The sequence below is a fragment of the Erinaceus europaeus genome, chromosome 13, assembly GCF_950295315.1.
Source record: "Erinaceus europaeus chromosome 13, mEriEur2.1, whole genome shotgun sequence".
NCBI lineage: Eukaryota > Metazoa > Chordata > Mammalia > Eulipotyphla > Erinaceidae > Erinaceus > Erinaceus europaeus.
The window spans coordinates 43,104,937-43,177,025 of record NC_080174.1 but is presented as its reverse complement, the minus strand read 5'-3'; the positions used below and the strand labels follow the sequence as shown (position 1 = coordinate 43,177,025).

Below are 72,089 nucleotides of genomic sequence, written 5' to 3'. Positions count from 1 at the left end.
GTGGTAGCGCAGTGGGTTAAGCACAGGTGGTACAAAGCACAAGGATTGGCTTAAGGATCCCAGTTCAAGCCCCTGGTTCCCCACCTGCAGGGGAGTCCCTTCACAGGCGGTGAAGCAGGTCTGCAGGTGTCTATCTTTCTCTCCCCTCTCTGTCTTCCCCTCCTCTCTCCATTTCTCTCTGTCCTATCTAACAACAACGACATCAATAACAACAACAATAATAACTACTACAACAATAAAAAACACAAGGGCAACAAAAGGGAAAATAAATATTAAAAAATTAAAAGAGAGAGAGAGAGAGACAGAGGGGTTCAGGCGGTAGCACAGTGGGCTAAGTGCATGCACATGGCGCAAAGTGCAAGGATTGCCCTAAGGATCCGGTTCAAGCCCTCGCTGCCCACCTGCAGGGAGGTCATTTCACAAGCAGTGAAGTAGGTCTGCAGGTGTCTGTCTTTCTCTCCCCCTCTCTATCTCCTCTCCTCTCTCGATTTGTTTCTGTCCTATCCAACAACAATGACAGCAATAACAACAATAATAGTAACCACAACAACGATAAAACAAGGGCAACAAAAGGGAAAAAAAATAGCCTCCAGGAGCAGTGGATTTGTAGTGCAGGCACCAAACCCCAGCAATAACCCTAGAGGCAAAAAACAAAACAAAAAAGAAAGAAAGAAAGAAAGAAAGAAAGAAAGAAAGAAAGAAAGAAAGAAAGAAAGAAAAACAGAGACTGAGGGAGAAAGAGAAAGACATTCATCACCAAAGTTTTCCCCAGTGCTTTGGGGCCAGACTCCAGCCTGAGCAGGTCTCCCACATGGCAAAGAAGGCATCTTCCCAGGTGAGCTGTCCTGCTAGTCTGATGAATCTTGAAGACACAATGCTTGGTGAAATAACCTGAGGACTCACACCCCTCATTTCTAGAAACTTCCTTGGGTTTTGTTTTTCTCTCAGTAGCTTATTTGAGTTATTCTATCTTTATGAAACAATTTTCTTCATGCATTTGCCTTTTGGTTCTACTTTCTTCTTTTACTATTTTATTTTATTTTTTACAGAAGTAAGAGATACAGAGAGAAAGACCAGAGCACTGCTCAACTCTGGCTTATGGTGGTATGTGGGATTGAACCTGGGGCCTCAGACCATGAAAGTCTTGCAGAACCACTATGCTTTCTCCCCAGCCCAGGCTCTACTTTCTTTTTTAAAATATTTATTTATTCCCATTTGTTGACCTTGTTTTTATTGTTGTAGTTATTCTTGTTGTTGTTATTGATGTCATTGTTGTTGGATAGGACAGAGAGAAATGGAGAGAGGAGGGGAAGACAGAAAGGGGGAAAGAAAGACACCTGCAGACCTGCTTCACCACTTGTGAAGCGACTCCTCTGTAGGTAGGGAGCTGGAAGCTTGAACTGGGGTCCTAATGCCGGTCCTTGCGTTTAACCCACTGCGCTTAACCCGCTGTGCTACTGCCCAACTCCCCAGGCTCTACTTTCTTAGGCGGTGTTGAAATCAGGTCTCAAAAGAACCAGGCTGCCTGCTAAGAATCTAGAGTGAGGAGATGACCTGAGTTTGATAAATTGTGTTGAAGTAACTCCAGTGATTAATTTGCTAAAACTGAATCGGGTGATCCAAGATGTGGTACAGTGGATAAAGCATTAGCCTCTGGGTTCTAAGGTCCTGAGTACTGGCATCACATATGACAGAGTGAGGCTCTGGTATTTCTTTCTCTCTGTGTGTGTCTCTGTCCATCAAAACAGAAGACCACTGGAAACGGTGGAGTCAAACCAAGACTGTGATAACCCTAGTGGGAAAAGAAAAAGAAAAGGAAAAGATGGATGGCCCGGGAGGTGGTGCCATGGAAATAGTGCTGGACTCTCAAGTATCAAGTCCCAGGTTAGATCCCTGGCATCAAAAGTGCCAGAGTAACATTCTGGTTCTCTCTCTCATCTCATTAACTGATTGATTAATTAATTAAAAATTAAGAAAAAAGTCTGCTGGGGACAGTGATATTCTGTTGGCATCGGGCAGGCACTAAGCCCCATGAAGATGTGGTGGCAGAATGCAATATGTAAATCAGTAAGATGTATTTGTTTACTTATATTATGAGAGAAAGATGAAGGAGAGACCATAGTACTGTTATTTTTTTTTAAGTTCTGTTGCTGTTTTTTGTAAATATTTATTCTTTATTCCCTTTTGTTGCCCTTGTTGTTTTATTGTTGTAGTTATTATTGTTGTTGTTATTGATGTCATCATTGTTGGATAGGACAGAGAGAAATGGAGAGAGGAGGGGAAGACAGAGAGGGGGAGAGAAAGACAGACACCTGCAGACCTGCTTCACCACTTGTGAAGTGACTCCTTATGCTGGTCCTTGCGCTTTGCACCAAGTGTGTTTAACCCACTATGCTACCTCGCAACTCCCCATAGTACTGTTCTATACACAGATTCAAACCCAGTGCCCCATGCTGGGCCCCTTCCCTGGTACCACAGTCTTGAATCTTCATGTTCCTGGAGGTAGTGAGTGGGAAGGCCTGAGAAGAGGGACGCATTGGATCGACCGTCTCGTGGTGCATCCCGTGAGTACCCATTCATTGGGGAAACTGACGATCCTTCCTAGCCGACTGAATTCACATGGATCCCAGTCACTTTCAAAGCCAGCAACAAGCAGCTCCTGACAGCTTTCAACCTGACGCTGTTGACTGGCTACGGAAGAAGGGCAAACGCTAGAAGAAGAAGAAGAAGAGGGACTTGGTTCACCAAGCACATGTGTTGGCCCAAATGTTCTGCATACACTATTTCATCACATTCAGTTTCTGGGAGGTAGGTGATTTCGTTGTTTCTATTTTGCGGATGCAGCACTGCCACCTAGAAAGGTTAAGGTATGTGGCCCCAGCCCTGCAGCCAGGGAGAGACTGGGCCAACCAGGGCTCTAGGTTCAAACTGCCATTTGTGCCACTCAGGCAGGGAGCCTGCGGGGTGAGTTTCCTTTCTTCTGGTTTCTCTGGTGCCCTTGCCACAGACAGGCCCAGCTGTGTCCTCCTAGTCATGACTTCCTCTAAAGTTCTCTAAGGAAGTCTTGGTGCTGTCTCCTCCCAGCACTACCCAGAATCACTGGTTTCTGGGTTGACCATCTGGGTAGCACAGTTAAAGGGACATGGCCTCTGGCTCAAGTTGCTTCTTTTGTCTAGGAGGGAAGAAAACAGCTACCGCCCAGTAGGTTGGATTCAGGGAGCCAGGGATGGAGGCTGGGGAGAGAGCTGTGTGGTACAGAGCAATCCAATGGTAGCCACCCACATATGGGCCAGCTGTTGATGTAGTTAGGCTGGAGAAATACCATAATGGTTATACAAAAGACTTTCAGCCAGAGCTGAACATTTCTTTGGTCTCTCTGTATCTCTCTCTTATTAAAATGAAATACTGGGGCCCGGGTGGTAGTGCAGCAGGTTAAGCACATATGGCGCAATGCTCAAGGACTGTTGTAAGGATCCTGGTTCGAGCCCCCGGATCCCCACCTGCAGGGGGGTCGCTTCACAAGTGGTGAAGCATGTCTGCAGGTGTCTATCTTTCTCTCCCCCTCTCTGTCTTCCCTTCCTCTGTCCTATCCAACAACAATGACAGTAATAACAATAATAATAACAACAATGATAACACAGGCTACAAAAGGGAAAAAATAGCCCCTAGGAGCAGTGGATTTGTGGTGCAGGCACTGAACCCCAGTGATAACCCTGGAGACAAAAATAAATGAAGAAAAAAAAAAGATAGACATGGGAGATAGTTCACTGGTTATGGGAGATAGTTCAATGGTTATGCAAACCTCATGCCTGAGGTTCTGAGGGTCAATTCTCCACACTACCATAAGCCAGAGGTGAATAGTGCTCTGGAAAAAAAAATAAACAAAACAAACAAATAGAAAACAACAATTTGAGAGTCTCTGTCATCCTAGGCGGGAAAAATCAAGTGGCTGAGAATTCCTGGGGCCAGAGAATGCCGCCTAGCGGAAGTGAGGCTGCGGTGGGAGGGGACCTGAACACTGAGGAACAGAAATAAATTGCAAGTGGGAGCAGCCACAGGAGGCCCCAGTAAGAAATGTAACCCCTATCCCCAAAGTGTTTTTTATTGTTGTTGTAGTTATTATTGCTGTAGTTATTGATGTCATCATTGTTAGATAGGATAGAGAGAAATGGAGAGAGGAGGGGAAGACAGGGAGGGGGAGACAAAGATAGACACCTGCAGACCTGCTTCAGTGCTTGTGAAGTGACTCCCCTGCAGGTGGGGAGCTGGGGACTTGAACCCAGAGCATTATGCTTTTATTTTTTTTTAATTTGCTTTTTTTCCCCTTTTGTTGACCTTGTTCTTTTTAAATTATTGTTGTAGTTATTATTGTTGTGGTTACTGATGTCATTGTTGTTGGATAGGACAGAGAGAAATGGAGAGAGGAGGGGAAGACAGAGGGGGAGAGAAAGATAGACACCTGCAGACCTGCTTCACGGCTTGTGAAGTGACTCCTCTGTAGGTGGGGAGCCGGGGGCTCAAACCGGAATCCTTACAGTGGTCCTTGCACTTGACACCACATGTGCTTAACCCACTTCTCTACTGCCTGACCCCCAAAAGTTTTTTTTTATACTTTATTTTTATTTTTTTTTTTAGTGAGATAGAAAGATAGAGGTTAGGCTAGAGCACTGCTCAACTCTGGCTTATGGTGGTGTTGGGGATTGAACCTGGGACCTCAGAATCTCAAGTCTAAGAGTCTTTTGCATAACTACTATGCTGTCTCCCCAGCCTGCCCCAAAAGTGTTTTTCTTTTTTGAGGGGTAGGGAGTGAGGAGGTAGCATAATGGTAGCACATCGGACTTGCTTGCCAAGGACCTCAGAAATCCTGCTTCTGAGGAATACCAAAGGAGACCACCCGGGACTGAAACAAGACAGGACTAGAATGACCACAGGAACCCAGTAAATCACCGGTGAGTACAAACACGTGTGGCTGGTGACAGAGAGGAGCCTAAGGAGAGATTAAGTGACTGCCAACAGTTCAGCGGTTTATCAGTTGAGATACCACCTCCAGTCTGCTCCACCAACAAGGGGACAGCTTAAGGGAGGAAAGGACTCCCCAGAGACTCACCAAGTGCAACTCTGAGTCTCCATTGCTACTGCCCTCAGAATCTGGAGCTGCAACAGGGAGGGACACCAGGGGACAGAGATCTAACCAGGAAACTCAGGAGAAGACCTATACCTCGGTGGCATAGCTGAGGGGCTATGAAAGTCTCTTTGCATAACCACTGGATTATCTCTGCCACACCCTGCTTTATCTCTTGGTCAGGAGTCAGTGATTAAGGTAAAAAGCCTACTGATAGTTTAAAAGCCCTCAGGCTCCCATAGCCTACAGGGAAGGAAAAAAAAAAAAGAAAGAGGCTTTTAAACCACTGAGCTCCAACTCAGGGATTGCAACAACTGTTAACTTCCACCACTGTGAACCCTTTAATTAACTTAGTTAGACACAAGTCAATCCAGGCAATAGTGATCAATAATTTGAAAAGTACTGATAAAGGGAACTCATATCATAATATATAAAATGGTTAAAACAACAAGAAGAAATATTGGAGACTCGAACCAGGACAAGAGTCCAGCTAAAAGTCCTCCAGAGGGTGAAGCACAAAATAACGAGTTCAACATCCAAACATTAGCTAAGGAAATAATAACAGGAGTGAGTAAAGAATTTGAAAAAATTGTAATCAGACATGCAGGAACAACAAATGAGAATATGGAAGAAAATTCTAATTATCTCATGGTTATTAGAGAGCTGAAAGCTGAAATCGCTGAGCTAAGAAGGCAACTAGCTGAACAAGCTAAAACAGTATCAGAGCAGGGCAACAAAATAGATGAACTCCAGAAAACAGTAGAGGGCAGAGAGAATAGAATCTATGAGGCTGAAAACAGAATTAGCAAGATTGAGGATGAATTAGAGACAACTAAAAAAGAAGTAAGAGATCTCAAAAAGAGATTAAGAGATGCTGAAAACAACAACAGAGTCCTATGGGATGACTTCAAAAGAAACAATATACGCATTATTGGCATAGCAGAGGAAGAAAGAGAAGGAGAGGAAGAGAGCATTCTCCAGGCCATAGTAGCGGAAAACTTCTCTAGTCTAGACAACATCAAAGACATAAAGATTCAAGAAGCCCAGAGGGTCCCAAACAGAATTAACACAGACCTAAAGACACCAAGACATATCATACTTAGAATGGAAAGGAATAAGGATAAAGAAAGGATCCTCAAGGCTGCAAGAGAAAAACAAAGAGTCACCTACAAAGGAAAACACGTAAGATTAGCAGCAGACTTCTCCATACAAACACTACAGGCCAGAAGAGAATGGCAAGATATCTATCGAGTGCTCAATGAGAAAGGCTTTCAGCCAAGAATACTATATCCTGCTAGACTATCATTCAGACTAGATGGAGGCATCAAAACCTTCTCAGACAAGCAACAGTTGAAGGACATGATAGACTTTAAAATAGATAAGATTAAAAAAGATAGGAATGGACACTACTTAATGCTCAGAGGATCAGTCAATCAAGAGGATTTAACAATTATTAACATCTATGCACCCAATGAGAAGCCATCTAAATACATCAAACTTCTACTGAAAGAGCTACAGCAATATATTAACAGTAACACAATCATAGTAGGGGACTTCAACACCCCACTCTCTCAACTTGACAGATCATCCAGGCAGAAAATCAATAAAGACATAAGGGAGCTAAATGGGTAGTGGTTTCTATTGCTGTGAAAAAGCTTTTTAATTATTTTAAAGTCTATCATGTCAGATATGAGAATAGCTGCTCCTGCCCTTTTTTGTGGGCCATTGGCTTGTATGATAGTTTTCCATCATTTCACTTTAAGTCTGTGTTTGTCTTGTTGAGTTAGGTGGGTTTCCTGTAGACAGCATAATGTTGGGTTGTGTTTTCTGATCCATCTTCCTACTCTGTGTCTTTTAATAGGTGAATTCAGGCCATTGACATTTATTGATATCAAAGATTGAAGATATTTTAACGCCATTCTTGGAGAATTTTAGAGTGTTTTGATAGATGTCCTATTTGTGGTGGTCTGGTTGTTTATAGGAGACCTTTCAGAACTTCTTTCAGGGCAGGCTTGGTGATGGTTGATTCCTTCAACTGTTGCTTGTCTGAGAAGGTTTTGATGCCTCCATCTAGTCTGAATGACAGTCTAGCAGGATATAGTATTCTTGGCTGAAAGCCTTTCTCATTGAGCACTCGATAGATATCTTGCCATTCTCTTCTGGCCTGTAGTGTTTGTATGGAGAAGTCTGCTGCTAATCTTATGGGTTTTCCTTTGTAGGTGACTCTTTGTTTTTCTCTTGCAGCCTTGAGGATCCTTTCTTTATCCTTATTCCTTTCCATTCTAAGTATGATATGTCTTGGTGTCTTTAGATCTGGGTTAATTCTGTTTGGGACCCTCTGGGCTTCTTGAATTTTTATGTCTTTGATGTTGTCTAGACTAGAGAAGTTTTCCGCTACTATGGCCTGGAGAATACTTCCTTCCTCTCCTTCTCTTTCTTCCACTGGTATGCCAATAATGCGTATATTGTTTCTTTTGAAGTCATCCCATAGGACTCTGTTGTTGTTTTCAGCATCTCTTAATCTCTTTTTGAGATCTCTTACTTCTTTTTTAGTTGTCTCTAATTCATCCTCAATCTTGCTAATTCTGTTTTCAGCCTCATAGATTCTATTCTCTCTGCCCTCTACTGCTTTCTGGAGTTCATCTATTTTGTTGCCCTGCTCTGATACTGTTTTAGCTTGTTCATCTAGTTGCATTCTTAGCTCAGCGATTTCAGCTTTCAGCTCTCTAATAACCATGAGATAATTAGAATTTTCTTCCATATTCTCATTTGTTGTTCCTGCATGTCTGATTACAATTTTTTCAAATTCTTTACTCACTCCTGTTATTATTTCCTTAGCTAATGTTTGGATGTTGAACTCGTTATTTTGTGCTTCACCCTCTGGAGGACTTTTAGCTGGACTCTTGTCCTGGTTCGAGTCTCCAATATTTCTTCTTGTTGTTTTAACCATTTTATATATTATGATATGAGTTCCCTTTATCAGTACTTTTCAAATTATTGATCACTATTGCCTGGATTGACTTGTGTCTAACTAAGTTAATTAAAGGGTTCACAGTGGCAGAATTTAACAGTTGTTTCAATAGTATTTAAATCTCTGAGTTGGAGCTCAGTGGTTTTAAAGCCTCTTTCTTTTTTTTTTTCCTTCCCTGTAGGCTATGGGAGCCTGAGGGCTTTTAAACTATCAGTAGGCTTCTTAGCTTAACCACTGACTCCTGACCAAGAGATAAAGCAGGGTGTGGCAGAGATAATCCAGTGGTTATGCAAAGAGACTTTCATAGCCCCTCAGCTATGCCACCGAGGTATAGGTCTTCTCCTGAGTTTCCTGGTTAGATCTCTGTCCCCTGGTGTCCCTCCCTGTTGCAGCTCCAGATTCTGAGGGCAGTAGCAATGGAGACTCAGAGTTGCACTTGGTGAGTCTCTGGGGAGTCCTCTCCTCCTTAAGCTGTCCCCTTGTTGGTGGAGCAGACTGGAGGTGGTGTCTCAACTGATAAACCGCTGAACTGTTGGCAGTCACTTAATCTCTCCTTAGGCTCCTCTCTGTCACCAGCCACACGTGTTTGTACTCACCGGTGATTTACTGGGTTCCTGTGGTCATTCTAGTCCTGTCTTGTTTCAGTCCCGGTGGTCTTCTTTGGTATTCCTAGTTGATCCGGGAGAAGAGAGGAGAGGAGAGAAAGCGATCTGCTGCTCGTAGCTCCACCTCTGGAAGTCCCAGCCAGAATGGAAGAAGATCTTTACATGCCATACATCAGATAAGAGTTTAATAACCAACATATATAAAGAGCTTGCCAGACTCAACAACAAGACAACAAATAACCCCATCCAAAAATGGGGGGAGGACTTGGACAGAATATTCACCACAGAAGAGATCCAAAATGCCGAGAAACACATGAAAAAATGCTCCAAGTCTCTGATTGTCAAAGAAATGCAAATAAAGACAACAATGAGATACCACTTCACTCCTGTGAGAATGTCATACATCAGAAAAGGTAACAGCAGCAAATGCTGGAGAGGGTGTGGGGTCAAAGGAACCCTCCTGCACTGCTGGTGGGAATGTCATTTAGTCCAACCTCTGTGAAGAACAGTCTGGAGAACTCTCAGAAGGCTAGAAATGGACCTACCCTATGACCCTGCAATTCCTCTCCTGGGGATATATCCTAAGGAACCCAACACATGCATCCAAAAAGATCTGTGTACACATATGTTTTTGGCAGTACAACTTGTAATAGTCAAAACCTGGAAGCAACCCAGGTGTCCAACAACAGATGAGTGGCTGAGCAAGTTGTGGTATATATACACAATGGAATACTACTCAGCTGTAAAAAACGGTGACTTCACCGTTTTCAGCCGATTTTGGATGGACCTTGAAAAATTCATGTTGAGTGAAATCAGTCTGAAACAGAAGGATGAATATGGGATGATCTTACTTTCAGGCAGAAGTTGAAAAACAAGATCAGAAAAGAAAATACAAATAGAACCTGAAATGGAATTGGCATATTGCACCCAAGTAAAAGACTCTGGGATGGGTGGGTGGGAAGAATACAGGTCCATAAAGGATGATAAATGACATAGTGCGGGTTGTATAGTTAAATGGGAAACTGGGGAATGTTATGCATGTACAAACTACTGTATTTACTGTTGAATGTAAAACATTAATTCCCCAATAAAGAAATAAATTAAGAAAAAAAAAAAAAGAAATCCTGCTCCTGGCATCACCATAAGCCAGAGCTCTGAGCTCTTGCTTGCCCATAAAGATAAACATTTAAAAAAATATTACACCTGTTTTACCATGTGTGTGATCCAAGTTTGAGCCCAGCTCTCACTCCATTGAAAGAAACTTTGGCACTCTCTCTCTAAAAAATTTCATAGATGGGGCCAGTTGGTGACGCACCAGGTTGACTGTACATGTTACAGTGCACAAGGACGCAGGTTCGAGTCCCTGGTCCCCACCTGCAGGGGGAAAGCTTCACGAGTGGTGAAGTGCTACAGGTGTCTCTCTGTATCACCTCCTTCCCGCTCAATTTCTGGCCGTGTCTATCGAATAAATAAATAAAGATTTACTGGCAGCACATGTACCAGAATGATGCTGTGATTCTCTTTCGCCCTCTCCTTTCATCTCTCTCATTAATAAAATGTAAAAAAAATAATAAAAGAAAACCAAAGGTTTTGTGGATGAGTCTCTAACTGATTTGAATGAGGAATGCTTTGGTTTGAATTGCACTTTAGTTGCCTTTGTATTTGTTTGTTTGGTAGAGACAGAGAAATCAAGAGGGAAGGGGAAGGTGAGGGAGAGAAAAAGACTGCTCCACCACTTGCAAATTGCAAAGCTTTCCCTCTGCAGTGGAACCTTTGTATTTATATTTTAGGAGAGAGAGAGAGAGAGAGAGAGAGAGAGAGGGAGAGAGAGAGAGAGAGAGAGAGGCTGATTCACATGAGAAGGGAGAAAGAGAACCCTACTTAGGTACATGTGGTACAAGAGATAAAACCAGGAGCCTCAGACATGCAAGTCCTACACTTTAGCAGCTGAGCTATTTCCTCAGCTGCTAAACTGCATTTTATCAAGTTTGGGTGGATCTGTGGAAGATGGCTTGGCAGGCAGTGAGAGACACTTAGGAAGCTGCTGCAGCTTTTCAGAGGAGAGATACCCTGTGTACCACCTAGGCCGGTAGACAGACCTGGAGAAACATTTAGGAGGCAGAATGAGAGTACGGAAGGACCCCACAGGCTCTGTGTTAAGGAACTCACTCAGAGGCCAGGTGTTAGGTGACTGGGGCTGCTGGGATGAAGAGGGAGTGCGTCACTTGGTGCCAGGCTTGCCCCACAACCCTGCTGGCTTTGAGCTGCTGATGCTAATTGCTCCTGGGCTGTCTCTGCAGACCATCCAATTCTGCCGCAGGCCCTGCTTCCCCAGAACAACAGGGCCTGCAGCTCTCGGCCATGCTGCCTTCTCCACCACACCAGTGTGCATTCCAGAGAGGCTACTGCTGCAGCCCTCTGTGCTGAGCACAGCCAGGGCTTCCTCCCCTCAACTTGCTGAGAAACCCAGAGTAGTGAGTTACTAGAAGAGATGGGAGCCCTTTGCCTGAGCAAGTGATTCCAGCCACAGGAGGCTGTTTATAATGAGTAATGAATGTAGAGGGAAGGTTTTAAAATGCCATTCTGCAGAGTGCAAGGACTGGCATAAGGATCCTGGTTCGAGCCCCCGGCTCCCCACCTGCAGGGGAGTCACTTCAAAAGCGGTGAAGCAGGTCTGCAGTTGTCTATCTTTTTTTTTTTTTTTTTCCTCCAGGGTTATTGCTGGGCTCCTTGCCTGCACCATGAATCCACCACTCCTGGAGGCTATTCCCCCCCCCCTTTTGTTGCCATTGTTGTTGTAGCCTCATTATGGTTATTATTATTGCCATTGTTGATGTTGTTCGTTGTTGGATAGGACAGAGAGAAATGGAGAGAGGGGAAGACAGAGAGGGGGAGAGAAAGACACCTACAGACCTGCCTGTGAAGCGACTCCCTTGCAGGTGGGGAGCCGGGGCTTGAACCGGGATCCTTACGCCGGTCCTTGCGCTTTGCGCCACATGCCCTTAACCCGCTGCGCCACCGCCCAACCCCCCCCCTGCAGTTGTCTATCTTTCTCTCTCCCTCTCTGTCTTCCCCTCCTCTCTCCATTTCTCTCTGTCCTATCTAACAATGATGACATCAACAACAACAACAACAATAAAACAAGGGCAACAAAAGGGAAAAGCAAACAAACAAACAAATGATGGTGTATTGCACCAAAGTAAAGGACTCTGGGGGAGGAGAAGGGAGGCTTCCAGGTCCTGGAACATGATGGTGGAGGAGGACCTAGGCAAGGGGTGAGAGTGTTACGCAGAAAACTGAGATTTTACACATGTACCAACTACTCTACTTACTTTTGACTGTAAACCATTAATCCTCAAAAAAAAAAAAAAAAAAGTTAAAGGGGAAAGGGTTACTTGGAGCAGTGGAATTGCCATGTGCAGATTCTTTCTGTTACTGCCCTCATCGCCCACCCAGTCATGGCAACTAAAGATGGAATTAGCGCCCCACCTTCTGGCTGGCTCTGTAATGACACCCGCCACCCTTGTGAGGCAGTCTGAATCACCAAGTGGACTAGGAAAAATAGCAACATACTTTCTAAATTCATTCCTATGTCAGGGGCTACAAGCCACCCACCCCACTGTGTTCCTGCAGCTGACCCTGCTCTGAATGCTCTCCCCTCCACCACTTGAAAAGTTAAAGTTCGGGAGTTGGGTGGTAGTGCAGCAGGTTAAGCAAACGTGGTGCAAAGTGCAAGGACCAACTTAAGGATCCTGGTCCCAGCCCCCGGCTCCCCAACTGCAGGAGAGTCGCTTCACAAGTGGTGAAGCAGGTCTGCAGGTGTCTATCTTTCTCTTCCCCTCTCTGTCTTCCCCTCCTCTCTCCATTTCTCTCTGTCCTATCCAACAACGACATCAATAACAACAATAACTACAACAATTAAAAAAAAAGGGCAACAAAAGGAAATAAATATTAAAAAAAAAAACGTTAAAGTTCACACCTCCTCTAAGCTTCCCTGGCCTCCTTTCAGCCTCTTCCCTCCCAAAGACTTCTGAGGAACTTCCCCTTTTATATTCTCTCAACATTGGGAAAATACTAGAACACCTGTGTACCTTTTCTTTGAAGAGACTCACCAGAGGTCAGGAACTGGCTTATTCACTTACTGTCAGAGGATTTTTTTCTATTATTTACTTTTTTTTTTTGCCTCCAGGGTTATTGCTAGGGGCTTGCACTATGAATCCACTGCTCCTGTAGGCTATTTTTTTCCTTTTGTTGTCCTTGCTTATCATTGTTATTATTATTGTCATTGCTGTCATTGTTGGATAGGACAGAGAGAAATCGAGAGAAGACAGGGGGAGCGAAAAATAGACACCTGCAGACCTGCTTCACTGCTCACAAAGTGATCCATCTGCAGGTGGGGAGCTGAGGGATTTTTTTTTCCTGAGGGATCTTTACTGCAGTCCTTGCACATCGTGCCCTGTGCGCTTAACCCACTGTGTTAACACCCGGCCCTCTCTATTATTTATTTTTAATGTTTATTTATTGCCTTTTGCTGCCCTTGTTTTATTATTGTAGTTATTGTTGTTGTCACCCAACTCCCTCTATTATTTATTTTTTACCATACACTGCACAGCTCTGGCTTATGGTGGTGCCAGGGGATTGAACCTGGGAGATTCAGGAATGAATCTTTTTGCATAACCATTATGCTATCTCCCAGCTCTCCTGCTCATTCCTGCCCCTGCTTGGTATGTCCCCAAATAAGTCTCCCCTACTCTGGGGAAGTGTATGAGTGTGTGTGCATGTGTATGAGAGTTATCTCTGGCTTTCCCAGGGTTGATGTACAAATGTCTTTCCTAATTTTTTAAAATTTATTTATTCCCTCGTTGCCCTTGTTTATTGTTGTTGTAGTTATTATTGTTGTTATTGATGTTGTTGTTGGATAGGACAGAGAGAAATGGAGAGAGGAGGGGAAGACAGAGAGGGGAAAAGAAAGATAGACACCTGCAGACCTGCTTCACCACTTGTGAAGCGACTCTCCTGCAGGTAGAGAGCCTGGGGCTTGAACTGGGATCCTTATGCCGGTCCTTGCGCTTCGAGCCAGTGCCCGACTCCCTTCTTTCCTAATTTTTAAAGATATAGTAAGGAGATTTACGTATAAAAGAGAGGAATAGAAGCAGAATATCACTGTGGCACATGTGATGCTCAGGATTCAACTTGGAACCTCATGCTTACTTGAAAGTCTACTATTTCATCTACTATGCCACCTTGTTGGCTGCTAAAACTTTCTATTTTGGTAGTTTCCTGGTACTTTCACTCCTACAACAAAGTAGTAGGCTGGGTGGTGAAGCACTCAGTGAAGTACACATCACCATGTACAAGGACCTGGGTTCAAGCCTTTGCTCCACCTGGGGGGTGGGTGGGTGTGCTTCAAGTGGTGAAGCAGGCCTGCAGTTGTCTCTCTCTACCAGAGCACTGCTCAGCTTTGGTTTATAGTGATGTGGGGTGGAGATTGAACCTGGGACTTTGGAGCCCCAGGCATGACAGTCTCTTTGCATAACTATGCTATCTACCCCTGCCGTCTCTCTCCCTCTATATCTCCCCTCCCCTTTCAATTTCTCCATGTATGTCCTATCAAGTGTAATAGAAATAAAAAATTACCAGTAACAGTAGATTCATAGTGCTGGCACTGAGCCCCTGTGATTAATCCTAGTGGCCAAAAAATAATAATTTTCCCCTGTAGGTGGGGACCTCGGGCTTGAACCTGGATCCTTGTGCACTGCAACATGTGTGCTCAATCAGGTGCGCCACCACCTGGCTCCCAAATCTAATTTTTAAAAACATTGTATTTATTAGACACAGATAAGTTGAGGGGAGGAGGAGATGGGACGAGAGAGACACCTGTAGCTCTGCTTCACCACTTGTGAAGCTTTCCCCCTCTAAGTGGGGGCTGGGGGCTTGAACCTGGGTCCTTGTACACTGTAACATGCACTCAGCCAGGTGCACCACCACCTGGTCCCTCAAATATAGTTTTTAATGGAGTCCTTTTATTTATGTATGTATGGAAGAGATAGATAAAGACACACTGAGAGAGACCAGAGCACTGCTCAGCTCTGGCTTATGGCGGTGCTGAGGACTGAACCTCAGGCATAAGTCTTTTGCATAACCATTATGCTGTCTCCCCAGCCCAAAATATCACTCACTCCCTAGAAGCCTCCCTCACCCCAGGGTCTTACTTTCCACTAATTAAAGCTTTTAGCAACTTGGATAGCATAGTAACTGTGTGTGTTTTCCTCTCAAAGGTAGCCTACTCTCCTATCTGTCCAGTTCATACTTGCTTAATCTGTATTAGCTGAAAGACTCAAATCCTCACTGTCCTCCATGGTCTGCTTGAAAGCAAAATGAAGAAAAGGGTCCTGGGACTGGGGAGATAGTGGCAAGGCAAAAATACTTTCATGCTTGAGCTAACAAAGGTCCCAGGTTCAATCTCTAGCACCACCAGAAACCAGAGTTTAGCATTTCTCTGGTTAAACAAAGTAAATAAATAAATGTTAGGGCTGCAGAAATAACTCATTTGGAGAATGTGTCACTGCTATGTGCACAACTCAGGCTTGAAGACTGGCCCAGATCTCATGGTAGGAAGCATCATGCCATGAACTCCTTCACTCTCTCTCTACCTACTTCTATCCAAGAAAAGAAGAGATGAGAAAAGAAAAGGGAAGGAAAGAAAAGAAGAAAGGAAAGGAAAGGAAAGGAAAGGAAAGGAAAGGAAAGGAAAGGAAAGGAAAGGAAAGGAAAGGAAAAGAGAAGAAAAAGGATGAGGGATCTAGAGATGGCTTGCCCGGAGGTAAACTTTATTTACCATGCACGAGGATTTAGATTTGGGCCCCTGGCCACCATTCTGGAGTGAGGAGTGTTATTATTACTCTCCTCTGTCTTTCCTTTGATCTTACAAAAAAAAAAAATATATATGCTAAATAAATAAATTCTTCACTAGAGAAAGAAACAGGCTGGGGGTATGGATCGACCTGCCAATGTCCATGTCCAGCAGGGAAGCCCTATCTTCCACCTTCTGCATCCCAAAAAGAATTTTGGTCCATACTCCCAGAGGGGTAAATGCTAGGGGAAGTTGACCAGAGAGTTTTGAACTCCTAATTCCATCAGGACCCAGAGAGAGAAGAGGAAAAAAAAAAATCTACCTGTGAAAGCGGATAAATTAAAAAACTATTACCTTGATATTAATAAAAGTAGATTCACCCACAAAAAAAAATTTCTAAGGGAGGCTGGGCAGTGGCACACCCAGTTAAGTGCACATAGTACTACGTGTACATAGTACTAAGCACTAAGACCCACACAAGGAACCAGGTTCGAGCCCCCCCCATTCCCCACCTACAGAGGGCACACTTCTCAAGCAGTGAAGCAGGTCTGCTCTCCCTCTCTATCTCCCCCTAACCCCAATTTCTTTGTCCTATCAAATAAAACGAAAGGAAAAAATGGCCACCAGTAGTGGTGGGTTCTTAGTGCTAGCACTAAGCCCCAGTGACTGACTGGAGGCAAAAAAAAAAAAAAAAAAAAAGGTGGGAAGGAAAATTTCTAAGTTGTCCTGGCTCAAAAATCCTGATTTACATATAATGGTGACCATATTTTAGGTAAGTAGTCAGCAAACAGCTGATCTAAGATCACCTAAGGGATAGGCCAATGTCCTTCACCCTTTCTGCGAGGACTCTAGGGAAACCAATAGTCAGTCACTTAGAGAGGCCAAGACCTATGTCCCAGAGTGAGGAGGACCTGTCCCTCTGCACCACTACTGAGGGATGAAGATCATGTGTGGAACCTCCTCATGAATGAAAGCACTGATCTACCCACAGTCACCATCTAGAGGTGCATTAAAGATGAAGGGAGGGAGTCCAGTGGTAGCACAGTGGGTTAAGGGCACATGGCATGAAGCACAAGGATCCATGTAGGAATCCCGGTTTGAGCCCCCGGCTCCCCACCTGTGGGGGGTGGGGGGTCGCTTCAGACAGTGAAGCAGATCTGCAGGTGTCTTTCTTTCCCGCTCTCTGTCTTCCCCTCTCCATTTCTCTCAGTCATGTCCAACAACAACAATAAACAACAAGGGCAACAAAGCAGAAAAAATGGCCTCCAGGAGGAGTGGATTTGTAGTGTAGGCACTGAGCCCCAGCAATAACCCTGGAGGCAAAAAAAAAAACAACATTAAAGCAAAATTTGCTCTGTAATTTAAATTCTAAAGCCAAATCAAGGCAGGGCATCTCTCACTAAATTTTTTAGTATATATTCAAATGAGATACTCAGCTTTAGTGCATAGTGCCAGGTATCAAACCCAGTTTTTAAAAATTTTTTTAAATATTTATTTACTTATTCCCTTTTGTTGCCCTTGCTGTTTGTTATAATTATTATTGTTTTATTATTGTTGCTGTTGGATAGGACAGAGAGAAGTAGAGAGAGGAGGGGAAGACAGAGGGGGAGAGAAAGATAAGACACCTGCAGACCTGCTTCATCGCTTGTGAAGCGACTCCCCTGCAGGTGGGGAGCTGGGGGGCTCAAACCGGGATCCTTATGCCTGTCCTTGTGCTTTGAGCTACCTGTGCTTAACCTGTTATGTTACTGCCCAACTCTCAGACCTAGAGTCTTATATGTCAAGTATCTGCTCTTACCACTGAATTCTTACCAGTAATAGGGAAAAAAATCTAACTTTAAGACAAATACCTGGGGCCAGGTGGTGGCACATCTAGGTAAGCGTACACATTAGTGTGTAGAGACCCAGGTCTCCACCTGCATCTGCTGGGATGAAGCTTCCCAAGTGGTGCAGCAAGGCTGCAGGTCTCTCTCTCTCTCTCAATTTCTGTCTATCCAAAATAAGTAAGTTGTAAAGATTTTAATTAATTAAAAAAAATAATAAAGCACCTAGCCTGGGAAGTGGTGCAGTAGATAAAGCTTGAACTCTAAAGCATGAGGCACCAAGTTGGATCCTGGGCATCACATATGCCAGAGTGATACTCTGGCTTTCTCTTCCCCCTCACTAATAAGTCAATCAGTTTATTTTATTAATTTACTAATGAGAAATCCAGGAGAGAGAAAAAAGCAGACATCATTCTGGTACTTGTGGTACTGGGGCTAAACCCAGGACCTCATGCTTGAGAGTACATTTACTCAACTATCTTTTGTTTCTTTTTTTTTTTTCCCTTAACTTTTTATTTATTGGATAGAGAAAGCCAGAAATCAAGAGGGAAGGGGGACACAGGGAGGGAGATACCTACAAGCCTGCTTCACCACTCATAAAGCTTTCCCTCTGCAGGTGGGGACTGGGGGCTCAAACCCGGGTCCTTGTACACTGTAACATGTGTGCTCAACTAGGTGCACCACCACCTGCCCCCTTTTGTTTGCTTCTTTCTGTGTCACCTGTGCCACCATATAGCTCAAATGCATGAAGCTGTGGCCTGGAGAAATAGCTCACTTGGATAGTGTACTGTTTTGCCTTGTACCCAGTTAGGTTTGAACCCAGCCCCCACCATACTGGAGAAAGCTTTGGTGTTGCAGTTTCTTTCACTCTCTCCTGAAAGTGTAAAAAAAAAAAAAAAATCAAACACCAAATGTATGCAAATATAACTAGGGTGGGTGACCAGAAGTAAACCACACCCACCCCAGGACAAATATTCCCTTGTCCAGGCTCCCCACTTCAGATTTCAGCTCTGCTCCTGAGTAAGGCAGCAGGCACCTATCAACCCATTTTGCTTTGTGAAAGCTAAGCCTCTAATTAGACTTCTGCATTCACTAGGGGCATCTTCATTTGTAGTAATAAAGAGGGGACAAGGTATCACCTCCCAAACCTGTTGGTGGCATCTCTGACGGATATTTCTTAATGGCAGTGTAATGGTGACTGAAATCAGACTGCAACAAAATGACAAAAGGTACGTTTAATTTACAATGTAATAAAGGTTACAGGTAAAAAGCTACACATAAAGCTTGAAAAGGTCTATTACACAAATGTACAAATTTCTGTACAATCTCATATTCATGTTTCCTACCTTGGTCTCCTGTGTTTGTTAGTCAGGTCTTGTCCTGGAGCTCTGTATAACAAGAGCTTGGTCAAGGGGGAAAGAACCACCAATCCAATACTTAAACATGTCCTCTTAATGACATCAGTCACCTGCAAAGTAAAATCTTTTTCCTTTTTAATTGGAACTGCTCTAACTGATCATAAAAAAAAAAAAAGAAGAAGAAAAAGGCTTCACAGCACACTTGAAATGTCTTAGAATAGAGGACGGTACTCTGGAGTCAAATGAGAAACTTCAGAAATAAGAGTGCTTAGATTTTACAAGAAAAAGTCAAAGTTCAAACAATACTTAAGTTTAAAACTATCAACCTGTGTCTACGGCACTGACCACTAATACAGGAAAATCAAAATATTCTCATACTCCAATAGAAAGGACAAAAGAGAAAAGCCTAACTATTGGACCTCAAAACCACTGATCCAGAAAACTTGTTTATTTTATTTTCATTTTTACTTTAAACGTTAGCTCAACTGAAGAACACTAAGCCCTCTGTTTGATAAACCTGGAGTTTCTTTTCCTACTTGGAACTTGTGGAGACAGAAAACAGGTTGCTGGATCCACAAGGCAGGTGAAGCTACTATCATCTTCATAGCTCTGACTTCAACTTGAAAGCCTGGAGTCTCTTTCAGAGTTAAGTGACTTTAAATTAAAATGATTTGAGAAAGAAGAAAAGGAAAGATAGAAAAGAAGATAATGGAAAGCCTGAGAAAGAGCTAGGGCAGTCTATTTAAAAGGATATACAAAACATTCCTCTACAGTGAAAGTGTTCTGAAGACAGGTCTTCATGGGATATTTCAACCCTAGCCCCCGCTTTAATATTACATGGTTAGGACTCCCAGGAGACATTCTGAAAGACAATACTTACTGCCCACATGGAAAGTTTTCCTCCCTAGTTCATTAGCTCCCCCACCACCCATCCACCCCATTCCCACCCAACCCCACCCTTCTCCATGAACAAAAATATCAAATAAGTAAAGAAGGTGTGGGCTTTTTGCCCGGCCAAGCCTCTTTTGCGTATTTCTTCTTCTTGGGTTCGTTGACAGCTTCAGGATTAAAGACTGCAGGGTTTGGAGCAGGGTTCATGTTCACTGCTGATGGCACAACAGGAGTCAAGTCCACATCAGGAGCGAGATTGGGGTATGGCATGGGCAAGCCACCAATGAGTGCCGTCCCATGTATGCCATGTGGCTGAGAGCCAGCTTCACTGTGTGTGGGAGGCAGGCCCCCGTAGAGTCCTCCACTGAATGCAAAGTTCTGCATGCGTCTGCTCCCTGATTCCTCCAGACCCAGTGAGCCAGGGCCCTCCACCCGCTTCTTCTGTGGTTTATAAGCAGCAGAGAAGACAAAAAGTAAGACACAAAAATAATATGTTAATTACCACTTTTTATTCTAGCCCTAGAAAAATTGGGGGAAGATCTCAGATGAGGTCCTGGCACACGGTAATGTGTGGGGTGGTCTATTTTATATATATTATTTATTTTCCCTTTTGTTCCCTTTGTTTTGTTGTGGTTATTATTATTGTTATTGATGTTGTCATTGTTGGATAGGACAGAGAGAAATGGAGAGAGAAGGGGAAGACAGAGGGGGAGAGAAAGACAGACACCTGCAGACCTGCTTCACTGCCTGTGAAGCGACCCCCCTGCAGGTAGGGAACTGGAAGCTTGAGCCAGGATCCTTATGTTGGTTCTTGTGCTTCGCACCATGTGTGCTTAACCTGCTGTGCTACCACCTAACTGAATATATATATTCAGAAGATTTTATTTACTTATTAATGAGAAAGATAGGAAGAGAGAAAAAAACAGACATCACTCTGGTACATGTGCTGCCAGGGATTGAACTCAGGACCTCATGCTTGAGAGTCCAATGCTTTATCAACTATGCCATCTCCTGGACCACTATATATATATATATATTTTATAAGAGCACTGTTCAGCTCTGGCTTATGGTGGTTCAGGGGATTAAACCTGGGACTTTGGAGCCTCAGGCATGAGAGTTTGTTTGCATAACCATTATGCTACCTACCCCTGCCCTGTTTGTTTATTTATTTATTAATTATTGGATAGAGACAGAAAAATCGAGAGGGGAGGGAGAAATAGAGAAGGAAAGACACAAAGAGACATATGCAGCACTGCTTCACCACTTGTGAAGCTTTCCTTTTGTAGGCGAGAACCAGGGGCTTGAACCTGGGTCCTTGCACATTGTAATGTGTGTACTTAACCTGGTGCACCACACTGCCTGACCCCAGGTTGCCCATTTTTAAAACATTATTCTGAGAGAAAAACAAATCTGTAGTAACTGAAAGCAGGTTACTCATTGCCTGGTGCTGGGAGTAGGAGCAAATTAACTGTAAAGATACATAAAGGAATTTTCTGGGGGAGATCAGCATCTTATATCTTTATTATATAGTAGTGGTTACTCAGTTGTACTCGTCTGTTCAAAATGTGTGCATTTTATTATATGTAAACTATATAATAAAACTGACATAGAAGTAAAAATGTCTGCTAGTTTTATTCCTTAATGATAATAAGATAATCCTTTTTTTTTTTTTTTTGCCTTCAGGGTTATCACTGGGGCTGGGAGTCTGCACTGCAAATCCACTGCTCCTGGAGGCCATTTTCCTCATTTTTGTTGCCCTTGTTAATTGTCATTGCTGTCGTTGTTGTCAGACAGGACAGAGAGAAATCAAGAGAGATGGGGAAGGGGGGCAGTAGAGAAAGATAAGACACCTGCAGACCTGCTTCACCATTTGTGAAGCGACCCCCTGCAGGTGGGGAGGTGGAGGCTTGAAACTGGGATTCTTATGCCAGTCCTTGTGCTGCACACCATTTGAGCTTAACCCATTGTGCCTAAGGCATGAGTCTGTTTACATAACCATTGCGCTGTCTATCCCCGACCCTTATACACTATTAATAGAATGCTTCCTACCTTGACTGGGACCACTGCAGTCTGCACCATATTCCGGAAGCGACCAACTGAGGGATCTACATCCTCTGCAAAAAAGACAAAGGATGGGTTAGATTGGTAGTCTGCTGGGAGAAATTAGTGTGTAGGGCTCATTGTGAACAAAACTATCACAACAACTCATGAAAATAAAATACAGGGAGGGGGTAGATAGCATAATGGTTATACAGAGAGACTCTCATTTCTGAGGCTTCAATGTCCCAGGTTCAATTCCCCCGCACCACCATAAACCACAGCTGAACAATGCTCTGGTAGTGGTGGTAATAAAATAATAACGATAATAGTAATAATAATAATACAGCTAACATTAAATGTTTACTATGTGCTGGGCACTCTGGTAAATTCTCATACCCTCATGAGGTAGGCCTAGAACAAATACTTAACAGACAAGAGAACAAACTGAAGTCTGGAGGAATAAAGTAACCGGCCCTGTTACCCTACTGGAAATTTATGAGCCAAAATTTAATTCAAGCACTTAACAGGTCTATGCTCTGGTGTTGTGCTGCCTTCCCCATTCTATCTTTCTCTCTTTTGATGGGAGAAAGAAAAGTAGATATTATAACTCATTAAAAACAGAACTAGCATTCACACTCAAGGTTTCCAACATAATTTAGTTTTTTGACTTGAACAACTGCATACAATCAAGACTTTTGATTACACTAACCTGAGTCTCTTTTCAGGGTTACATATACATTACTGTACCCAGCAAGCTTCCAGCTTTACTCACTATGCAAGAAGAAAGTACTAAGGTCAAGCAAAGGACATGCTTTCAGTTATGATTTTGAACATTCAAATGCTTAATTTATCATGCCACTTCCTGGGCCACATGAGCTGATTTATTTATTTGCTGCTTTTTTTTTTTTTTGCCTCCAGGGTTATTGCTGGGGCTCAGTGCCTGTACCATGAACCCACTGCTCCTGGAGGCTATACCCCCCATTTAATTTCTTTATTGGGGAATTAATGTTTTACATTCAACAGTAAATATAATAGTTTGTACATGCATAACATTTCTCAGTTTTCCATATAACAATACAAACCCCACTAGGTCCTCTGTCATCCTTCTTGGACCTGTATTCTTCTCCTCTCTCCCCATATTTTTTCCCTATTTGTTGCCCTGTTTTTTTTTTTTCTTCCAATCATTGTTGTGGTTATTATTACTGCTGTTATTGTTGAATAGGATAGAGAACTGGAGAGAGATGGGGAAGAGAAAGATAGACACCTACAGACCTGCTTCACCGCTTGTCAAGCAACCCCCCTGCAGGTGGGGGGTCAGGGGCTTGAACTGGGATCCTTATGCTGGTCCTTGTGTTTTGCGCTATATGCGCTTAACCCGCTGCGCTACCGCCCAGCCCCCAGGAGCTTAATATTTAAAGCAGTATTTAGTTGTCACTCTATATCCTGAGCATACTCCTGCTGCTGCTGCTGCTGCTGCTGCTGCTACTACTACTTTTTTTTTAGGTCACCTTTAAAAATTTTTAATCTTATGTTACACAAAATGTATTTTATTGTCAGGTCACTGGTCTAAATCAAATAAGAAAATCTGTTAACAGTAATAGAAAACTACATGATGTATGAAACAATTTTTGCAAGCGCATATTAGTTTCTTAGGCTGCTTTGAATAGCTGACCTAAAAATTAATCAGATTAGTCTCTATTTAATCCACAAAATTTCTTGTAAAAGAACATGGATTTTGAAAGCCATCTCAATTTATATAACTCCACACTAAGATAGTCTCTCTCTCTTTTTAAATTCTTTATTGGGGGATTAATAGTTTACAGTTGACAATAAAATACAACAGTTTGTACATGCATAACATTTCCCAGTTTTTCACATAACGATACAACTCCCACTAGGTCCTCCTCTGTCATTATGTTTCAAGACCTGAACCCTCCCCCCATCCACCCCAATCTTTTACTTTGGCACAATACACCAACTCTAGCCCAAGTTCTGCTTAGTGTTTTCCCTTCTGATCTTGTTTTTCAATTTCTGCCAATGAGTGAGATCACCCCATATTCGTCCTTTTGCTTCTGATTTACCTCCCTTAACATGATTCCTTCAAGCTCCATCCAAGATGGGGTGAAGAAAGTGAAATCACCATTTTTAATAGCTGAGTAGTATCCCATTGTATATATAGAACACAAGTTACTCAACCACTCATCTGTTGTTGGACATCTGGGTTGCTTCTAGGTTTTGGCTATAACAAATCATGCTGCTATAAACATAGGCATACCCAAATCTTTCTGGATGGGTATGTTTGGTTCCTTAGGATTTATCTCCAGGGGATCAGGCAGTAGCGCAAGGACCAGCGTATGGATCCTGGTTCAATCATTGGCTCCCCACCTGCAGGGAAGTCGATTCACAAGTGGTGAAGCAGGTCTGCAGGTGTCTATCTTTCTCTCCCTGTCTTCCCTTCCTCTCTCCATTTTGTCTCTGTCCTATCGAACAACGATGACATCAACAATAACAATAACTACAACAATAAAACAACAAGAGCAACAAAAGGGAAAATAATAACAATAAAAAATTAAAGGAAAAAAAAAAAAGGATATATCCCCAGGAGAGGAATTGCAGGGTCATAAGGTAGGTCCATTTTTTTTTTTTTAATATTTATTTGTTTTACTTTTTGTTGCCCTTGTTTTTATTGTTGTTGTAGTTATTATTGTTCATGTCGTCATTGTTGAATAGGACAGAAAGAAACGGAGAGAGAAGGGGAAGACAGAGAGGGGGAGAGAAAGATAGACACCTGCAGGCCTGCTTCACCTCCCCTGAAGCAACTCCCCTGCAGGTGGGGAGCGGGGACTTGAACCAGGATCCTTATGCCGGTCCTTGTGTTTTGAGCCACGTGTGCTTAACCCGCTGCACTACCGCCCGACTCCCGGTAGGTCCACTTCTAATCTTCTGAGGGTTCTCCAGACTGCTTTCCACAGAGGTTGGACCAACTGACATTCCCATCAGCAGTTCAGAAGAGTTTCTTTGTCCCCACAACCTCTCCAGAATTTGCTGCTGCTACCTTTTCTGATGTATAGCATTGTCACAGGAGTGAAGTGGTATCTCCCTGTTGTCTTTATTGCATATCTCTGACCATCAATGACTTGCTTTTTTTCATATGTCTCTTGGCCTTTCAGATCGCTTCTGTGAATATTCTGTTCATGTCCTCTCCCCATTTTTGGATAGGGTCATGTGTTTTCTTGTTGTTGAGTTTGGTAAGCTCTTTATATATTTTGGTTGTTAGCCTCTTATCTGACTTATGGCATGTAAAGATCTTCTCCCACTCTGGGAGTTCTCTTTGTTTGGGTGGCGATTTCTTTTGCTGTGTAGAGGCTTTTTTTTTTAAATTTATTTTCCCTTCTGTTGTCCTGTTTTTAATTGCTGTTGTAGTTATTATTGTTGTTGTTATTGATGTCATCATTGTTAGATAGGATAGAGAGAAATGGAGAGAGATGGGGAAGACAGAGGAGGGTTGAAAGATAGACACCTGCAGACCTGCTTCACTGCTTGTGAAGTGACTCCCCTGCAGGTGGGGAGCTGGGATCCTTACGCCAATCCTTGTGCTTCACACCACATGCGTTTAACCTCCTGTGCCTGACTCCCTTGCAGAAGCTTTTTAATTTGATGCAGTTCCATTTGTTTATTTTTGTTTTAGTCTTCTTTGTAATTGGACTCATTTCATTGAAGATGCCTTTAAAATTTATAAGGAAAATAGTTCTGCCAATATTTTCCTCTAAGAATTTGACAGTTTCTGCACTAATACTATTGTTAATACTATCCTTCTTTCCTTCCTTTCTCCCAACCTCCCGCCTTCCCTCCCTTTCCTTCCCTTCTTATGTGTTTTTTTTTTTTTTTTTTTTTTTTACCAGAGCACTGATCAGCTCTGGCTTATGGGAGTGTGAAGAACTGAATTTGGGAGCCTCAGGCACGAGATGAGAGTATCTTTGGATAGCCATTATGTTATCTACCCTGCCCACTATTATTTCTTTCTTTCTTTCTTTCTTTTTTAATTTATTTTTGGATAGAGACAGAGAGAAATTGAGGGGAAGGGGAGACAGAGACACCTGCAGCCTCATATCATGCAAGGCTTCTATGAACAACTATATGCCACCAAGCTAGAGAACCTGGAAGAAATGAATGATTTCCTAGATACCTACCAACTTCCAAAACTAAGTAAAAAGGAAGTGGATAACATGAACAGACCCATCACAGCTAATGAAATTGAAACAGTTATCAAAAAGACACAAAGAAGTGGAAAGATATTCCATGTTCATGGGTTGGAAGAATTAACATCATCAAAATGAATATATTACCCAGAGCCATCTACAAATTTAATGCTATCCCCATCAAGATCCCAAGCACATTTTTCAGGAGAATAGAAAAAACGCTACAAATGTTTATCTGGAACCAGAAAAGACCTAGAATTGCCAAAACAATCTTGAGAAAAAAGAACAGAACCGGAGGCATCACACTGCCAGATCTCAAACTATATTATAGGGCCGCTGTCATCAAAACTGCTTGGTACTGGAACATGAATAGACACACTGACCAGTGGAATAGAATTGAGAGCCCAGAAATGAGGCCCCACACGTATGGACATCTAATCTTTGACAAAGGGGCCCAGACTATTACATGGGGAAAACAGAGTCTCTTCAACAAATGGTGTTGGAAACAATGGGTTAAAACATGCAGAAGAGGGGGTCGGGCGGTGGCACAGTGGGTTAAGCACATCTGGCGCAAAGCGCAGGGACCGGCGTTAGGATCCCGGTTCGAGCCCCCGGCTCCCCACCTGCAGGGGAGTCGCTTCACAGGCGGTGAAGCAGGTCTGCAGGTGTCTATCTTTCTCTCCCCTTCTCTGTCTTCCCCTCCTCTCTCCATTTCTCTCTGTCCTATCCAACAACGAATTGTGTCAACAAGGGCAATAATAATAACCACAACGAAGCTACAAGGGCAACAAAAAGGAGGAAAAATGGCCTCCAGGAGCGGTGGATTCATGGTGCAGGCACCGAGCCCAGCAATAACCCTGGAGGAGGGAAAAAAAAAAAAAAAAAAAACATGCAGAAGAATGAAACTGAATCACTGTATTTCACCAAATACAAAAGTAAATTCCAAGTGGATCAAGTACTTGGATGTTAGAACACAAACTATCAAATACTTAGAGGAAAATATTGGCAGAACTCTTTTCCACATAAATTTTAAAGACATTTTCAACGAAACGAATCCAATTACAAAGAAGACTAAGGCAAGTATAAACCTATGGGACTACATCAAATTAAAAAGCTTCTTCACAGCAAAGGAAACCACTACCCAAACCAAGAGACCCCTCACAGAATGGGAGAAGATCTTTACATGCCACACATCAGATAAGAGTTTAATAACCAACATATATAAAGAGCCTGCCAGACTCAACAACAAGACAACAAATAACCCCATCCAAAAATGGGGGGAGGACTTGGACAGAATATTCACCACAGAAGAGATCCAAAAGGCTGAGAAACACATGAAAAATGTTCCAAGTCTCTGATTGTCAGAGAAATGCAAATCAAGACAACAATGAGTTATCACTTCACTCCTGTGAGAATGTCATACATCAGAAAAGGTAACAGCAGCAAATGCTGGAGAGGTTGTGGGGTCAAAGGAACCCTCCTGCACTGCTGGTGGGAATGTCAATTAGTCCAACCTCTGTGGAGAACAGTCTGGAGAACTCTCAGAAGGCTAGAAATGGACCTACCCTATGACTCTGCAATTCCTCTCCTGGGGATATATCCTAAGGAACCCAACACATCCATCCAAAAAGATCTGTGTACACATATGTTTTGGGCAGCACAATTTGTAATAGCCGAAACCTGGAAACAACCCAGGTGTCCAACAACAGATGAGTGGCTGAGCAAGTTGTGGTATATATACACACAATAGAATACTACTCAGCTGTAAAAAATGGTGACTTCACCGTTTTCAGCCGATCTTGGATGGACCTTGAAAAAATCATGTTGAGTGAAATAAGTCAGAAACAGAAGGATGAATATGGGATGATCTCACTCTCAGGCAGAAGTTGAAAAATAAGATCAGAAAAGAAAACACAAGTAGAACCTGAAATGGAATTGGCGTAGTGCACCAAAGTAAAAGACTCTGGGGTGGGTGGGTGGGGAGAATACAGGTCCATGAAGGATGATAAATGACATAGTGGGGGTTGTATTGTTAAATGGGAAACTGGGGAATGTTATGCATGTACAAACTATTGTATTTACTGTTGAATGTAAAATAGTAATTCCCCAATAAAGAAATAAATTAAAAAAAAAAAAAAGAAGTAGCTATGGGAACTAAAGCTACCTCTCCTCTTAATAGCTTATGTGTTCAACAGGTCTGCAAAAGGGAGGGGGGCTAAGCCTCTGGAGAACCCTGTGCTAGCTGGTGGTGCTTAGGTCACTTTCTTTCTCCTCATTCCCTTTAGTCATTCTACTTCTCGAGAGGATAGATTCACTCCAGGATATCTATGTTCCAAAGATATGTACCAACAAACTTGTTGCTACTTTGTTTTTTTTTTTGCCTCCAGGGTTATCTCTGGGGCTTGGTGCCGCACTACAAATCCACACTGCTACTGGAGGCTATTTTTCCCATTTTGTTGCCCTTGTTGTGGTTGTTACTGCTATTGCTGTTATAGCTGTTGTTATTATTGGATAGGACAGAGAGAAATTGAGAGAGGAGGGGAAGCTACCATCCAGCCCCTGTTACTCTCTTCTATCAGTTCCATAGGAAAAGCTGATTGCATAAAAGGCAAGAGGAATGATGATGGTGATATTAACACTTCTCAAGGGTTTACTGAGCGTTGATCTTAAGAATTTTTACATATATATTAATCATACAATGTCTCTACCAATTCAGTGAGGCCAGTAGTCTATTCACTTGCTTAGCCAAGATCACAAAGCTATTAAGTGGCTTTCTAACCTAGGCCCTCTGATTTTGGAGCACATCCATGTGCATACAAGACTCTATTGTTCCCAAACTAACTTTATTCTTTTTATTTAAGAAAGTGGCGCGTTCGTGAGCTCCCCCGAAAAAGAAAAAAAAAAAAGTGGAGACACCAAATATCTTTCAGAATCTGTCACTATGTAATACTACCTAAATATAATGCTTTAATATAGCTTAGGGCAATTAACTTTCAACAAGAAAAATTAGAGTGGATCACACCTTGACTCTTAATCAAGATTCAAAAGACTGTTGTGTCCAGTAGTATACAAATTTCTGGCTGCTCATCAGCATAAACATTTTTTTTAAATTACAGATTTCTAGATACAAATCCTAGTGACTATTATTCAATAGGTTCTAGGATCTAGAATTAAGTTTCCCAGATTATTCAGTCTCTGCTCAAATAATTCCCCCAGATAATTTCAGATTTTTTTCACCAAAACAAAGTAGGAAGATGCCTCACCTGGGTTGATGATCTCATCATCCTCACTGAAAGTCACCCTTGAGTTCTTCCTCTTCCTCTTTGGTCTCTGGATATCTAGATTCCCCTCCTCAATGGTGAGGGTGGAAATCCTCTTGTTATGGGCAGTGTTGAATTCTGTGAGGTTCTAGACCAGGGTTCACATGGGAAAGACAGAAATCAGTACAGAGGATATTCAAAAGAGAATTTAATACTAAAGAACAGGAAGGTATTATGGGCCTCCCTTGATGAAAGGAAGATGAAATTCTCTTGTGCATTCAGAAAAGATTATCCTTTTTTTTTTTTCAGAAAAGATTATCCTTAAGACTAATATCCTTAAGACTAATAAACTAACAAGCTTCATTTGACAGAATGTGGACCATAAATCAAACTAATGGGGCAGTGATATATAAAAAGAAACAACGGGTCTTGAGCTCAAAATAGGTTCATCTGTGCATTTATCCTGGAGTAAGATATCATAGCACTGAATCTTCCTTAAGTGAGGTGTGAGCTAGGCTCAAATCTGGGTGACATGTAAGACAAAGCAGTACAGCAAGCAATCCCGACAGCCCAAAAACTACTTTAAAGTAATAGAACAGAGATACGTCAATTGATAGCTTTATTCCCAGAAACACTCTCTACTGAAACTTGTAAGGACACTGCTAATGTACTCAATATTTTGTTACTCTTCATCCTTGTCTGCCTCCACTGCAATGCATATATGTATCTCACAATTAACTTGGCTTCAGTATTGCTGCCTGTCTCCTTCTAATCCTTTGAACTTAATCCAATCTGCATTGCAGTTTGAGATATTCCAAAATCTTGAGAATGAGAACTTAGGGAGGATATAACATGCTGAACTAGAAGATGAGGAAGCATGCAATAGCCTGGAGGAAAAATGGCAAGTGACTGCCAATAAGTTTTTTGCTGAGTGTACTTCCATAGAACAAAATAACCTATATATATATTTAAAATATTTATTTATAGTATATGTAATAAATGGGGAGGATAAACCAGAGCATCACTCTGGCACATGAAATGTTGGGGATCAAACTTGGGACCTCATGCTTCAGTGTCCAACACCCTACTCAACTGCACTACTTCCTAGGCTGCCAAAATAACTTCTAAGATTCAACTATGCTTTCCTCCCCTAGAGCTGAGAAACCACATAGGTAGACAATAGTAGTTGCATTTGAGTGGTTTTTAAGGGCATGCTTACACCTGTCTAACTGAATAAGCCAACTGCATCAGTGCAGTGACAGACATGAGGACTACAGCCACATCACAAACAACAGGAGGTCAGACTACTGGAGGTCAGATTCTAGGAAAGGAACATTTTAGCACTTTAAAATGAAATCTTAAAAATACTATTAAGACTCAGTGTTCCAAACAAATAAGTGAAATCTTATAAAAGTCACAGCTTTTAGGGCAGCTAGAACAAAAACAGTCCAGTTCTACTCAGAAGATTCCTGGGCTATTCAGACAACATTAGAACAAATATATATATGATGTAAATGAATGAAAGCTTTAGTCTCTCTAACCTTGTGCTATCTTACTGAACTTTATAGATGATGGAAATGTTCTCTGCCTGGACTATTTAATATGGTAGTCACTAGCCACATATATGTGACTACTGAGGAAGTGAAATATGGTTATGGCTACTATATTGGATAGTACAGCTCTAGGTAACATAATTCCATGCCTTGGTTTCTTACATTTAGTGAACGTGTGTAAGACAACCATGAAGATGTACTGGCAGGAAACCCAGTCTGCTTGCTAATCCTGGACATACAATATCCAAACGCTCAAAGTATGACTATCTGAGGTATACCTCAACTCTCTAAAACTGCATAAGTAGTATAGGCCCATGAGCAGGCTTAAGACAACCTCCAGCTGCTAAGTTAATGGTATTTCAAGCTACGCAGCCACATAGCTACAAGAGATAAAACAATGACATGGGATTACATCAAGCTCAGTTTCCTCCTCTGGCAGCCCCAGTAAGCCCTTGAGTTCATCATCCTCTCCACCCATCTTCTCATCTCCTTTCACAGCTGATGGCAATGTCTGAGGCTTCTCACGTAGAGTGTACGCCCTTGTAGATGCGCCAAATGAGACTGTGGAATCGATGGGGATTTGCTGAGGCTTGTGAGGTTCCAACCGAATGTGACCCAAGAAAGTGCCGTGTGCTGAGAATAACCAAATGAGAAATGTGAGGGGAAAAAACAAACAAACAAAAAACCACCAACCTGAGTCACAGAAAGGACAGCAGCTCCTCCAATCACATCAGTTTTGCTTTTAAAATGAAAATGGCACTGGGTCCATTTTGCATCCCTTGTCATTAGTCACAATTAAAAGGAAAACTCCTTCACTGAGTCTTGAATCTCTTCAGTGGATTTCTTATACATCTTCAGACCTGCTGTTACCCCAAATAATAAATACCACTGCTTACTCTCTTTGCCAGACAAACATGGCTTCATTTGGGGAGGGGGGGGTATCAACCCAGCAATAGTCATTCCCTCCCAAGGGAGGAGACAAGCACTGCTATGATCTGATCTCTCTAGCCCAACTCTAAAAAGTAATGGCAGTTATGCCAGGACAAAATAAGAAGGCTGGTCAAAATATGTGCAATATCAATGCAAATGCAGGCAAAAATGGAGACTAGGAATATTTTTTCATGTGTGCATTCTGTATGTTATGAAACAGAGAAAAGAAATGAGATAGATTTGCAAGTATTGGAGAGACAAAGCTCTCCAAATCCATTATATGTGCAGAGGTGTGTGTGTGTGTGTGTGTGTGTGTGTGTGTGTGTGTGTACACCAACGGAAAGGAGTAGAAGAATATGGAATAGTCAGGAAGCAGAATTCTTTTCATTTTACACTGTATTCATAGACAGGCAAAATTAAAAACTTCAGGGCCCCATGCAGTCAAACCTTGATTCCATTTTTGTGGATTATTTTAGGCAAAGTTGAAAATCTAGTAAGAGTGCTCATGGAATTAAAATTGGTATTAGTAGTTAAAGCAAAATGTTAGCTACAAATAAAGTTGCTTAAAACATGTATTTTTATGAAGCCTCAGGCATGAATCTCTTCGCATAACCTTCAGCTATCTACCTCGCCCTAAAAACATATATTTTTAAAAATGTCCTGCACCACTTTACTATGTGAGCAAAACCAATCTCAACTTCTGCTTAACTTGGACCATAATTTACCATGGTTCTATATCCCTAATTTCTGGTGGCTGTTTTGGGTTTGTTTTCAATGCATATCTATTGCTCCTACAGGGCAATGCTCCCCAAAGCCCTCTTCTCTCTCCAGTTATCAATTATTTCAGGAAAGGAGATAATTACACGAATAGAGAAGGGCTGATTTAAAAACCAAATGTAAACTTCTTTCTTGATGAGCAATAAGACACACTTTCAAAATTAAGGCACCCAAGAGCATTTTCACATTGCCCAGAAGGGAATGTGTGAAATGGGATGGGATATGAGTTACTTACTACTGTTGAGATCTATTAGGAAAACTCTCTTCAGATGCTTGTGGTAGACCAAGGCAGCGTGGACCCGAGAGCAAGACTGGTGGTCAATGGTAAAGTCACACAAATCAGGGTTTCTCCCAAATAAGTAATACTTCTTCTCATCAATAATCAGTTTCTAAATAAATATTAAATTAAATATTACTCAAGTCTGTTTCAACAGGTTTTAGTAAAAACTCTTCTAATAAAAAAGTAGAGGATACTGAATAGATAAAATTCCTTGCCAAGTTGAAAAAAATTACTTTCCATTATTCATCAAGATAAAGAACTCAGAATAATTAGCTAACACTGGGGTGGGGGGAATGGTAATTAATCTCCCCAAATATGGTGGTTAAATGTCTAGTGTTGGCTTGAAAATAAGTCCCTAATTAGATGAAGTTATCCTGCAAAAGTAAGTTGTCTTCTCTCCACTGGAAACTTAAGATTTCACTGGATCTTGATTTTAGATCAAGGAAGAAACAAGAAGCACAATCTATAAAGCAGTAAGACTGCTTTTCAGAAAATAAGCATTCAAATGAAGACTATCATTTAGTCAGGAAAAGGAAGGGGCAAATAAATACCTACCTAAATTCTAATAATTCTGTCATATCCCACAAATATCTCTGAACCTTCTTTTGGAACTGGAATTACAACAGACATAGTATGAACCTCTATACCTAACTTCATTGTCCCATTTCACTTTGGTCACACACAAAAATGTTTTATTTACAGTTAACTCTAAATGCGTATTTGCTGTGTCCAAAGCAACTACTGTACAAGGCAAAGAGTTGGCTTGGGAGAAGCAGGCGTGAGGAATGATATTTATTGAAAAATCATCAATGCTAGGCATTAGTCAGTTAATTAATTTTACCAGAACACTGCTCAACTCTTGTTTATGGTGGTGTGGGGGAATGAACCTGGAACTTTGGAACCTCAGGCATGAAAATCTTTTTGTATAAGCATTATGCTGTCTCTCTACCCAATGCTAGGCATTTTAAGCAGATCTAATCCTTAAGACAACTCTGAAACAAGTGCCGTCTCTAATGTTAAAAATAAGAAAACAGATTCAAAGAGGAAGTCACTCACCCAAGGTTGCCCACCTAGTAAAGCAGCAGATATAGGATTTAAACTCAGGTGTGAATGACTTGCAATGCTAACATTCTAACAATGTGCCATGGGTTTGAAATATTTCTTTTTTAAAAAAAATATTGATTTACTTATTCATTCCCTTTTGTTGCCCTTGTTTTATTTGTCGTTGCTGGATAGGACAGAGAAAAATGGAGAGAGAAGGAGAAGACGGAGAGGGGGAAAGAAAGACACCTACAACCTGCTTCACTGCCTATGAAGGGATGCCCCTGCAGGTGGGGAGCCGGTCCTTGTGCTTTGCACAAGCGCTTAAACCTGCTGTGCTACCACCTGACTCCCGGTTTGAAATATTTCTAAGAACTCCATAGATTTTCCAGTTTCTACTGTGGCGCTGAAAAAATAAAACTACAGGGGCCAGTGGTGGCACACCTGGTTGAACGCTCACATTACAATGTGCAAGGACCTGGGTTCGAGCCCCTGGTCCCCACCTGCAGGGGGAAAGCTTTGCAAGTGGTGAAGCAAGGCTGCAGGTATCTGTCTCTCTCCCCCTTCTCTCTCAATTTCTGGCTGTCTCTATCCAATAAATAAAGTTAATAAAAATAATTTAAAAACTAAAGTGGTCCAGGAGGTGGCGATTGGATAAAGTATTGGACTCTCAAGCATGAGATTCTGAGTTTGATCCCCGGCAGCACATGTACCAGAGTGATACCTGGTTCTTTCTCTCTCTCCTCCTATCTTTTTCATTAATAAATAAATAAAATATTTTTAAAACTTAAAAAAATAAAGCTACAAAGTGCTCCAATGTAGTAGCAGAAAAGGATTTCACAAACCAGCAAAGTGTTTTTAATTAAAATCATGGGGGAGAGCTGAAGAGAGAGCTCAGGTGAGGCTATGTCCTGCCACACATGCCTGGACCCCAGCACCACAGCCAGTACAGTGTGTTTCCAGCTTTCTCTATCTAAATGAAAAAGCTGACCTGGAGCAGTGAAACTGCACAAGAGGCTCTGACAGAAGCCGGGAGTGGGGGGGAGGGGGTGAAGCTGAGGGTGTATGTGGGGGAGAAGGAACTGCTTTAGCATTGTAAACTTTTTATTTTGCCAAAATAAAAAGACAATCACTGAATAGTATCGTTGCAATCATTTTATGCAAATATGAACAACTGACAAGGATAAAGGTGCATTCTTTGTGTTGAATCTTGCTTTAGGAAAGCTTAAACTTTCCTTATTTTTCTTTTAATCCTAGATCAGCAAAGTCTTTACTGTAGATTGGACTGTCTTAAACAAAGACAAATTATTACTAACATTCTTTCTAGTTCTAAAAGTCTGCAATCTGCCTACACTGAAGATAACCATCATTTGGGTATGTTTTGTTTACCCTTTAAACACAAGGTCTCTGTAAATTCTACTTCACTTTTCACACTATATTCCTTCTAAATTTTCTGAAAGATAGCACAAAGCTGAATACAGGACAGTCAAATTAGTATAGTACCAAGTGGAGAAACAAGAGCTTTATATTTCATTCCTGCCCATGTCACTGAACTCACAGGGAGCTGCAACTGTCCTCTATGGTTTTTGTGTTCCTCTTACAAATCTATTAAAGCAAAACATAATTTTCATGCACTGACAACAGTAATTACTGAACACTTCATATGCTATACATTGTGCTGAGTATATTGTTATAACATTCTGTTCCTACCATTCTGGGAGGTACATTGCAGTATTATTCCTATTATCACAGGTAACAAAATTGAGGCATAAAAAATTAACCTATTCAAGTTATTCAATAGCTAAATATTTGTAAGATGGATTAGAATTAAACTTCAGAGTTAAGGTTTTTTTGTTCACCACATCATCATTCATCTTCCTCCCTTCCTTCATTCCTCTTTTCCTCTCATTTTTTAAAATTTATTTCTTTTACCAGAGCACTTATGAGCTCTAGCTTATGGTGGTGCGGGGGATTGAACCTGGGACTTTGGAGCTTCAGTCATTGAGAGTATCTTTGCATAACTATTATGCTACCTACTCCCATCCCTCATTTATTTATGTATTTATTTTATTTTTTACCAGAGCACATTGCTCAGCTGTGGTGTGGAGAACTGAACCTAAGGAGAGACTCAGGAATGGAAGTCTCTTTGCATAATCGTTATACTATCTCCCCTCACCCTACATCATGTATCTTCTTCAATAAATAAACCATAGCAACAAATAAACCATAGCAGCAAGGAACATTTTGAAGAGTGAGCCAGTACTACAGGCCACACTCTAAATTGTTCTTTAGACAATAATTTACCCAGTTCCTTTCAAGGTTAGCCTTACGGCTCAACTATTTCAAATTAATCTAGATATGTGGGTCATCTCTGGGAAAAATTATCTAGCAGTGCACAGAAGCTGTAGGCAAAGCTTGTCTCAGGCCCATACATGTATGAAGCAGCATCAAGATCTAACAAAAACCAGACAGTCCAATTTGACAATCCTTTTCATGTCTGCTTAAACCCAAATTTTAAGACTCGAGCTAAGGTTCAACAGAAAACATGCTGTAGAACAGAATGGTCTGAAATATCAAATCTTGTCAAGTAATATTTACACAGATTGAATCTCATTGCAATTTATCATAAGTATTTATATGCATACAGATTATGTTCTCACAAACTTAACTTGCTAACCAGAGGGCTCATAGGTTAGTTTCAAGGAAAACAATACAGTCTCTTGAGCAATGACAGTGTTAGGGATGCTGACCCCACTATGTAGCAAAAAGTCTGCCAATAACAACTAACTCCCCTAAACTTAGTAATGGCTTGTTTCTAGCCAGAAGCCTTACCTATCATAACATCCACTGTTGATAAGTACAAATCTATATATGCTGTATATACTGTATTTCTATAATAAATTAAGAAAATATCATTTAGAAAAATCATAAGAAAACTATATTCACAGTCCTATATTATATATACTAGCACCATGGGTTTACACCATCTTTATTACCAACAAAATCTGTATGTAAGTGTTGCCCGCATAGTTCAAACATGTTAGTCATGGGTCAACTGTACATAAAACTGACAGCTCCTAGGATGTAATAAGACACAGACCAAATTTCTATATCTCTAAGTTACCAGAATAACATCAGAGATTTAGGGGTTTACAAAGGGAGGGTCTTCATATTAAATATATACATTCACTATTAAAGGCATCTCAGTTACAGAAAGGTTAAAATGTAGGGGGAATTAATGTCTTAGAATTGTTGGACAATGTACTTCTGTCCAAGTGAACAAAAGAATGCATTTTTTTTAACAGTCAATAAAGTCACAATATCTTATGTAGTTATAGTTACCACTATCCAGTTGTGCCTCTGAGTTATAACTCAGAATGTATCTTTACACACTGGGCTTAAAAGACTCATGGCTTTTGTTTTAATATTGCACTTCTTGAACCCAGCTATCACAACACATCACAAGCCTTTGACACAAGGCTAGGACACAGATAGCTCGGTTAGTATCAAGTGCTACCTAAATTCTTAAAAATAAGCACATCATAGTACAGTCCTCTCAAACAATATAATGATGATAAAAGACTGTAACTTGACAATTATGTAGCAAATTCATTAAACCTAAGATTACTGGAAGACAGAGAATATTATCAGTTAATGGAAACAAGCAATCAAAGGGACGTTTGACAAATTAGAGCGCTGTGAAAAATATGAATTACTTCACAAGAGAATGTATTATAATTAGGCCAAGGACTCCCCGTTTCTCCCCACTGCAATCTAAAGATTTACAAAATTCTAGTTAAAAAAAAACAAACAGCTTTTTATAAGTCTTTAGTTTCATATTATTAGCAACAATATTTCCTATTTGTGAAACATTAGATAAAAAGATTTTTTTAAATATTTAATTTATTTATTCCCTTTTGTTGCCCTTGTTGTTTTATTGTTGTAGTTATTATTGTTGTCGTCATTGTTGGACAGGACAGAGAGAAATGGAGAGGAGAGGAAGACAGAGGGGGAGAGAAAGATAGATACCTACAGACCTGCTTCACCACCTGTGAAGCAACGCCCCTGCAGGTGGGGAGCCAGGGCTCGAACTGGGATCCTTGCTGGTCCTTCCACTTTGCGCAACGTGCGCTTAACCCGCTGTGCTACAGCCCAACTCCCAGATAAAAAGATTTTAGACACTTTAGCCAAATCATTTCCTTGAATAATCTTGACATTTTATAAACCTTCAGGGAGAAGACCCAAGGTCAAAGCTACAGTGACTGGTTAAGGGCAAAATTCATACCTTAGTACTATCTAAAATACCACCTGAGTACATTAGAAAGTATTTCAACATCCTGAAATTAACAGCAACATATTTATAGAACATTTGTCAGGAGAGCTAATAGCTTTCAACTATCTGAAGAAAGCTTAAATTCAGAAAAATGTGCTTATACTCCATTTCTTGGCAAATAAATGGTTCCATAGGGATTTTATTTATCTATGTATTGATTTTTGCCAGAGCACTGCTCAACTATGGCTTGTAGTGGTGCTGGGGATTGAACCTAGGACCCTGGAGACTAAAGCATGAAAATCCTTCATATAACCATTATGTTATCTTCCCAGTCCAGTCCCACTAGGATTTAAAAAACTTTATACAACCTAACACTAAGATACTATGTGATGTTCCTTCTAGACACTTGTATAAAAGCTAGAATTCTACTTAACTTTTCCTTGACAGTACTTCCCCCCGCTTTTGAAAAAGATTTTTATTTATTAATAAGAAAGATAAGAGAGAAAGAACCAGACATCACTCTGGTACATGTGCTGCCAGGGATCGAACTCAGGACCTCATGCTTTAGAGTTTAGTGCTTTATCAATTGTGCCACTTCCTAGACTACGATAGTACTTATTTCAATTATAGTCATTTATTTATTTATATGTGACATTCTTTCCCACTCACTGATTCTCACAGGACAGGAGCCATATTTGTTTTTTGTCTGTTTTATTTATTTGTTAATGTATTTATTCCCTTTTGTTGCCCTTGTTTTATTTATTTTTAATATATTTATTTATTTTTCCCTTTTGTTGCCCTTGTTGTTATTGTTGTAGTTATTATTGTTGTTATTGATGTCATTGTTGTTGGATAGGACAGAGAGAAATGGAAAGAGGAGGGGAAGACAGAGGGGGGAGAGAAAGATAGACACCTGCAGACTTGCTTCACCACTTGTGAAGCGACCTCCCTGCAGGTGGGGAGCTGGGGGCTCGAACCAGGATCCTTCCGCTGGTTCTCGTGCTGTGCACCATGTGCGCTTAACCCACTGCACTACCGCCCGACTCCCAACCCTTGTTTTATTGTTGTAGTTATTGTTGTTGATGTTGGATAGGACTGAGAGAAATGGAGAAAGGAGAGGAAGACAGAGAAGAGGAGAGAAAGATAGACACCTGCAGACCTGCTTCACAGCCTGTGAAGTGACTTCCCTCCAGGTAGGGAGCTGGGGGGCTCGAACCGGGGTCCTTACTCCAGTCCTTGTGCTTTGCACCATGTGCGCTTAACCCGCTGCACTACTGCCTAACTCCCAGGAGCCATATTTGTTTTGATTACTGCTGTAGTACCTACGCCAAGTGCAATGACTGACACACAGTAAGCTCTCAATGAATGTTTTCAATGAATGCCATTATATTTTTTTAACTTAATTATCTTAGTTTACTTAGGCTGGGCCTAAATCTCATAAAAACAGTTTCAAAATCAAACTCAGTCTAAACCATTCACTTCAGTTTTTGCTTATCTATGCCTTCCACATATATCCATATAACGCAGAGGGGAAAAAGACAATTCATCAAGTTAGAGGGCTTCTAGTTTAATAGGAGCCTGTAGGACTATGATCTGTTAAATCTTCCATTTGGAAAAAAGCTAAGTGTCTATGGGAGATATGAGGATTGAATGTGTTATATCACAAAGTGCTTTTAATAGAGAAAGTTAAAAAAAAAAAAGGATGAACGAAAGTAGCATTGCTGAAAACAAAACACAGGAGAGGGGGTGGCAAAGTGAGTCACTGGTAAAAAAAAATCTTTAGTGTGTAGGGAAAAAGAGGAAGACATGTATTTCCATACCTCAATTAGTTTGTCTCCTTTGACTACATCCAGATGTAAACCAGGTGGGGGTTTACCTGCCCTGAAAAATAAGAATGAAAAGAGGATTTTCAGGTTGAGTTCATAAATAGCATTTATAATCATTGTCCCATTCAACACTGCAGCTCTGCTACCAATCTATAATTAGTTCATGTTCAAGCAGAAATGTCATCTACTTCACTGCTATTACAGCTTCTTTTTCTGACACTTAACTTCCCCAATGATTCAACTGCTCTAAAACAGATTTTAGTGAGTCTCTATTTAGAGCAATACTCAAAACACCTATATTTGAAACACTGACTTACCTACCTTGGAGAGAAAGGAGCACAGAGTATTTTATCTTAGGAAGCCTTGTCACTTAAAGATTGAATGTAAAATCTGCCACTACCACCAAAACCATAAAGAAAAAATCAGTTGATATTTAAAAAAATTTTTTTTACATTTATTTATTCCCTTTCGTTGCCCTTGTTTTATTGTTATAGGTATTATTGTTGTTATCGATGTCATTGTAGTTGGATAGGACAGAGAGAAATGGAGAGAGGAGGGTAAGACAGAGAAGGGGAGAGAAAGATCGACACCTAAAGACCTGCTTCACTGCCTGTGAAGCGACTCCCCAGCAGGTGGGGAGCTGGGAGCTCCAACCGGGATCACTGCACCACCTGCGCTTAACCCTCTGGGCTACCGCCCGACTCCCATCAGTTGATATTTTAAGCTTATCAAGATTATCAGTACAGGGGCCAGGTGGTGGCACACCTGGTTAAATTAATCCTTCACATTGTAAGTGCACAAGGACCCAGGTTCAAGGCCCTGGTCTCCACTTACAGAGGGAAAGCTTCACAAGTGGTGAAGCTGTGCTGCAGGGGTCTATCTCCCCTCTCTCATTTTTTCTGTCTCTATCCAATTAAATACACAAATATATGGAAAAAATAAATCTTTAAAAGAGAAATTATCATCACAGAACATGCAGAATATATTGTCTTGAGCTCTGACACCAAATCAGAACTGATTAGGGATCTAAAGCAATACAAAACCATGCTTATGAAATGAATTATCAAATAAATACGAATTTTTTTATTACCCTGAACAGTCTTTTCAACAATGGCATGTCTGAAGAAACTTTTCCTTTTTTCATCTTTTATTTGTAGTTAATAGTGAGTCAGAAGACTGTAAAATTACAGTGTATAGGGACTTGGGAGGTAGCACAGTGGGTTAAGTGCAGGTGGCTGCAAAGCGCAAGGACCAGGGTAAGGAACCCGGTTTGAGGCCCCGGTTCCCCACCTGCAGGGGAGTCGCTTCACAGGCAGTGAAGCAGGTCTGCAGGTGTCTATCTTTCTCTCCCCTTCTGTCTTTCCCTCTTCTCTCCATTTCTCTGTCCTATCCAACAACAACGACATCAATAACAATAATAACAATAACAATTTTTTTAAAAAGGGCAACAAAAGGGAAAACTTAAAAAAGCTTTCCTGCCTGAGGTTCCATAAATAATAAATAAATAAGATTACAGTGTATAGTCCCACACCAAACCCACCATCAAAATTAAAGAAATTTTTATTGTGGTCCGGGAGATGGTGCAGTGGATAAAGCACTGGACTTTCAAACATGAGGTCCTGAGTTCGCCGCCCTCCCCCCTGCCCCCCCCCCCTAGCACATGTACCAGAGTGATGTCTGGGCTTTTTTTTTCCTCTCTCTCTCTCCTCCTATCTTTCTCATTAATAAATAAAATCTTTTTTAAAAAGAGAAATTTTTATTTATACTTATAACCAAACTATTTAAAGGGGATACATATATCTCAAAGCATCTAACAGTGTCTGGTACATAACAGACTGAGGAAATGGTAGGTGGTCTGAGCCTCTTTTAATTACAAGCTTACAGGGGCTGGGCAGTGGCATAGCAGGTTGAGCACGAAATTCCAATAGACAAGGATGGAGGTTCAAGCCCCTGGTTCCCACCTGCCAGAGGGAAGCTCCACTAGTGACGAAGCAGTGCTGCACCTCTCTTTCTCTTTCCCTGTCAATTTCTCTGTCCTTTGAAAGAATGCATAAGTTGTTAAAAAGAAAAAATGTGGGAGTCGGGTGGTAGCGCGGTGGGTTAAGCGCATGTGGCGCGTAAAGATCCATGTTCAAGCCCCCTGCTCCCCACCTGCAGGGGAGTCGCTTCACAGTTGGTGAAACAGGTCTGCAGGTCTCTCTCTCTCTCCCCCTCTCTGTCTTCCCCTCCTCTCTCCATTTCTCTCTGTCCTACCCAACAACAACGGAAACAATAATGACTACAACAGTAAAACAACAAGGGCAACAAAAGGGAATAAATATTAAAAAGAGAGGAAGAAAGAAAGAAAATGTTACTGTCCGGATCCGACTCCTGAAATCAGTGTAGCAAGGGACCAAAATGGACAGAAAATTACTGATAGACTGAAACAACTGGGTGTTACAAAAATACGAACAGACCTAGAAAATTGCCACACACTTGCTTCTTGGGTTTGTGTCTTTGATGTGTGAAGAGAGAACAATCTTGCCAGAGTTCCTGCTTTTGCATCTCACAATTCGCCCCAAATCCGTCAATACGTGGAACAATGCAATGGACAAAAGTCCATTTGGTTTGGGAAGCAGGGAGCGGAATATTACATCCAAAACCTACTTTCTGAACTCCTGTGATGCGCCTGGCTCAGGTTAAGAAGCTGGTCACCTAAAGACCCATCGGACATCCTTGCCCTCGAGGATCTCAACGTAACGGAAGCGAGAGAGGTGTAACAAAACAATACGCGGAGATAAACGCAGCAAAAACAATCCAGCTGGATCTCCCTGGCACGCATTTATCTTACACCCCTCGCAAAGGCTGAATTACTCCATTCTCGCTAAGACGTGGCCAAAGAGTGAAAGGCTCATTCCAACAATTACGGGTGTCCACTCGTGCCCGGCTCCGCGCTGGTCGCTAAGTCTGGGTCGTCGGGGCCCTCGGGGCGCCCCGGTGAGCGCCAGCCGGGCCCGGGGCCGCACGGGCCGCACAGCCCCTCCGGAGTGCGAGGCGCCGAGGCTGGGCCGGGGCGGGAAGCCGGCTCGCGCGCTCCGGACAGGCAGCGGGGGGCAGGCAGGTGCCCAGCCAGAGCCTCAGTCAGGAGTTGAGCTAAGTTCTGGGCCACATGCGGGCGCCTGGGCCACATGCGGGCGCACCTTGGCGACCGGCTCATCGCCCAAGGGCTGCCTCCGAGGGCGCCTCCGAGCCCCCAGCCTGGGTTTCCTCAGTTCCTGGGCCCGGGCGCTCGGCTCCCGGGTCCTCACACGCCGTCTGGCCCGACGGACAGCTCTCCCTCAGTCAGTCCCAGAGTCTCGGAAGCATTCGGCTCGCTGTGAGAAAAGAGCTTCCCTTTCGGCCCTACCAGGCGAAGGTCAGCTCACTCCAGTTTTGGTGGCCCCGCTACTTACCAGGTCGGGCAGTCGAACAGCGGGAGGCTGGAGCCGGAGTTCGCGGCTGCCGCCATCTTGCGTCTCCCCCTCCCATTTGGCGGGCCCGAAGCACGCCGGGAAACTGGAAGACCTAGAAAGGAGGCGGCGTCCCAGCAGCCTGTGCGTTTGCGCACGCGCACTCACCTACGGCCGCCTGCGGTGACCGTGGAGCTTGGGTCCTGGGCTTGAGGGCTGTGTGGGTGTTTGAGAGTTGCTTTCGCCGCAAGAGCCTTGGGAGACTAGGGCTGTTCTTGACCGGACGCTGTGTGAGGAAGAGGGGCTGGGGAGTAGGGTCGGTCATCTTGTCCCCCGTACACCCCCAGCAAACATGCCCTTGAGCTCTCAGACACCGCGCTCAAGCCTAGCTCGGCTTTGCGCCGCGAGCCTCTGCGCCCCCTTCTAAAGGGAAGAAGCTGAGGGCAGAGCTCTGGGACCAGTCAATCTGCTTCTCTTCCGGCCCTGTCGGGAGAGCTGCTCTCAACTTGCTAATTCAAAATCTGATGCCAGGGGGAGGGAGCAGGGCAGGGAGGGTGTTCTGTAGGCTCTCTGTCGTCGATTACATTTGGGGGGAACACTCCTCGCTTAATGAAAACTCTGGATAAACTGGAGTTAAAGACAGAACTAACTAGAATGTAGGCGTCCAAAGCTGTGATCCTCTGGGTTTTTTATTCTTGATCAAAGTGAGGAGCTTCAGGCTGGCAATCCTCTGTTTGACTTTGACTATTGGGATCATAATTTATCTGGTCAAGCAGGTATTTAGTACGGAGTATTTCATTCAATCCTCACAACACTTTTTTTTTTTTTTTTTACCAGAGCACTGTTCAGCTCTGGCTTGTGGTGGTTCGGGAGATTGAACCTGGGACTTTAGAGCCTCAGGCATGAGAGCCTGTTTGCATAGCCATTATGCTATCTACCCCCACCCCTCACAACACTCTTGAGATAGGTATTATGATCTCTTAGGGGAGATTTAGAGACCGAGTTGCTCAGCCTCACCCTAGAACTAGTGGTGAGTTGATTCAAACCTAGATCTCGTCGGGCTCTCTAATCACCATCGTCTCACTGAGATGTTGGTACATACATTTTCGCAGCATATAACTGATACTCAATACTTTTTCACATTTGTAGAGAACAAATGTGAAGGAGGGGTATCTAGCCTTCAGTCTTGGATTAAAGGGGAAAATAAATTGTTTATGACAGAGGGAAAGAGAAACAAAGTATCACTCTGGCACATGGGTGTCACAAATTGAATTTGGAACCTCATGCTTGAAAGTCCATGGTTTCCCTGAGAAGTGATAGAATGGCTAAAATATTGTATTCTCGGGGCCGGATGGTGGTGCACCTGGTTGTGTGTACATTTACAGTGCTCAAGGACGGGGGTTCAATCCCCCAGTCACTACCTACTTTCTGAGTAGTGAAACAGTGTTGGGCAGGTGTCTTTCCCTCTCTATCTCACCCTGCCTCTGGATTTCTGGCTGTCCCTAACCAATACATAAATTAAGATAATTTAAAAAATATTGTGGAGGCTGGCGGTAGCGCTGTGGGTTAAGCACACATGGAACAAAGCGCAAGGAACTGCATAAGGATCCCGGTTCGAACCCCGGCTCCCCACCTGCAGGGGAGTCGCTTCACAGGCGGTGAAGCAGGCCTGCAGGTGTCTATCTTTCTCTCCTCCTCTCTGTCTTCCCCTCCTCTCTCCATTTCTCTCTGTCCTATCCAGCAATGACAACAACAATAATAACTACAACAATAAAACAAGGGCAACAAAAGGGAAAAAATAAATAAAATTTAAAAAAAGATTAAGAAGAAAAGATTTACTTATTGAGATAGACTGAGACAGCCTGAGTACTGCTCTGGCATATGTGGTGTGGGAAATCAAACCTGACACTTTACACAAGTCCTTCACTTAACTGCTGAGCCACATCTCTGTGCAGCACTTTTGTTTCTCAAATAGACCAATTGCAAAATTGTTGTTCACTGTGAGAGAAGCTCTGCACAGCCAGTTAAGGTCTCTTTTCATAATGGGATTATTTTCTTGATTTCTTGCTACATTCCTCCAGATTTTTTTTTTAATTTGACAGGATAAAGAGAAATTGAAAAAGAAGAGGAGATAGAGAGAAAGACACCTGCAGACCTGCTTCATCACTCATGAGGAGCCCTCTCTGCAGGGAGGGAGCAGGGGCTTGAACCTGGGTCTTTAAACATGGTTATCCATGCACTTAACTGGTTGTACTACCACCCACCTCCAGGTTTTTTTTGTTTTGTTTTGTTTTTTTTACCAGAGCACTGCTTAGCTCTGATTTATGACAATTTGGGGGATTGAACCTGGGACTTGAGAGCCTCAGGCATGAAAGTCTCTTTGCATAGCCATTATGCTATATCCCCACCACCACCACCTCCAGATTTAAAATTTTTAAAAAATTATTGAATAGAAACAGAGAAATTGAGAAGGGAGGTAGAGAGGGGGAAAGACAGAGAGAAACCTGCAGCCTTACTTCACCATTCATGAAGCTTTCCCCCTGCAGGTGGGGACCAGGGGCTTGAACCAATATCCTTGAGCACTGTAATATGTGCATTTAACCAGGTGCGCCACCACTTGGCCCACCACCTCCAGATTTTTTTTTTAACATTTAATTCCCTTTTGTTGCCCTTTTTTTTTTTTTTTATTGTTGTCATCGTTGTTGGATAGGACAGAGAGAGAAATGGAGAGAGGAGGGGAAGACAGAGAGGGGGCGAGAAAGAGAGACACCTGCAGACCTGCTTCACCGTCTGTGAAGCAACTTCCCTGCAGGTGGGGAGCCGGGGGCTCAAACCAGGATCCTTATGCTGGTCCTTGGGTTTCGCGCCATGTGCGCTTCACCCGCTGCGCTAAGGTCTGACTCCCCACCTCCAGATTTTAAGCATCAACCTGTTCAAGGTATTTTGCCCTTAACATTTTTTTTCCCTCCAGGGTTATTGCTGGGGTTCAATGACTACACTACGTATCCACTGCTCCTGTAGCCATTTTTTTTTCAATTTCTTGGACAGGACAGAGAGAAATTGAGAGGAGGATGACAGAAAGACACCTGCAAATCTGCTTCACTACTTGTGAAGGGGAACCCCCCACTACCCCACAGGTGGGGAGCCTGGGGTTCGAACCGGGATTTTTTTTTTTTTTTTCCCAGAGCACTGCTCAGCTCTGGCTTATAGTGGTGCTGGGGGTTGAACCTGGGACTTTGGCATCTGAGGCATGAGAGTCTCTGCATAACTGAACCGGGATCCTTGCTCCAGTTTTATTCTTACTGCTTAGCACTATGTGCGCTTAACCTGGTCTGCCACTGCCTGGCCCCCTTCACCCTTAATATCTCTAGGCTTCAAGATTCAGTTGCAGTTTATTTTATATTATTATTTTTATTTTTCCTTTTGTTTCCCTTGTTGTAGTTATTATTGTTGATGTTATTTGATGTCATTGTGGGATAGGTAAGAAAGAAATGGAGAGAGGCGGGAGTCAGGCGGTAGCGCAGTGGATTAAGAGCACATGGCGTAAGGATTCAGGTTCCAGCCGCTGGCTCCCCACCTGCAGAAGAGTCATGAAGCAGGTCTGCAGATGACTATCTCTCTTCTCCTCTCTGTCTTCCCCTCCTCTCTCCATTTCTCTCTGTCCTATCCAACAATGGCATCAATAATAACTACAACAATTAAAAAAAAAAAGGGCAACAAAAAAGAATAAACATAAAAAAAATGGAGCCCTTTTCAGACATGAAATAGTAGTACTGAAGTAATTTTTTTTTGAAACAAATCTTTTAAAATTTTTTTAAATTTTTTATTTTATTTTTTGACTAGATCACTGTTCAGCTTTGGCTTATGGTGGTGCAGGGGATTGAACCCGGGACGTTGGAGCCTCAGGCATGAGAGTCTGTTTGCATAACCATTATGCTATCTACCCTCTGCCCTGAAGTAATTTCTAATTGAGACTTGATAACAAACATCTCATGCTAACTTTTTCTCACCTTATGTGTGATTATATTATCCTTTAAAAAAGAAATATTTATTTATAATAAAAATATTTTAAAAATATTTATCAAGAGAGGAAGAGACCAGAGTACCGCTCAGCTCTGGCATAAGGTGGTGCCAGCGACTGAACTTAGGGCCTCTGGGGCCTCACACAGGTTGGTACTCTAGAAGCTGGGATATCTCCCTAGCCCTGGCTTTTCTTTTCTTTTTTCATTTATTCCCTTTCGTTGCCATTGTTGTTTTATTGTTGTAGTTATTATTGTTGTTATTGATGTCGTCATTGTTAGATAGGACAGAGATAAATGGAGAGATGAGGGTAAGACAGAGAGGGGGAGAGAAAGACACCTGAAGACCTGCTTCACCGCTTGTCAAGCGACTCCCCTGCAGGTGAGGAGCCGGGGGCTCAAACTGGGATCCTTACGCTGGTCCTTGCTTTGCACCAAGTGTGCTTAACCCGTTACACTGCCGCCCGACTCCCAGCCCTGGCTTTTCCTATCTTTTCTGGTGCTGATTATACACCAAAGAAACCTGAAGTTATATTCTTTTAAAAAAAATTTATTTGCTTATTCCCTTCGTTACCCTTGTTGTCTTATTGTAGTTATTATTGTTGTTGTTATTGATGTCATTGTTGTTGGATAGGACAGAGAGAAGTGGAGAGAGGAGGGGAAGACAGAGGGGGAGAGAAAGATAGACACCTGCAGACCTGCTTCACCATTTGTGAAGCGATTCCCCTACAGGTGGGGAGTCGGGGCTTGAACCCAGATCCTTACTCCTGTCCTTGCACTTTGCGCCACGTGCGCTTAATTCTCCCTGCTACCACCCGACTCCCCTGAAGTTATATTCTTACCATTATAATTCTTTATTTCTTGGCCATGCTTCTTCTTTCCAGCATAGCTGGTGACTCACACTTACCTCTGATGTAGTGGCATAAACTTACCTAGGCCTTATAATGCAAAGAGGTCTTTGTTTGGGTGTCAGTGATGTCAGTACAGACCAGCAAAGAAGAGGACAACAGTCTAGTTCCTTAAATCTTTTGAAATGGAAAGAATGATAGGATAGTTGCCTTTGGATTTGGTATCTCAATAATGATTAAGTTTATCGACTCTGAGACCACTTTAGAATAGAAACTTACGGGGGCCAATTGGTGGTGCACCTAGTTGAGTGCACATGTTACAATGCACAAGGACAGGTTCAAGCCCTCAGCCCCCACTTACAAGGGTAAGCTTCCCTTTCACACACTCTATCTCCCTAACTCCTCTCAATTTCTCTCTGTCCTATCAAATAAAAAAAAAAAAAAAAAAAGGGAGTCAGGCGGTAGCGCAGCAGGTTAAGCGCAAGGACCAAAGTAAGGATCCCAGTTCAAGCCCCTGGCTCCCCACCTGCATGGGAGTCGCTTCACAAGCGGTGAAGCCGGTCTGCAGGTGTCTATCTTTCTCTCCCCCTGTCTTCTCCTCCTCTCTCCATTCCTCTGTCCTATCCAACAACGATGACATCAATAACAACAACAATAATAACTACAACAATAAAAAACAAGGGAAACAAAAGGGAATAAATTAAAAAAAAATTTTAAAAAAAGAGCCAGGCAGTGGCACACATCACAATGTGCAAGGACACAAGCCTCTGCTCCCCACCTGCAGGGAAAAGCTTCTTTTCTTTCCTCTCAATTTCTCTATCTCTATGCAATGTAATATAAATTACAACTAGGAATAGGAAGGAAGATAAACTGAGAACGCATTAAGACAAGACTAGGACTACTGGGGAATCCACTTCTTCTAGCGTTTGCCCGGGGAATCCACTAAGTCACAGAAATTCTTGAAAAAAGAGGAGGAGGAGGATGAGGAGGAGGAGGACGAGGAGAAGGATGGTCCCTGCAGTGGTTCCCTCTGACTGGATCATGTTGCCATTGGAGAGACATCAACTTGACTGGTTATCATTCTTTTATTGGACAAGAACAGAGCAACTGATTACTGGTGGTGCTAGGGATCAAACCTGGGACCTTCTGCATGTCATTCCTGTGAGTGTACGTCATATGTATATGACGTACACTTTTTCTTGGAAAAAGAATATACACGACAGACTCCGTGATCAGGATGCAGAAGCCAAACATCTTTTATTACAGTTGTGAGCCACCAAGTTGCAGATGCTATCATGAAGCCAACCTGACTTCCCTGGCCAGATGACCTCGCCAATGTGTCCTGGAACCCCACCCCTGAGAGCCCTGCTCCACTAGGAAAAGATAGAAATAGGCTGGGAGTATGGATTGACCTGCCAACGCTCATGTCATGTCCAGTGGAGAAGCAATTTACAGAAGTCAGACCTCCCACCTTCTGTACCTCATTAAGATCTTTGGTCCATACTTCCAGAGGGATAAAGAATAGGGAAGCTTCCAATGGAGGGGAGAGGATATGGAACTTCTGGTGGGAATTGTATGGAATTATACTCCTGTTATCCCACAATCTTGTCGTTCATAATTAAATCACTAATAAAATATTTGGAAAAAATAGTAAGAGCACCCCCCCCGCAAGAATCCAGGGACATCAGAAGCATACCAATGTCAGAAAATTATTAGGGAGTTGGGTGGTAGTGCAGCAAGCAGGTTAAGTGCACATGGCACAAAGCGCCAAGGACCGGCGTAAAGATACTGGTTCAAGCCCCGGCTCCCCACATGCAGGGAAGTCGCTTCACGAGTGTTGAAGCAGGTCTACAGGTCTTTCTTCCCCCTCTCTATCTTCCTCTCCTCTCTCCATTTCTCTCTGTCCTCTCCAACAATGATGACATCAATAATAACAATAATAACTACAACAATAAAACAAGGGCAACAAAAGGGAATAAATAATATAAAAATTATTAAAATATCTTTTAACATCTGAGTGCTCAAATGGAGACACAAAAATTGTGTTTGTGTATAGCAATACAGAGGAGGCTTCATTTAGTAAAGGGGTGAGTGAAGAGGATTTCTCAAGATTCTGACAGATTCAGGAAAATCACTATATTACTGTAACAGGTTTTAGGGAAACCTTCATGAAAAAGGCAGTGATCAGGATAATTCATACCAGTAACACATGGACACAGTGTTGTATCTAACTCTATGATTTTGACATCTGAGTGCTTAAAGTTAAATTGTGGTCCCATGTGGTCCGGGAGGTGGCACAGTGGATAAAGCACTGGACCCATAAGCATGCAGTCCCAAGTTCTATCCCCAGCAGCACATGCACCGGAATGATGTCTGGTTCTTTCTCTTTCCTATCTAATAAATAAAATCTTTTTTTTAAAAAAAAATCATGGTCCTAAAAATTATGTTGAGTGAAATAAGTCAGAAACAGAAGGATAAATATGGGATGATCTCACTCTCAGGCAGAAGTTGAAAAACAAGACCAGAAAAGAAAACACAAGTAGAACCTGAAATGGAATTGGCACATCACACCAAAGTAAAAGACTCTGGGGTGGGTGGGTGGGGAGAATACAGGTCCATGAAAGATGATGAGTGACATAGTGGGGGTTGTATTGTTAAATGGGAATCTGGGGAATGTTATGCATGTACAAACTATTGTATTTACTGTTGAATGTAAAACATTAATTCCCCAATAAATAAATTAAAAAAAAATTATGGTCCTCTCACTCCTAAAATGTGTGTCCATGGGCAGGGTCACTTGACTGTCCATAAAATGTGGACAAGATAAACAAATCTAGATGGCTCTGCAACCACAAGGTAATACAAGTAAATGTACTGTTAAATCACCTAGCATAGTAAATTGATGGTAGTCATTGTTCAAATATTATTCATATGCAGAGTATTCCCTTTGAAAAATTTAAGCCCTTTTATTTTTTATTTTTCCACCTGTTGCTTGGGTTTCACTGTACCAGGCTGGTTTTTTTTTTTTTTGCCTCCAGGGTTATTGCTGGGGCTCGGTGCCTGCACTACAAATCCACCGCTCTTGGAGGCCATTTTTCCCTTTTTTGTTGCCCTTATCGTTGTTGTTGGATAGGACAGAGAGAAATTGAGAGAGGGTGGGAAGACAGAAAGGGGGAGAGAAAGACAGACACCTGCAGACCTGCTTCACTGCTTGTGAAGCGACCCCCCCTGCAGGTGGGGAGCCCGGGACTCAAACCCGGATCCTTATGCCATTCCTTGCGCTTTGTGCCATGAGCGCTTAACCCACTGCACTACCGCCCACTCCTGTTTGTTTTTAAAGATAGAGATGGGCTGGGTGGTGGCACACCTGGTTGAGCACCTATGTCACCATGCACAAAGACCCTGATTCAAATCTCTAGTCCCCTACTATGGGGGGAAGCTTCACAAGTGCTGAATCTGTGCTGCAGATGTCTTTCTCTTTCACTCCCCTCAATTTCTCTCTGTTGTATCAAATAAAATAAACAAATGTTTACCTTAGAAAGGAATCAAGGGGGCTGGACAGTGGGGCACAAGGTTAAGTGAACTTAGTATGAAGTGCATTTACCCGTGCAAGGATCCCCGTTTGAGCCCCTGGCTCCCACCTGCAGGAGTGTTGCTTCATGAGCAGTGAAGCAGGTCTGCCAAGTGTCTATCTTTCCCCCTTTCTATTTTCCCCTCCTCTCTCAATTTCTCTGTCTTATCCAATAACAATTTTCTTAAATAGAACAAAAATGGCCACCAGGAGCAGAGGATTTATAGTGCATGCACTGAGAGGATTTATAGTGCATGCACTGAGCCCCAGCAGTAACCCTGAATGCAAAAAATAAACACACACACACACACACACACACACACACACACACACACACCCCACAGGGAGTCAGGCGGTAGTGCAGCAGGTTAATCGCAGGTGGCAAAGTGCAAGGACTGGCTTAAGCTTCTGGTCCCCACCTGCAGGGGAGTCGCTTCACAGGCGGTGAAGAAGGTCTGCAGGTGTCTCTTTTTCTCCTCCTCTCTGTCTTCCCTCCTCTCTCCATTTCTGTCTGTCCTATCCAACAATGACAACATCAGTAACAACAACAATAATAACTACAATAAAACAAGGGCAGCAATAGGGATTAAATGAATGTAAAAAAAACTAAAAAAGGAAACAAAAACTTTCCCTAGTGCAGAATATGGGTTTGAATATGGCCTGCTTCTGCACATGGCAAAGCATGTACCTATTGGGAACAAGTAATAAAGGACCCTAGAAATCATTTTGCAGAGCATGTTGCATGTTGGTTTGGGGTATGAAATGTAAATTCTGTCCTGTTTGGGGTATGAAATGTAAATTCTGTCCTTGTTCTGGTGGCTTAGAGCAAGGCAGTGCATGTTTGTCAAAGGAAGGAAGGTCTGAAGTGAAAACTTCCCAAAGACAAAAGTCTGACCTCTAACTTCTTATAACCATGCCTCAATGAGCAAAGGGTTGTAATTGCTTTGGTGGATGATAAGCATGTACAATTGATGACATAATGTCTGCAAAGTAAGGTCCCGGGGTACAGGTTGGGAGTCAAGTACAAAATATGTCATGCATAGCGTACACTAACCTTGAACTGTTTTTACTAAATTACTTTTTTTCTTGCTTTCTATGATGTAACTGTATGAAACATCAATAAAACAAGCCCCTAGGTTTAGATTAGTGCTATATCTTGGGCTTCCCTGTCTGTGGGGAAACTTTCCCAGATGCAGTCACTCAGGCACAATTGCTCACTGCAATATATATGTCTTCCTTTCACTTCGGGTTAATATCGGGACCTAAAATCCCAACAGGTAGCTTCCATGTTGACGCCTTGCCACCTGCTCTTTAATTCTTGTATAAGATCGTTATTTCTTGCCTCAGTTTTGTCAGTTGTAAAGTGGTGGAGCTTATCTGCATGAGTGGTTCACAGATGTTTTGGACCAGGGGAAAAAAGTAACAGAGGGACACTTTTATTTTGCCAACTACAGAAATTAAAAATCAAGACTGCCATCCAACAAGATCATTTTTTTCTTTTATAATCTGGAAACACCCTTTTTAATACTTCCCTGACAGCACATGTGCCAGAGTGATGTATGGTTCCTTCTCTCTTAAAAAAAATAATAAAGTGAGTGGTCCAGGAGATGGTGTAGTAGATAAAGCACTAGACTCAAGCATGAGGTCCTGAGTTCAATCACTGGCAGCACATATACCAGAGTGATGTCTCCCTCCTCCGATCTTTCTCATTAATAAATAAAATCTTTAAAAAAAAATAAAGTGAAAAAAATCTTGAAAAATACTTTGAAAATTAGAGTTATAATAAACATGTCTAGAAAACTCCAAGGAAACTGGTGATTTCCTAGTTGTGGGGCAAGATAGACTGAGATCTGAGGTCTACATTTAGTGATTATCATGTTTTATTTTTTTTGATACAGACAGAAATTGAGAGGGGAGAGAGAGATAGGAAGAGAGACAGATACCTGTAGCAGCACTTCACTACTACTGAAGTTTTCCCCCTACATGTGGGGATCAGAGGTTTTTTTTCTTTTCTTTTCTTTTGCTTCCAGGGTTATTGTTGGGGCTTCAGTGCCTGCACTAGGAATCCACTGCTCTTGGAGGCCATTTTTCTCATTTTGTTGCCCTTGTTGTTGTCGTTATTGCTGTTGTTGGATAGGACAGAGAGAAATCGAGAGAAGAGGGAAAGACAGAGAAGGAAGAGAAAGACACCTGCTGCTTCACCACTTATGAAGACCCCACCCCCACCCCTACAGGTGGAGAGCAGGAGTGGGGGCTGGAACCCGGATCCTTAGCTGGTCCTTGACCTTCGAGCCATGTGTGCTTAACCTGGTGCACTACCTCCTAGATATTAAAAAAATACATTTATTTTGGGGGCAGAGAGTTGATAGCATAATGGTTATGCAAACAGACTCTCATGCTTGAGGCTCCAAAGTCCCAGGTTCAATCCCCTGCACCACCATAAGCCAGAGCTGAACAGTGCTCTGGTAAAAATAATATATATTTTTGGGTAAACAGTGAGAAATTGGGAAGGGAGGGGGAAATTAAGAGGGAGACAGACAGAGAGACACCTGCATCCTGCAGCACTGTTTCACCACTTGTGAAGCTCTCCCCTCCCCTCTGCCCCCGCAGTTGAGATCTGGGGGTTTGAACCTGGGTCCTGGCACATTGTAATGTGTGTGCTTAACCAGGTGTGGCACCATCTGGCCCCAACATTTAATGATTACAAGAGCTTCATTTCCATTATTTATGACAGCCTTGACTAGAAACTTAACAAGAAATTGAATGGAAAGACTAAAAGTTTTACCTTGCACTGACTGAACAGTAATTTCATTCTCATATTTTTTCCTAATGGTACAAAACAATTTATCATTTTAACAAAGTTAGACAAAATTAAAAGTTAACATGGGAACACCAGTTTAGCAGTTAGCAAGCTCTTATTCTGGAAAATTCCTAGATGAAGTGGTCTGCATGATTTGGCCTTACCCTAGAGTATTACAGTTCTAATTCTCCTGAAAGAATGCTGGATCTACCTAGAACTTCTAGAACATTCCATGAAGGAAGTAAAGAAGGGAAAGAATACAGAGGCAAACATAGAATTTATGTAAGATCAAACACTTGTAGTCCTTGTAGTGCATATTTTTAGTACCAAGATCTTGAGGAAGCATGGGGTGTAACAGGATAAATGTGTGGCCAAAGAAAGGCAAAGCGAAGATTCTCCAGAGGTCATTTGGACATATCTCAGATCATACCTGAAATCAAATTAAGGTGACGCACATGATAATGAAGAGGCACTCTATCCAATAAGCTAGTTCACCATCCCACCAGTATAAGTGAAAAAAAAATTTTTTTGAAAGCCTCCAAATCAATGGTTCTTAACTATAGTTACATATGCAAATTACATGAAGCTTTTATGAGTTCCTGTGCTCAGGCTATATTTCAAACTAAATAACCTAGAATCTTTTGGCAAAGACACCAATATATATATATATTTTATGTGAGAAATAAAATGTTTAGAAACACAGTAGTTTCAGGGCCAGGCGGTGGCACACCAGGTTGAGTGCATACAATACCATGCGTAAAGATCTGGGTTTGAGCCCCAGTACCCACTCGCAAGGGGGGAAGCTTCATGAGTGGTGAAACAGGTCTGCAGGTGTCTTACTCTCTATCCATCTCAACCTTCACTCTCAATCTCTTTTTCATCAAATAAAAGAAAAAAAAATAAAGGAGATGGCCATGGTAACAGTAGATTTGTCTTACAGTCACTGAGTCCCAGCAATAACCCTGGTGATTATGGGGGAAAAGAAGAGGAGGGAGTCAGGTGATAGCACAGCAGGTTATGCGCAGATGGCGCAAAGCACAAGGACCAGCTTAAGGATCCCAAGCCCCCAGCTCCCCACCTTCAGGAGAGTCACTTCACAAGTGGTGAAGCAGGTCTGCAGGTGTCTTTTTCTCCCCGTCTTCCCTCTTCTCTCCATTTCTCTCTGTCCTATCAACAATGACGACATAAATAACAACAATAAAACAGCAAGGGCAACAAAAGGAAATAAATAAATATTAAAAAAAAAAGAAAGAGCAGCAGATCAATTTTTCTCCCCTCCCCTCCCCTCCCCTCTCCTCTCCCGGATCAACTAGGAACACCAAAGGAGACCACCCGGGACTGAAACAAGACAGGACTAGAATGACCACAGGAACCCAGTAAATCACCCGTGAGTACAAACACATGTGGCTGGTGACAGAGAGGAGAGAGGAGCCTAAGGAGAGATTAAATGACTGCTAACAGTTCAGCAGTTTATCAGTGGAGACACCACCTCCAGTCTGCTCCACCAACAAGGGGACAGCTGAAGGGAGGAGAGGACTCCCCAGAGACTCACCAAGTGCAACTCTGAGTCTCCATTGCTACTGCCCTCAGAATCTGGAGCAGCGACAGGGAGGGACACCAGGGGACAGAGATCTAACCAGGAAACTCAGGAGAAGACCTATACCTCGGTGGCATAGCTGAGGGGCTATGAAAGTCTCTTTGCATAACCACTGGATTATCTCTGCCACACCCTGCTTTATCTCTTGGTCAGCAGTCAGTGATTAAGCTAAGAAGCCTACTGATAGTTTAAAAGCCCTCAGGCTCCCATAGCCTACAGGGAAGGAAAAAAAAAAAAAAAGAAAGAGGCTTTTAAACCACTGAGCTCCAACTCAGGGATTGCAACAACTGTTAACTTCCACCACTGTGAACCCTTAAATTAACTTACTTAGACACAAGTCAATCCAGGCAATAGTGATCAATAATTTGAAAAGTACTGATAAAGGGAACTCATAACATAATATATAAAATGGTTAAAACAAGAAGAAATATTGGAGAATCGAACCAGGACAAGAGTCCAGCTAAAAGTCCTCCAGAGGGTGAAGCACAAAATAACGAGTTCAACATCCAAACATTAGCTAAGGAAATAATAACAGGAGTGAGTAAAGAATTTGAAAAAATTGTAATCAGAAATGCAGGAACAACAAATGAGAATATGGAAGAAAATACTAATTATCTCATGGTTATTAGAGAGCTGAAAGCTGAAATCGCTGAGCAAAGAATGCAACTAGCTGAACAAGCTAAAACAGTATCAGAGCAAGGCAACAAAATAGATGAACTCCAGAAAACAGTAGAGGGCAGAGAGAATAGAATCTATGAGGCTGAAAACAGAATTAGCAAGATTGAGGATGAATTAGAGACAACTAAAAAAGAAGTAAGAGATCTCAAAAAGAGATTAAGAGATGCTGAAAACAACAACAGAGTCCTATGGGATGACTTCAAAAGAAACAATATACGCATTATTGGCATAGCAGAGGAAGAAAGAGGAGAGGAAGAAAGCATTTTCCAGGCCATAATGGCTGAAAATTTCTCTAGTCTAGACAACATCAAAGACATAAAGATTCAAGAAGCCCAGAGGGTCCCAAACAGAATTAACACAGACCTAAAGACACCAAGACATATCATATTTAGAATGGAAAGGAATAAGGATAAAGCAAGGATCCCGAAGGCTGCAAGAGAAAAACAGAGTCACCTACAAAGGAAAACCCATAAGATTAGCAACAGACTTCTCCATACAAACACTACAGGCCAGAAGAGAATGGCAAGATATCTATCGAGTGCTCAATGAGAAAGGCTTTCAGCCAAGAATACTAACTATATCCTGCTAGAATGTCATTCAGACTAGATGGAGGCATAAAAACCTTCTCAGACAAGCAACAGTTGAAGGAAGCAACCATCACCAAGCCTGCCCTGAAAGAAGTTCTGAAAGGTCTCCTATAAACAACCAGACCACCACAAATAGGACATCTATCAAAACACTCTAAAACTCTACAAGAATGGCGTTAAAATATCTTCAATCTTTGATATCAATAAATGTCAATGGCCTGAATTCACCTATTAAAAGACACAGAGTAGGAAGATGGATCAGAAAACACAACCCAACAATATGCTGTCTACAGGAAACCCACTTAACTCAACAAGACACAGACTTAAAGTGAAAGGATGGAAAACTATCATACAAGCCAACGGCCCACAAAAAAGAGCAGGAACAGCTATTCTCATATCTGACATGATAGAATTTAAAATAGATAAGATTAAAAAGATAGGAATGGACACTACTCAATGCTTAGAGGATCAGTCAATCAAGAGGACTTAACAATTATTAACATCTATGCACCTAATGAGAAGCCATCTAAATACACCAAACTTCTACTGAAAGAGCTACAGCATTATATTAACAGTAACACAATCATAGTAGGTGACTTCAACACCCTACTCTCTCAACTTGACAGATCATCCAGGCAGAAAAATCAATAAAGATATAAGGGAGCTAAATGAAGGGATAGATAAACTAGAACTATTGGACATTTTCAGAGTCATTCATCCCAAGAAACTGGAATACACATTTTATTCAAATCCACGAGTCATTCTCAAGGATAGACCATATGTTAGGCCACAAAGACAGCATCAGCCAATTCAAGAGCATTGAAACCATCCCAAGCATCTTCTCAGACCACAGTGGAATTAAACTAACACTTAACAATCAACAAAAGATTAGTAACAGTGCCAAAATGTGGAAGCTCAACAGTACACTTCTTAACAACTTCTGGGTCAAAGAGGAAATCAAGGAAGAAATCAAAATGTTTCGAGACTTCAATGAAAATGAAGACACAAGCTATCAAAATACTTGGGACACAGCTAAAGCAGTCCTAAGAGGGAAGTTCATAGCTATACAAGCACACATTAGGAAACAAGAAAAAGCACAAATAAACAGCCTGATTGCACATCTTAAAGACCTAGAAGAAGAACAACAAAGGAACCCTAAAGCAATGAGAAGGTCAGAAATCACTAAAGTTAGGGCAGAAATAAATAACACTGAGAATAGGAAAACCATACAAAAGATCAACGAAAGTAAATGTTGGTTCTTTGAAAAAGTGAACAAAATCGACAAACTTTTAGCCAGACTCACAAAACAAAAAAGGGAGAAGACCCAAATAAATCGGATAGTAAATGAAAGAGGAGATATCACAACAGACACCGCAGAAATTGAACATACCATGCGAGGCTTCTATGAACAACTATATGCCACCAAGCTAGAGAACCTGGAAGAAATGGATGATTTCCTAGATACCTACCAACTTCCAAAACTAAGTAAAGAGGAAGTGGATAACATGAACAGGCCCATCATAGCTAATGAAATTGAAACAGTTATCAAAAATCTCCCCAAAAATAAAAGTCCTGGACCAGATGGTTTTACAAATGAATTCTACAAAACCTTCAAAGAACTAATACCTCTACTTTTAAAAATCTTCCAGAAAGTTGAAGACACTGGAATACTCCCTGCCAACATGATGAAGCCAACATCACCCTGATACCAAAAGCAGACGGGGACACAACCAACAAAGAAAACTACAGACCAATATATCTGATGAACATAGATGTGAAAATATTGAACAAAATTCTAGCCAACCGGATACAGCAGGGTATCAAAAAGATAGTTCATCATGACCAAGTGGGGTTTATCCCAGGCATGCAAGGTTGGTTTAATATACGTAAATCAATCAATGTGATCCACCACATCAACAAAAGCAAGACCAAAAACCACATGGTCATATCAATAGATGCAGAGAAAGCCTTTGACAAAATCCAACATCCCTTTATGATAAAAACACTACAAAAAATGGGAATATAATTTATTTTTTGAGAGATTCAGAGAAAAAAAAAAGAAAAAAAATGGGAATAGATGGAAAATTCGTCAAGATAGTGGAGTCTATATATAGCAAACCTACAGCCAACATCATACTCAATGGTGAAAAACTGGAAGCATTTCCACTCAGATCAGGTACTAGACAGGGCTGCCCAATATCACCATTACTATTCAACATAGTGTTGGAAGTTCTTGCCATAGCAATCAGGCAGCCATTAAATGAATTAAAGGGATACAGATTGGAAGAGAAGAAGTCAAACTCTCCTTATTTGCAGATGACATGATAGTATACATGGAAAAACCTAAGGAATCCAGCAAGAAGCTTTTGGAAATCATCAGGCAATACAGTAATGTGTCAGGCTATAAAATTAACATTCAAAAGTCAGTGGCATTCCTCTATGCAAACACTAAGTTAGAAGAAATTGAAATCCAGAAATCAATTCCTTTTACTATAGCAACAAAAACAATAAAATATCTAGGAGTAAACCTAACCAAGGAAGTGAAAGACTTGTATACTGAAAATTATGAGTCACTACTCAAAGAAATTGAAAAAGACACAAAGAAGTGGAAAGATATTCCATGTTCATGGGTTGGAAGAATTAACATCATCAAAATGAATATACTACCCAGAGCCATCTACAAATCTAATGCTATCCCCATCAAGATCCCAAGCACATTTTTTAGGAGAATAGAAAAAATGCTACAAATGTTTATCTGGAACCAGAAAAGACCTAGAATTGCCAAAACAATCTTGAGAAAAAAGAACAGAACCGGAGGCATCACACTGCCAGATCTCAAACTGTATTATAGGGCCATTGTCATCAAAACTGCTTGGTACTGGAACATGAATAGACACACTGACCAGTGGAATAGAATTGAGAGCCCAGAAATGAGGCCCCACACCTATGGACATCTAATCTTTGACAAAGGGGCCCAGACTATTCCATGGGGAAAGCAGAGTCTCTTCAACAAATGGTGTTGGAAACAATGGGTTGAAACATGCAGAAGAATGAAACTGAATCACTGTATTTCACCAAATACAAAAGTAAATTCCAAGTGGATCAAGGACTTGGATGTTAGACCACAAACTATCAAATACTTAGAGGAAAATATTGGCAGAACTTTTTTCCGCATAAATTTTAAAGACATTTTCAACGAAACAAATCCAATTACAGAGAAGACTAAGGCAAGTATAAACCTATGGGACTACATCAAATTAAAAAGCTTCTTCACAGCAAAAGAAACTTACTACCCAAACCAAGAGACCCCTCACAGAATGGGAGAAGATCTTTACATGCCATACATCAGATAAGAGTTTAATAACCAACATATATAAAGAGCTTGCCAGACTCAACAAGACAACAAATAACCCCATCCAAAAATGGGGGGAGGACTTGGACAGAATATTCACCACAGAAGAGATCCAAAAGGCTGAGAAACACATGAAAAAATGCTCCAAGTCTCTGTCAGAGAAATGCAAATCAAGACAACAATGAGATATCACTTCACTCCTGTGAGAATGTCATACATCAGAAAAGGTAACAGCAGTAAATGCTGGAGAGGGTGTGGGGTCAAAGGAACCCTCCTGCACTGCTGGTGGGAATGTCAATTGGTCCAACCTCTGTGGAGAACAGTCTGGAGAACTCTCAGAAGACTAGAAATGGACCTACCCTATGACCCTGCAATTCCTCTCCTGGGGATAAATCCTAAGGAACCAAACACATGCATCCAAAAAGATCTGTGTACACATATGTTCTTGGCAGCACAATTTGTAATAGCCAATACCTGGAAGCAACCCAGGTGTCCAACAACAGATGAGTGGCTGAGCAAGTTGTGGTATATATACACAATGGAATACTACTCAGCTGTGAAAAATGTTGACCACCGTTTTCAGCCGATCTTGGATGGACCTTGAAAAACTCATGTTGAGTGAAATCAGTCAGAAACAGAAGGATGAAAATGGGATGATCTCACTCTCAGGCAGAAGTTGAAAAACAAGATCAGAAAAGAAAACAAGTAGAACCTGAAATGGAATTGGCATATCGCCCCCCAAGTAAGATTTTGGGGTTGGTGGGTGGGGAGAATACAGGTCCATGAAGGACGATAAATGACATAGTGGGGGATGTATTGTTAAATGGGAAACTGGGGATTGTTATGCATGTACAAACTATTGTATTTACTGTTGAATGTAAAACATTAATTCCCCAATAAAGAAAAAAAAAAGTTAAAAAAAAATAAAATAAAAAAAAGAAACACCAATGTTTCTAATGTGAAGCAATCGTTAAGGATAATTGCCCTAGATTGTGGTGTCCTCAAAGATGGACGAAGTACAGATATGGAAGATCCTGTGAACAGATTTTTTTTTTTTAAAGTAACCTACTTTTTTTTTTTTCTTTTTTAGATTTTATTTATTAATGAGAAAGATAGGAGAAAGAACCAGACATCACTCTGGTACATGTGCTGCCAGGGATTGAACTCAGGACCTCATGCTCGAGAGTCTGATTTGTTTATCCACTGTGCCACCTCCCGGACCACGATTTATTAGGATCATATACCACAAATTCCAGGTCACTGAAACTATAGGTCAAGGTCATAGCTGCTTTGTGTGACAACTATTACTACCACTGGAACTGTGGAGACTTCATTTTACCTATTGGAATAGTTTTTCACAACAAATACTTTTTTGTTTCCTGTAATATTAAAAATGATATACCTGAGGGAGTCAGGCAGTAGTGCAGCCGGTTACGCGCACGTGGCACAAAGCGCAAGGACCAGCATAAAAATCCTGGTTGGAGGCCCCGGCTCCCCACCTGCAGGGGAGTCGCTTCACAGGTGGTGAAGCAGGTCTGCAGGTGTCTATCTTTCACTCCCCCTCTGTCTTCATTTCCTCTCTCCATTTCTCTCTGTCCTATCTAACGATGACATCAGTAACAATTTGGAACCGAAGGGGCAGTAATTGTAGAACCAAGGAATGAGCTCTAAAGGTGCTACTTGGACCATAGTAAGACCCTAAGAGTACCATCCTGCTTTCCTTTTTCCTTTCTTTCCTTCCTTCATTCCTTCCTTCTTTCCTTTCTTTCCCATAGCACTGTTCAGCTATGGCTTATGGTGGTGCTGGGGATTGAACCTGGGACTTTGGAGCCTCAGGTGTGAGTCTGTTTCCATAAACATTATGCTATCTACCTTCTGTCCTCTTTTTCTTTTTTAATATTTTTTTCCTTTTGTTGCCCTTGTTTTATTGTTGTAGCTATTATTGTTGTCATTGATATCTTTGTTGTTGGATAGGACAGAAAGAAATCGAGAGAGGAGGGGAAAACAGAGAGGGGAAGAGAAAGACAGACACCTGCAGACCTGCTTCACAGCTTGTGAAGTGACACCCCCTGCAGGTGGGGAGCCAGGGCTCGAACCAGGATCCTTTCTCAGGTACTTGCGCTTCATGCCACGTGCACTTAACCTGCTGTGCTACCATCTGACTTCCTGGCCTTGTTTTTTTTGTTGTTGTTGTTGTAGTTATTATTGTTGTTGTTATTGATTTGTCATTGTTAGGACAAAGAGAAATGGAGAGGATGGGAAAACAGAGGGGGAGAGAAAGATAAGACACCTACAGACCTGCTTCACCACTTGTGAAGTGACTCCCCTGCAGGTGGGGAGCCGGGGGCTCGAACCGGGATTGTTAAGTTGGTCCTTGCTTCACGCCATGTGTGCTTAACTCGTTGCACTACAGCTCGACTCCCCATTTTTCAAGAAAAGAACTGCAGCAGCACCTATTCCACCCCCACCCAATTCTCATTTGATCACTAGTCTTCTTGCAGATTTCAGTTTTTCTCAGGACAGATATTATTCAACACTCAATATCTACTGCATTAGGATGTTGACTCCTGTACACTTTTTTTTTTTCTTTTCCACCAGGGCTTTACTGCAGATCCATACCTACATTATTCTACCACTCCTGATGGAGTCTTCTTCTTCTTTTTCTTCTCCTTCCCCTGAGATAGAGACAGAATAAAGGAAAGGTACCACTTCTATAGCTTGTGAAGCTTCCACTTCTCATGGTGTTTCCATGTAGCGGCTGAGGGTTCAAGCTCAAGTTCTTGCACACAGTAAAGGTGAGTTATCTCCCAGTCTGAAACTTTAATGTAAACTTACTACACACACTTTTTTAAAATGTTTATTTGAATTAAGTGATAGAATGGTGCCAGAAACTTATACATTTAGGCCCTTGTTTCCCTATCATTCACATTAGTACAAGAAAATTAAGGAACATTAAAGGGACTAGAAGTACATAAAAATATATCCAAGATAGTCAAATCCTCTAATTTACTCTGGTTGAACTGAAGTTGTTGGCCTAATTCACATTTATCTGGGAGCCTAGAGACTTTACATTCCCTTTCATTGTTCTAGACCAGTGAAAAAGGGAAATGGACAACATTTATATTACAAGACAGAAATCTTTTATTTATTTTTTTGTCTAAAACTATGTATGGAGAAATTTCTTGCTCATAAATTAGGATTAAATCTAATTATCACTCACTATTGAAAACCAGTATTATTTACAAAAATGAACCTGTTATTTGCTTTATCACCAGGTTCCCAGGACTAAAATTTACACTAACTTCAATCTCGCTTTTTAAATCTTCCTGCCATCAAGTGCCAGCAACTCTAATGGCGGGAGGGGGGGCAGTCTCTGACAGCAACATTTACCATTCATTAGGAATGTAGGACCACAAGTGGACAACAACAGAAATATTCTATCATTCCAAACAATTCCTATTTGCTTTCCAAAAGCATGCTTTCTCTAAGTCTCCCTTACTATACACATCGGTGGGAGAGACCCCAGAGAGTCTAGTAGTGCTAATTAAATCAGGCTCTTCAAAAAGTGAATAAGAGAGTTTAGTGTATATGGAGATTAACTGCTGTGACTGACACTAGCAGGTAATAAAGTAAACTTTACACCAGATTAACATCCACCTGCAACAACTAGCCACCTCAAATAGATACTTCTCATTTAATCTGGATCACATGTGCAATTTCTTACTTTCCAGCGAGTGCACTGCGAACTTTCAAAGCAGATAGTGAATAGGCTTTCTAGAAATTCAAATGAAAATGTTAAATAATAAAAATTGCTGGCTTATTCTACAGTTTCTGGCAGATTCCAATAGGCTGGATGCCAGGAAGTAACTCTAGCTCAGTTGCTAGTAAAAAGGCAAATCTATATACACATGAAAAGACAATATTACAAGACTGGAGTGTCACCTAGTAAAAACAAGAATCTCTAGCGTGGAAATTTCAGTGAACACTTGGGATGAAGGGCAATGAAAATACCAGAGAAAGAAAAATACACATAAATTAATTCCTAATTTAAGAAAATCAATAAAGAGTACACATAAATTGATAAATACTGTCTCCATAGGTCACTAATTCCAAGGACAAGTTAGTACTTAGTTTTAAACTAAATTATTACAGGACATTCTGGTGTATGCTCTCTTCTTATGATCAGTTTGTTCTGGCAAGAGTCCAATAAGTACTTGCTCTGGAAAACAGCTCAGCATGAGAAGGCTCTGAAGCAATTAGTTTTTATAAACTAAACAGAAAACAAGTATCAGGACTGCAACAATAATTGACAGGACAAGCACCAGGATACAGATCTTCTTGCGAGATTTTTTCTGAGGAGAGAAATATGCAAACAAAACACTCATGAAATTAGTAACATTTTATATCTAAGACTTCAAGAGTGCTTTATTAATCTGCTTTCTTGCAATTCAAAATGAACTCTGTCCATGAATGAATAAGCAAAGATCATCCCAAAATCTCAAGTCACTAGCAGAACACAGGGCTGCAAGTGCTAGTTCAGGTCACGAAATGCAAAAGAACTGTTTACACCTATGTTATGAGGTATTATCTGCAATGAAGCTATTTGTGTGTGTATGTTTTTAATAAAGATTATATAACATTAATAAATTTCATGCTTTTTTCAAAAAATACATATAAGTAGAAGGAAAATATAACTACCCACATTTAAAACTGTTGACATTGCAACCCAGGAGGTGGTGCAGTGACTGAAGTGTTGGACTCTCAAGCACAGGGTTCTGAGCTGCACCTCTGGCAATGCGTATGCCAGAATGATGCTCATGCATGCGTACTTTCTCTTTCTCATTAATAAGTATTTTTTAAAAATACTGACATTTTCATTATATTTTCTTTTGACTTTTTGTCTGTACTTCCTGTTTCTGATGTCATCGGGATCATACTGTATGTCTGATGTTTCTCATTTAACATTTCATAAAAATTTAACTACCGTCAGTTTTTTATACATTTATTTATTGAGCAGAGCATTGTTCAGCTCTGGCTACTGGTGGTGACAGGGACTGAATCTGGGATCTCTCGCAGGCAAACCCTGAACCCTGTGTGTTTAATACACCTGGCCCCATATATATATATATATATATATATATATATATATATATATATACATATATATATATATATATACACATATTTTAATGCAGTGTCAGGGCAGAACTCAGTTATGCCTGTCAATACCACTGAACTGCATCTGAGCCCAACTTTGTTCATTTTTTCATTGAGAAAGAAGAGAGGAGAGACATTGTAGCACCACTCTGCCTACCATCCATGGTGTTCCTATGTGATGCTGGGGCTGTAACCCAGGTCTTGGTTATAGCACATGAGCCTGGTTAGGCACATGCTCTACTAGGCGAGCTATCTCCCAGCCTCTTTGACATTTCTTTTAATAGATATATAACATTCAGTGACAGTATATAACTAACTGAGTTAGTCCTCTGAAGTTAGACACTAAAGTTGTTACTCAGTTTCTGAAAAGGAAACACTGCCATTAAGTGTAAATTTCGTTAAGAACACATCCAGGTAAAATACAGGCACCACAGAAACAAGGAAAATGACTGAAATACTGTTTCTAAAAATAAGCTGCACCAACTGAGGGGAAATGAAAAGGATGTGATTCACAATACTTGTACTGAGATAAAGACCCACACAAAAGTACAAAACCAGAGTTAGGACCAGAGTTAGAATATTAGTTTATAGAAAGTAGAAATAAGTGACCAACAAATGATAAATCCCTATTTATGAATAAATAGCACTTACAGTTTATTATAGACCTATCCTGTGTATGTACAGTCAACTAAGTATTCAGGAAATCCTATTTTTTACTTAATTATCTCAACTCTAACTAATTTCAGTTATGCAGAATATAAAACTACCCAAACTATCCTTACCCAGTGTTAGCTATCATATTAGCCTATGAGGTATTTTTTTTTTTTTTTTAGATTTCTCTATAAATACTAAAACTGGGCTGGGGAGATGCACAATGGTTATGCAAAACACTTTCATGCCCAAGGCTCTAAGGTCCCCTGGTTAAATCCCATGTATCACCGTTAACCAGAGCTGAGCAGTATTCTGGTGTAAAAGTAAATAAATAGGAGGCCAGGTGATGACACAGCTGGTTGAGCACACGTTACAATGCAAGGACCTAGGTTCTAGCCCCCGGTGCCCACCTGCATGGGGAAAGTTCTGCGAGCTTTGCAGGTGTCTCTCTTTCTCCCTCTCTATCTCTCTCTCTCTCTCTCTTTTCAAATTTTTAAAAAACCTTTCTATTTATTGTACAGAGACAGTCAGAAATCGAGAAGGAACCAGGAGATAGAGAAGAAGAGAGACAAAGAGACACCTGCAGCCCTGTGTCACCACTCGTGAAGCTTTCCCCCTATAGGGAGGGGACCGGGGGCTTGAACCCAGGTCCTTGTGCAATGTAAGATGTATGCTCAACCAGATGTGCCACCACCTGGCCCTTCTTTCTCCCTAACACCCCCCTCCCTCCCTCTCAATTTCTGGCTGTCTTTACCCAATAAGTAAATAAAGATTATAAATTAAAAAAATAATAATTCCCTACCCCCCACCTGCAGGATAGATGTTTCATAAGTGGTGAAGCAAGTCTGCAGGTATCTATCTTTCCCTCTCTATCTACTCCTCCCCTCTAATTTCTCTCTGTCCTTAAAAAAAAAAAAAGGAAAAAAAATGGCCACTATAAAAGGTGGTTTTGTAGTGCTGGCACTGAAGTCCAGTGATAAACCCTGGTGGCAATAAAATGACAAATAAATAGTGACTGTAATTATGGCTTCTTGCCTAAAGCTTAAGCTTAAGGACAAGGCTGCAGCTGTTTTCAGTGTGTTAGAGTGCTCTAATGGTCTATAAAGTCTACAGCGCAGAGTGACTTTCTATAGTAACAGCTTTTACCTGGTAGTAAGCAGCCCGTTGTAACTGATCAGTGGCTCTTTCTACATGCACCTCTGAACTCTCCACATTGGCTTCTATGCTATCTGCAAAAAAAGAAGGGCAGTGCATGTTTTATAACACTCAGCTATTTCAAAACCACAAACTGAACAGACACATAATGTAATGAGTCCTGGTTTCACTACTGTCATTCTAACCATCCAGGTAAAAAAATCACAAGTTACTAGTTCCATAAGAAAATAGCCCTATTTTTTTTTTGGGGGGGGCCACTATCTAATTAGGGGTAAAAAATTATTAAGTATACAACTCACCAACTCACCACAAGTAGAACAGAGAAAATTATGGATATACATAAAAATAAAGAGTATGGGGGAGAAATAAAACAAATGAGCAGTGGTGTGCCTAGTAGCAAGCACATACACCATATATATACTTTAACCAGAACACTGTTCATTGCTGGTGTATGGTGGTGTGGGGGATTAAACCTGAGACTTTGGGACCTCAAGCTTGAGAGTCTCTTTGCATAACCATTATGCTATCTACCCCCACCCCACACTATGTTTTTTTCATTATTTCTTTCCTCCTTTTTAAAATATTTATTTATTAGGGCAAGGGTAGACAGCATAATGGTTATGCAAAGAGACTATCATGCCTGAGGCTCCAAAGTCACAGTTTCAATCCCCCATTCCACAGTAAGCCAGAGCTGATCAGAGCTCTGGTTAAAAACTAATAATAATATATAAATAGTTATAAAAATTTATGAGAGTGAAAGGAAACCAGAGCATCAGTCTAATGCACAGATTCAATGGATCAAACTCAGGACCTTGAGAGTCTAACACTGTACCACTCCCCAGGTCACAAGTATACATTATTAAGTGAAATAACCCTACCTGCAGAGTGGGAAAAGTTAACAGGTAGTAGAGTAGTGCTGCAGGTGTCTATTTCTCTCTCTCCCTTGCTCTCTATTTCTCTCTGTCTGCAGGTATCAATTTCTCTCTCTCTCCCTTGCTCTCTATTTCTGTCTCTTATAAAAAAAATAAAGAAAAAAATTTAAAAGGAAATCAGAAAAATAAAGGGAAAAATGGCTGCTGGGTAGATCCATTGTACAGGCACAGAGCCCCAGTAATAACTCTGGTGGAAAAATAAAAAATAAAAAAAAGAGATAAAATGTTAGCAAGATGTAAATTTGGGGAAAGGTTATAAAGAAAAGCCTTATAGTATTTTTAACTTCAAATTATTTTCAAACAAAAAGTTTGAAGAGCAGTTACTAATCTTATATAAGTTTCTGGAGATGAAAGCTGGGAAGATGATAGCTATTTCCTTAAACAGCCAAAGACTTTCCAAGAGACTGTGGCAAGTAAATGGGGCTGATTATTCATGGAGGAATCACTATAACTTCTACATTTGTTAACATAAGAAAATTTCTAAGAAAATTAATTATTTTCAAAATGGCATTCCTAAATTCCCAAACACACACCTTAACTGATTTCTTTGCACAGAAATACTATCAACTCACCTTGAGGTTAAAAGTATCAATAATACATACCAATCAGATCACCTTGGTCATGGATCATCATGGCCAAATCTTTAAATATCTGGTTGACATCCAAAATGTCAGCCTAAGGAACAAAAAAAGAAAGATAATTAACATTGAGACACAAGTTCAATAACTCTGTTCGTTTGTCCCTGCTGTCCTCTTTCTGCTGTCTTTCCGTGCTACCATAATGGTGTGCATGAGTGTCCTGGCCAATGTTCTCAAGAGTATCAATAATGCCAAAAAAAGAGGCAAATGTTCAGTGAGCAAGGACCCAGGTTCGAGCCCCTGGCTCCCACCTGCAAGGGGGGAAAGCTTCACAAGTGGTGTAGCAGTGCTGCAGGTATCTCTCTCTCTCTCACCTTCCCTCTCAAATTCTGACTATCTCTATCCAGCAAATAAAGATAAAAATAAATTTAAAAAAATACTGAAATTGGTAATTTTTTCTCACATGCATATCAACAGAAAATAAATGCAAAAGTGATGTTACACCAAAAAAAAAAAAAAAAAGAGGCAAATGCCAGGTTCTTATCAGACTGTGCTCCAAATCATTGTCCAGTTTTTAAAAAATATTTTATTTATTTATTCCCTTTTGTTGCCCTTGTTGTTTTATTGTTGTAGTTACTATTGTCGTCGTTGTTGGATAGAACAGAGAGAAACGGAGAGAGGAGGGGAAGACAGAGGGGGAGAGAAAGATAGACACCTGCAGACCTGCTTCACCGCCTGTGAAGCGACTCCCCTGCAGGTGGGGAGCCGGGGTTCGAACCAGGATCCTTATGCCGGTCCTTGTGCTTTGCGCCACCTGCGCTTAACCCGCTGTGCTACAGCCCGACTCCCCGATTGTCCAGTTTCTAACTGTGATGATGAAGCATGGTTACATCAGTGAATTTGAAATCACTGATGATGATCACAGAGCTGGGAAAATAGTTGTGAATCTCACTGGCAAGTTAAACAAGTGTGGAGTGATCAGCTCCAGATTTGATGTGCAGCTCAAAGACCTAGGAAAATGGCAAAATAACCTGCTCCCATCCCATCAGTTGGTTTCACTGTACTGACAACCTCAGCTGGTATCATGAACCATGAAGAAGCAAGATGAAAACACATAGGAGGAAAAATCCTGGGATTCTTTTCTAGGGGTATAATACATAAATGCAAATAAAATGCCTCAGTGGACAAAAAAAAAAAAAAAAAGACACATGCTCAAAGATTATTTTATTTATTTATTTATTTATTTGCCAGAGCACTGCTCAGCTCTGGCTTATAGTGGTGCTAGGGATTAAACCTGGGACTTTAGAGCCTTGGGCAGGGCATGAGAGTCTCTTTGCATAACCATTATGCTATCTACCCCTGCCCTCAAAGATTCATTTTCTGTACTCACCTAAATTTTTGGCTTCTAACACATGCTTTTAAGGCTTACAAATCATATTTTCTCCATATACAGAATATGAAAATAAGCGTACCTTTTACTAAATGTCAACTGCATCAGGTAGTTAATTAACTACTTACACACTGTATCAGGTAGGTAATAAAAAGTACAGAGTTGGAGGCAGATGATAGCTCGATGGGTAGAGAACATACTTTATCATGTGTGAGGACCTAGGTTTGAGCCCCTGGAACCACATGAGAGCATCATACATGTCACCAAGTAAAGCTCCAGGAATGGTAGACCAATGCTTATGTGTCTCTCCTCCCTTAAAAGGAAGAAGAAGAAGGAGGAGGAGGAGGAGGAGGAGGAAGATGATGATGATGAAGAAGGAGGAGGAGGAGGAGGGGGAGGAGGAGGAGGGGGAGGAGGGGGAGGGGAGAGGAGGAGGAGGAGGAGGAGGAGGAGGAGAAGGATAAGAAGGAGAAGGAGGAGAAGGAGGAGAAGGAGGAGAAGGAGGAGAAGGAGGAGAAGGAGGAGAAGAAGAAGGAGGAGAAGGAGAAGGAGAAGGAGAAGGAGAAGGAGAAGGAGAAGGAGAAGAAGAAGAAGAGAAGAAGAAGAAGAAGAAGAAGAAGACGAAGACCACCTTTGGGAGCAATGGAATCATACAGGTGTGCAGGGCTAGCGTCAAGGGAGAGACCAGGAACTCGTGGTGGTGTGGTAATACGATTCTTTATTCATGTGGGAGCTCCAGAGTCCGGTGTGAACACAGTGGGTTAAGCCACGTGGTACCAAAACACCGGAGTCCCTCCCTGTCTGCACGCTTGCCCTCCTCCAGGTTAGGACACAGAAAAGAGGAAAAGAGAGAAACCAGAAACAGAAGTGGCTTTATAGCATAAAACTGGAAGTGGCAAGTTGGAAATGGAAATGGCTAGGAAAAGGGGTGGAGAAGGGCAAAAACATGCTGGGAAGGTAGAAGCTTCCTTAGCAACTGTTACTAGGGTTTTAGCTGGTGGGAATAAGGTTTTAGCTTAATGTTACCCTACAGGCATGGTGGGTCTCAGGTAGAAAGTAGATCAGGCAAAACAATGATTATGTAAATAGGCTATACTATCAGCAATGCACCATGGAGTAGGGGGAGCTGGTTTAATGCCCAACACAGGTGCAGGACCTCTGGGACAAAAAAATACAGATTTTTGAAACCTATCAGCTGTGTAGAACTCTTGGCGCTGTTGTGTGATTTTAATCCTCCACAGTTTAGAGTAACCTTTAGTGAAAGCCCTCCCCTCTGAACTGTGGGAATAAAAGTATCCATCTCATAGAGTTCTTTCTTTCTTTCTTTCTTTCTTTCTTTCTTTCTTTCTTTCTTTCTTTCTTTCTTTCTTTCTTGCCTCCAGGGTTATTGCGGGGGCTTGGTGCCTGCACCACAAATCTACTACTCCTGGAGGCTATTTTTTTTCCCTTTTGCTGCCCTTGTTTTTGTTTTTTTTTTATCCATTGTTGTGGTTATTATTATTGTTGTTGATAATGTTGTTGGATAGGATAGAAATGGAGAGAAG

General features: G+C 41.6%; 2 protein-coding genes and 1 non-coding gene across 6 annotated transcripts in view; all 3 read right to left on the bottom strand.

The window, feature by feature from the left end:
- Positions 1-18,594: 18,594 nt before the first annotated feature.
- PPP1R8 (protein phosphatase 1 regulatory subunit 8) lies at positions 18,595-43,391 on the bottom strand. The gene is made up of 7 exons (XM_016187833.2): positions 43,234-43,391; positions 39,797-39,857; positions 32,618-32,771; positions 31,088-31,308; positions 29,126-29,270; positions 21,673-21,737; positions 18,595-20,064 (listed from the first exon to the last, which is right to left on the bottom strand). Exons 1-7 carry the CDS (start codon positions 43,287-43,289, stop codon positions 19,711-19,713), a joined length of 1,056 nt encoding a protein of 351 aa, XP_016043319.2. The 5' UTR covers positions 43,290-43,391; the 3' UTR covers positions 18,595-19,710.
- On the bottom strand, positions 37,054-37,219 carry LOC132532582 (small Cajal body-specific RNA 1). Its single transcript, XR_009544519.1, has one exon. It is a non-coding gene; the product is annotated as a small Cajal body-specific RNA 1 (non-coding RNA).
- Positions 43,392-63,513: 20,122 nt separating the features above from the next.
- Positions 63,514-72,089, bottom strand: part of STX12 (syntaxin 12) — a 190,939-nt gene continuing 182,363 nt past the window's right edge. The window contains exons 7-9 of one of the 4 annotated variants that reach the window (XM_060205656.1): positions 69,180-69,252; positions 67,637-67,719; positions 63,514-65,034 (exon numbers count right to left, since the gene is read on the bottom strand). In XM_060205656.1, the coding sequence (XP_060061639.1) occupies positions 64,939-65,034; positions 67,637-67,719; positions 69,180-69,252 (252 nt within the window). In that variant the 3' untranslated portion in view covers positions 63,514-64,938. The remainder of the gene's footprint in view (positions 65,035-67,636; positions 67,720-69,179; positions 69,253-72,089) is intronic. The other 3 variants (XM_060205654.1, XM_060205655.1, XM_060205657.1) reach the window with 3 other exon arrangements.

Bases quoted from the DNA above. Each gene is read 5' to 3' on its own strand.
- PPP1R8 (XM_016187833.2), bottom strand. From the start codon at position 43,289: ATGGCGGCAGCCGCGAACTCCGGCTCCAGCCTCCCGCTGTTCGACTGC. The intron at 39,858-43,233 runs GTAAGTAGCGGG...CTTATTTTTCAG, and splicing joins CTGTTCGACTGCCCGACCTG to GGCAGGTAAACCCCCACCTG. The intron at 21,738-29,125 runs GTGAGGCATCTT...TCTTTTTTGCAG, and splicing joins TGATGAGATCATCAACCCAG to AGGATGTAGATCCCTCAGTT.